This window comes from Petromyzon marinus, chromosome 5 (genome assembly GCF_048934315.1).
Source record: "Petromyzon marinus isolate PM22_M1 ecotype Great Lakes invasive population chromosome 5, UKy_Petmar_22M1.pri1.0, whole genome shotgun sequence".
Classification (NCBI taxonomy): domain Eukaryota; kingdom Metazoa; phylum Chordata; class Hyperoartia; order Petromyzontiformes; family Petromyzontidae; genus Petromyzon; species Petromyzon marinus.
The window spans coordinates 15,563,298-15,635,386 of NC_133671.1; the positions used below are offsets into that span (position 1 = coordinate 15,563,298).

Below are 72,089 nucleotides of genomic sequence, written 5' to 3' on the forward strand. Positions count from 1 at the left end.
ACTCTACATGTGTTCATAGACAGGCTCCTTGCCCATAACATCAGGGCACCAAAAGGTAATTTGTTGAACAAGTCACACGTCGCCGACATGATTAATTGATGTTGAACTTGGTTCACGGTTGTCTTGGCGGGGAGTATATAAACATCCCGAACGATTCGGGTACTCTTTGACAGTGACTTCTCTAGCGAGGGAAACGTTTGTTAATGCTCGTAATGAAGATAAAGCGTCCAAAACGAGACCCTGCGAGAAGTATCTCTGTCTCGCTCCCGAGCCGTTCCTAAACTATGCTGTAGTAGTAGTTGTCGTAAATGGGGTTCCAATCAAGCGGAGCTGGCAAAACACGTGCACGTGCTATTCATTTCGAGCATCAAGCGTGCAGGTGGCGCTGCCACTCAGCCAAGTCATCTGGAAATGAGTTATGAGTGTGAAAAAAAAATCGAAATGGATAAACAAGAGTAGTTCATGGAAAGATACCAATTTCCATAGCAAAGAATGCATCAAAGGCACCTTGACACCTTCACCCACATGCACAAAAAAGAGCAGCGTCGGTCCTGAAATTAAAGCAACATTTCATGGCCAAGGAAAAAAAAATCACGTGCAATGTATAGATGGCATTTAAAGTGCTGTTTTAAACGCGTAGCTTTGCTAGGTCACACTTTTGCAAGTGCGGATGGATGCGCGATGCCCTCTAGTGACCGCCGATCCCAAGACAATTGTGTATAAAAGCTCACGTACGGTATTATACAGTACGTATATTGAATTTCTTTCGCACCGTACGTAGTCAACCGTGCTAATCGGAGGTGCGGGGAAAACCTCTATCGGCGACGTGGAACAATGCGCCAATTCATTGATCAATATCGACTCAAGCTCACGATGTATGCCATTCGTCGACCCGCATGTGAAAGAAAGGTTCTTGTTTCTGCGTGTTTTTATTCGATAGATGCTGCAATTCACCAACGTGCGTTCAATATAATGATCGATCTTTGGATAAAATCGCAACAGAACCACGACAATTTATCAAATTCATAAAGGTGCGGTGGTGGGTGGGGGCTAGCAGCGTTATCAACCAAATGAGCAATTCTTGATAAATTGAGGGTTTCTCGAGCAATACAATTTGGTGAAATGCGACCAGTGACCAAGCCAGCGAATGTCTGGGATGCCGACATGGTGCAGATTTGTGGCCGATTCCATGCAGGTTATTAAGGATTCTGTATCAATTAAGGTGTGAATGAATACTCGGTAAATTGTCTCGTGCCAGTGACGGCTTCGTGTCCATCTAACGACACCTAGCGACAATTTTTTGTAATTTTCCGCATTGGAGAGTTGCCAACTCTGGGTTGAGCGAGAGATGCATCGTTCCACTTTTGCTCTCACTTCTCAGTGCCAGTATACCCTGGCTCGCCATGAGAAGGCAGTAGAGCAAGTTTACTAATCGCCATCTGTTTCCATGTGTACGGGAATGTTTGGACACCCCTCTGCCCTCCCCCCCGTGAGTGGGGGTGATATTACATTTCAAATAAAATCTTTTAAATATTTGTATAAACAAATTCTTAATTTTATATATATATAAAAATCCTAACCAGGACCCTCCTGAAAACGAATCATGCAATGCAGTGCGGCTCTCCTGCATAAATAAAAAAAACCCCGTAAAAAACATTTCAATTAATGATGCAGGAGTGATATCTGTACTACTGTGTGAATCAGAGCGCTGGATCCTTAACCGAGTGGTTTAAAACGCAGCTTCTGGCATTTAGAGCACCGGACGGATGCTGTTAAGTTTGTGGCAGGACACGGCGAGAAATGCAAGAGGCTCAGAGAGCAGAGCAGTCCACTTGGGGTCACGGGCACCGCGTTCCCCTGTGCAGCAGCTGTGCGATGTGGCAGAGGGCCACGAGGTGCGATGCCATCTACGGCGTTGGCCATGAACAAACGACAAACATTTCGATCTTTCCGTAAAGTCACCTAGTTAGAATTAAAATAAAACAAATCACGACGTTTCGATCGCTTGTGTTGCGATCGAAACGTCGTGATTTGTTTTGTTTGATTTCAACCTACGTGGCTTTACCGAAAGAACCAAAGAGTATGGATTTCTGCAGTCACGAAAGCTTCAAATCAAGATCTCGATCTTGATTTCATTGAGCAAGACGAGTGTTTTTTTTCTTCCCCCGGCCACCTTAGGCGAGATTTGATATTTTGCATCCACGACTGCCCTCTCCTGGATAAGGTGTGACTAGCACGTGCCGTGGCGAGGACTGCCAGAATCAGAATTATGTATTTATACTGGAGGAATCCGATCAGCTATAAAGCTTTTTTTAACACAGCTATCCAGGAGGCGCATTGCATTCGCGATGGCTTGAAGGGCGAGGAGGCTTCACGTTAGAGGGTAAGCCGTGTGGGGGGGGGGGGGGTAGCGGTGGCACACGATGGCCGTAAGACCACCACGAACGAAAGTGGTTAAATCTATACTCTTTGGTTCTTTTGTTAAAGTCACGTAGGTAGAAAAATAATAGATCACGACGTTACAGCAGGGTAACTGCCGTCAGCTGTCAGCAGTTCTCCTGCTGTATAATGTTCCACTTGATGACGGTCGCTTGTGTTGCGATCGAAACGTCGTGATCGATTAATTTTCTACCCGCGCGACTTCACCGAAAAAGCACCAATAGAGTATGGATTCCTGCATTCACGAAAGCTTCAAATCAAGATTGGTCGAATCTACTTGGACGACATGGACACATCACACCTAGAACGTGCAGCCCTGTTTACACGCGCCATCCGATTGCACATTACAGGAGATTGAGAGTCAATGTTGGTCGATGCATTGGTAGCATCGTTACACACCAAAGCCAAAAAAAGCGCTGTGAGCGAGCACCTACGAAGGCCGGCACGAGGGGGTGGGTGGCCAGCACCTCGCCCGGACGCCTTTGTCTCCCCTGTGGCGATGTTTTACTACACACCGCACCAGGCGCTCTATTTGGAGTTCCAGGAGCAGGTTCCCCAAGCTGAAAGCGCGCACACACTTGAGCATGCCACACACACACACACACGCGTTATTCCACAAGGTGACCAGGGGTGTCTCGACAAAGGTGGGGAACCTTTGATTTAAAGATTTCGTGACTGCGGTGATTCATATTGTTGGTTCTTTCGGTAAAGTCACGTTGATGGGAAACAATAAAATATATAAAACAATAAAATTCTCACGACGTTTCGACTGCAACACAAGCAGTCATCATCAGGTGTGAAAACCACAACGGCAAGAAACATTGTTGATGATGATGATGACTGCTTGTGTTGCAGTCGAAACGTCGTGAGAATTTTATTGTTTTATATATATTTTATTTTGATTTAAAGCTTTCGTGACTGCAGTCATTCATATTCTTAGCTCTTTCGGTAAAGTCACGTTGAAGGGAAACAATAAAATAATAATATATATAAAACAATAAAAATTCTCACGACGTTTCGACCATAACGCAAACGGTCATCGAAACGTCGTGAGAATTTGTATTGTTTTTAATATATTTTATTATTTTATTGTTTCCCTTCAACGTGACTTTACCGAAAGAACCAAGATTATAAGGTGGGAACCACCAACCCCGCACCGACCAGCATGGGTGAAGTATGGTCAAACAAACACACATAAGAGACAACGGCGTGGGAAGAGCGTCCAAACAGCTGCATATGAAAAATGAGACCTAATTATCTAACAAATAAATACTGCACTGTACCGCCAATTAAGTCCGGAACGCTGATCCGGGATTAATTTTGGCACGCAACATCCATCGCTTTAGGTAAAGTCACGTAGGTTAAAAAAATAAAAATCAAATCAAATCACGACGTTTCGGAGGCAACACAAGCTTCCTTCATCAGGTGTACAAAAAGGCACAGCAAAAGTAAACGTCGTGATGAAGGAAGCTTGTGTTGCCTCCGAAACGTCGTGATTTGATTTGATTTTGATTGATTTATTATTGTGGTTTTAACCTACGTGACTTTACCTAAAGAACCAGAGTATGGATCATTGCAGTCACGAAAACTTCAAATCTAGAATCCATCGCTTTGTCTTTTTTTATAAAAAAAAAATATGTTTATAAGATTTGACTAATTAAGTATACATCCATTTTTTATGATAAGGGGAAGCCGTACCTTCAAATGTGCCTTCAATTACAGGGTGGTCCGGATGTATCGTGACCCGCACCCCCCAAGTAATTTACCCCTAACATTGTTTTCCTGAGTATTTTTTATTGTTTTAAATAAACCTTGCTTTAAAAAACTTTTAAAAAATTGAGAATTACATCGGGGGGGGGGGGGGGGCGCACAAGACATCAGGACCACCCTGTCTGCGCTCCCTACTCCAAGTTGCGAGTTTTACCGGACACAAGTTGAACTTGACATTTATCTACACGCGTGCGAGTGGTTTCTTACGCATACAATTTCCTACTTCGCAGGAAAGATAAGGCTCCAATGGGATTCCTTCCTCCTACACCCATCCGCGTCGGACCAACCTAATAAGGCGTTTTGGAGACGCGGGACATGTCTGTTGAGGCCTCTCCGTCGGCCCTTCTTAAGTGTCCCACCCTCCAATCTTGAGAACCACACCACTCACCCCTCACAGCAGTCCTGTTGCCAGCCACAATTCAGATATACAGGACTCACCATACGGCAGCAGAAGATGGTTGTTTTGTTTTTCGCAGACCAAACCCCACATTTTGCTCAGTCAGTTTAGGTATTTGAAAACTGTGCGGTGCACTGCACTTCTATGACGTTCAACACGTACCACCAGAAATCGGTATAAATACATTCACGCCACCTCAACACAAATACCAATTCGCAAAGACAGTCTCTCTCTCTCTTTGCCTCCAGCCACAATCCCATGTGTTGCATCTGTGCGCAAATTCCATGCTGGATGAGATTGAGGCTGAACTTGGCAAAACCAGTTCCCAGGCCCGGTTCAGTATTCCTAAAGACAAGTGGTCCAATTGCACGCACCGATAACAATTATAAGCCATTCCGTTGAGGTTGTTTTGCTCGTGAAGCAAAATTTAACAATTTGCATATTTCATTTGCAAATCCTCGCTATCGTTCTGAATGTGTTGACCCTGTATATTTTCACCAGGTGTAACTAAACGTCACGCAATGATTAATAAAAAGGCAGCCGTCCAGCACGGCACGGGACCTATCTCCAGAAACTCTTCGAATCTTGTTTTAGTTTGGCTGATTCAGTGTAAATAAATGCATCTTAGGATTTAGAGTTTGTCAAAAAAAATATTTGAGACCTTCAGCAACGTAAAGCGATTCTGTCAGTGGCGATAGACCAACAGCCTCGGAAGGACTTCAGTGAATTAATAGCGCTATAAATTCGTACTCCCCATCCTAACAATCACAACTCCTGATGCTGGGCGCTCAGACACCGCGTCTGCAATGGTTCGCAATGAGCAAGCACGTGCTTTCTACTCATTAAACGGAGGCAAGATATGCGTCTTTAGTTAACTGCCGCCATACGGTTTGTCACTTGTGGACTTTTAAATACACTCTCGACATAGCTTAAAACATGAGTGAAAACATTTTATGTCAAGTATGGGGATTTCAGTTGTGGAGGCAATGGACAGGGAAATATCTAATAGAAACGGTAATACAAATCCATTACATCCTGAATTAATGTAATAGATATGCCAGCGTTTATTATTGCTTCCCCAACGGATGTTGTTTGGAGTTATTACCGTTGCTAAAGTTTATTCGTTGTGAAACGGACGAAAAGGTACAGGGTAAACCACAATATTGTCCTGGCCAGTGTCTCAACATGTCATTTAACTACAGTATATGTTCCAACAACAAAGCGGCTAGTGCGATTCAAATATGCAACAAAAGTGGCTTTTAACAGTTTATTTATACTGCATGCAAATCACAGACTTATATCCAAGCCAGCTTCAATGGGCTGGACATATACAGTTAGAGCAAAAGCATTGCCATATACACAAGTCAAAGACTTTGCGTCACCACAGACATCAACTTTCTAGGTTAAGGCAGAGTACGCTGTACTACATTCATACGTTGACATGGTCCTTAAGGTTTAAACATGGATTTAGTTTATACACACTGCAGTGAGAAAAATATCCTGATCGTCTTCCCACAACTGTTTTACATTCTTAAATAACCCAGGCCTGTCCATATATCACCTGCTCACATCTACTGTTGTAATGCCCAATATCCTATATTAGCAAGACAACAGCAAACGTTTTTATTTCTGCATCACCATTAAAATCGCTAAACAGTTACCTTGGTTTTCAATACTGAAGTTGTGGTTAACAGTCTGACATACAAGGTTAGAACGGTTATGTAAACAAGATTTAGATGCACATTAGGCTTTTACAAATGATATCGAATCTTCAACCACTTTTCAAGGCCATTCCACGTGGCCGTCAGGACAATAAAAACACAAAAACTTCAAATGGCAGTCGCAGTAGACATGGGTGCATGCTCACAGTCCAATGCCTAAAAGCTCAAAAACGTTGCGTCATAAAAAAAATGTTAAACTATTATGCTGTAACATTTTTACCATGCTGGACACAATAAATTCATCTAAAATGTTTTTTTATTTGTTTAAATAAGGACCCTGGGGGGAAAACAGCCATGAACAATGTAAAATCATGTTATTTCAACTTTAATGTATAGTAAGTTCTCCAAATAACCCAGCTGCAACAGTGCTGAATAGGGACACTTAAAAATTGAAACTCAAAAACAAAAGCGATACGTTATCTTGTGGTTTAATGCTTACTTTATACACAGACAGAATTCATCAAAAAGTACAATGTAAAGCACACTATTGTCCTGGATTAATCTTTTCCCTTTTTTTGCTGAAGTTGATAGTTATCACATTATATCTTGTACCTAGCCTAGGCAAAGCTTATTCATGATCCATAAAAGTAATCTCTTTATCAATTCAAATGTTTAATCGAAAAAGCGTACGATACTTCACTGTAATGGTGCCAGCTGTGACAATACAAAAACACAAGCACAATGAATAAGGCAAACACCAAATGTAATGTTGTGTTAATTAAAATGTTATGTTCTCATAAGTAATGAAAAACCGTTTGTTCCAATGTTAGCAGCCTGCACTATACACCAATTATAATTTAGAATAACCTCGGTTGCTTTAGGTACATATTCAATGTGAAACCAATGTATGCCTGTTTAAGAATCATGTCTTGAATATGTTTTACACAACACAACGGATCAAGATTATGTACTTGATTAACACACCAGCAATAGAATACAAATTTAAAAGTGAATGGCCACTATATTATAGTTTCAAAAAACAAAAAAGCATAGACAAATTAAACACATTTGACCCACTTCATTACACCATATTGTGACAGTTCTTCAAATTGTGCAGTACCTAACTGAAACACTTGGTAAATGGTGTCGCATACATACCATGTGAATGGCGCATATGCATTGGCATAGTATTTTAATTTGTGTATGGGTTAAGGGGTACACCTGCATAAAGAACACTGAGTGAAGTTAAGTATTCATTCTTGAAAACAATGGACAACTGTTAACTTTTTAAATAATTATAGAAAAGATAACTTTCAATGTTCAAAAGTACAAGTGCTTAATTTCTTCCAACAGCATCTTCCCAAATCAATTACTTTATTTAGCAGTATTAAAAGGGAATACTATAGTTGGTTTAAACATTTTGGTTAACCTAATATTTACCAAATTTTACAGGTTTTTTTAGTTTTAACAGTGGGTTTTCATTGCAACAACGTTAACAATAAAATAATATAACATCAATAATAATAAAAGTTCATCCAAGGCTTACCCAAATCAGTTAATGTACATTTAAACACAATATTTCATACAGGCCTATTAACCAGATTTAACCTGCATCTAAAGCAAAGCTCCCTAAATAACATTTTTGACAAGCTTGTCTGCTAAAATCACAACAATCAATTGTAATAATGAAGGCCATCCTACATTACAGGAATTCAAATGGCTTTGCAAACACTACGAAAATGACAGTCTGAACCAGTCCTAAAATGTATTGGCAAACAAAAGCCATTATATGCCAAGACTCAAGTCTTGCACAAAATGTGAACGTCCGCACTTGTAGGAAACAAATTCATCCATATATTTTTTTTCACACGAAATACCAAATGTAACAAGTCTGCACCAAGCAAATACAAAAGCCACTTTATACAAAAAAACAAGCTCACAAAAAATAAAAGGGCAAGTTAACATGGGGGAGAGGAAATTGTGTCTTGCTCACAAAAACCCAGCACAAACAGCCCAACCCAAAGTTTACAGGTTAAAAGAGATTTTTTTTTTGCTGCTGAATCCCTTTTGTGGGAGTAGGATGAATCTGGTCTCTTGTGAGAAACTGTGGGATGGCCTCACAAATTGCAGACACCAGGCAGGACATTAAATATCTTTGTTAGGCGGTGTACATGTTTTTTCAGCTATATCTGGAGTCGTCAGGCACCAGACGCATCTGCCGGAAGAAAAACAGGGGGATAACTCCATCAAGACAAAGGTATTTATGAACATTTGCAAAATCACAAACTATTTTAACCATATACATTAGATACATTTCTCAAATATCCCCAGCTGAATAGTATTGGACTAATTTATCATTTTCGAAAATGCCATAAATATGGAGACTCCACTTTGCTATTTTGGGACAAAAATGTTCATATTCCACAATAGTAAGGTAATACTTAAAAGTACATACACTCTCATCTAATAATGTGCAAAAGACCAGAAAATGTCAGTTATATACAAACATATATATGTCAGCTGGTAAAAGGTGCTTTTTTCAGGAATATAGGGAGCCAGGCAGGTGAATATAAGCATTACCCTTCACAAATAGCCTTAAAAAAACGCCTTGGAATTAAAGTATCCAATATATATAATTGTTGTAGATTCACGAGTCTAAATGAAGAAAAATATCACAATGTTGCAAGAGCAGCTCTATTTTGTATCAACATTTGAGCATGTTTTCCACATTTCTATGCAAAACATTACATTTAAATGTACTAAAACGTCTTAGTAATATCTTACTATATATAAGAAAAATAAATCTGTAGCACCCACAAGAGCAAAGCAGGCAGGGGTAGCAGAGAGGATCACGCCTGCTGAAATCCTGGCTGGAAGCGTGCAGTCTCCTCAAAGATCATCTCTTTGAGCCGCTCCTTGGGGAGATCATCCAGTTCCATGTCAAATCTGAACGGCTCCTCTGCTACAGGCTGTCGGGAAAGCAATTTGTCAGAAGAATAGGCCACGTTGTTATCTGTAATAGAATTCATATTTTCTCATGCATAGACACAACCGAACAAGTGATTAAATAAGTTCAATTCTTTGATTAAATACATTCCCTCTACTTCTAAATACCATCACTATTACCTTATCGCAAATAATTTTTAATATTTTACATAAGTATTGCCGCAGCAATATATTAGGCCACAAGGAACATTTTAAAAGGGCGAAATAGATAAGTGTAATAGATAACAAAAATGTGATTAGCTTCGATAATTTACAATAGATACCAAGTGCAACAGTTCACGAAATATTAAATGTATGAGATGATGTTTTTATTTTTATTAACACTCTCCAACCAAGATTTAGAGCAATAACGGTATAGCGCTGTCTGGCTCGTCTGCAACAGGGTGGCACAATAACTGTTCAAGATGTTCCAATGTTAATCAAGGTATAAAGGTGTGTTGCTATTGATTGACAGAACCAGCTCAAAGAAAGTTAGCCTCCCCTTCCGATGACATAATTACATATGACATTTCATGGTGTCATCTTGCTCTACGCCAATTAACTTCATCACTAATTAATACTTTTGAGGACACGTGCATGTTGGAAAGCATTATAGAATCCATGCACGTGTGATTTTCTTCCTTTTGTAACTGCCAAGCTATGTAGCATAGACTTAATTAAACGTTGGAAATTTGTGCTATTTTCTAACCTCATCAGAAGGGTCATAGTACTGCTCCAGATACGGATGAGCCAAGGCCTCTTCCACGGTGATGCGCCTATGGGGGTTAAAGGTGAGCATCTTGTCCAGCAGATCCAAAGCTGAAAAAGAAACACACTAAAAACCTCAAAACTAATTCATAAGCATATAAAACACAGTTTAATTTACCATGAATGTAGGAATGTGTTGTTTGATGTTATATTTGGGCCACATTAGGGTTGTGGAACAGCAAAGTAAATATTTCACAGTGAATTTGTTAAAAAATAATTACCTTCAACCACATCAAATTTTCTAAAGCGCAAGTTGCGATGTGGAAACAGAAACAACATCGATTAGCAAGGCTGGCTACGTACGGTGCGTGAAAGAAGTTCAACAACATGCATAACTTACCCTTGGAATCCGCTTTCGGAAAGAGCCTGTTCCAAGGCACTTTGGCTTTCGGAGGAAGAGACTGCAGGTAATTCCTGGCCTTCATATTGATGATGCAGTCCAGGTCCTCTTGAGAAGGTGAACCGAGGATTCCTGCAACACATTGTCCAAAATAAATAAAAGGTTAGCTTTTTGCTCTTAGAATTTTTTTCTTAATAAAAAACGATATTCCATTACATTCAGAATACTCTCATCTGTTAAAACCAAATAATGGCATGACACCAGTAATAGCCGACAAATGTGAAACATTGAAACCAAGGCAATAAAAAAAAAACATCTTGTGGTTTTTGTACTGTAGGTGAATACAAGTCCAAAGATGCATGATAAAAAAAACACCATGTTAGTCTAGTTTAGGACAGGCAAAAGAGGGGAAAAAAACGTTCTGCTAATAAAAACAAATGAGCTCATTGTAGAACCTTTAATGAAGTAAACATTTAAAACCAGGATTTATTTTGTGACACATTCTCAATAACACATCGTTACCTAGGATGTGGTTGAGCTGGTCGAGATAATGCTTCCCAGGGAACAAAGGTCTGTTGGACAACATTTCTGCCAAGATGCAGCCCACGGACCAGATGTCGATGGATTTTGTATATCCCTAAAATTAACAACAATAAAAAACAAAAGTCAACATTAATACAAAAAAGGTTTAAGTATACAAATTAGTTGTTGAAAGCAACATTCGCTGTGTGAATAATTGAATTGTGAACTACTTACTTTGGAGTTCAGCATTATTTCAGGAGCACGGTACCAACGTGTGGCCACATACTCGGTCAAAAAACCTGTATGGTCATGGTCTGGGTCTGCTACTCGAGCCAAGCCAAAATCACAGATCTGAAGGAGAAAAAACCATATTGGCATAAATATTACACATTTCAATACAATAATCAGAAATTTTATATCTACTCACTCTACAGATCACATACAACTATTTTGATTCATCACACAAGACCTAATATGAAAATGATGTTTCACAAAAGTCCCATCCATTTTAGTTGGGTTGTAACAATGCATTAAATCATCACTATCGGTTCTAACGTACACAAGACATGTATTACATTACATGCATTAAAATAGTCGTTTTTTTATCAATCACTTTACTGCCAGGGGAGGTAAACAGTAACACCCCCGTTAACTTGGGACATTTTACGTTCACCCAAATCTTTACTATTTGGTGCTATAAATGTCCAAATGATAAGACACTTTGTTGAGCTATCATTTGTGGCCAGGTCGCTTCCGAAAAATAAGAAAACACCTCAGTGGGCTTTGCACGGTATGATGGGAATGTTTTTATTTAAAGCTTTCGTGACTACAGTGATTCATATTCTTGGTTCTTTCGGTAAAGTCGCGTTGAAGGGAAACAATAAAATATATATAAAACAATAAAATTCTCACGACGTTTCGACTGCAACACAAGCAGTCATCATCAGGTTTTCCCTTCAACGTGACTTTACCGAAAGAACCAAGAATATGAGAATGTTTTGGTTTTATTTGTAAATTTGTGCTATTTGTTTACTTTTATTGTACTTTGCACTACTATGTTCCTCTATTGTTTTTTATGTAATTTTCTTACCCACCCCTACTGGACATCTGTGAAAAATTACTTTATAGCTCATTGGATTCCTCCAGTATAAATAAATATCGTGACATATTCTGATTCTGTATCCAGAATTACCAGTTAGAATACCCAGTTCAATAAAAAAAAACTATTCTTAAAAAAAGCATTTTACTTTGAGGTCACAGGTGGTGTTGAGGAGAAGGTTGGATGGCTTCAGGTCACGGTGCAAAACATTAGCTGAATGGATGTATTTGAGTCCACGCAGGATCTGGTAGAGGAAGTAACAGATGTGGTCATTGCTAAGCTGCTGCCCCTTTAAAAGTTTGTAGAGGTCCGTTTCCATCAGATCTTGAACTATGTAGCTGGACAGTGGGGTCAAGGAATATTATTTGAATGCATTTAAAAATTGCAATTATTATTTCACTCAAAAAAAATTATACATTTTCATTCTCTGCTAATTTTAGGTGTGGCCAATAGTGACGGTAAATGTGTAATAATCAAAGACTAGCAAGGGGTCCCTACATTCATAGTTACCAAGCATGGTGACATAGCCGAGAGGTAACGTGTTTCTGCTTTTTTGCAAACGTTGTGGTTCGAGCCCAACGCTTGTCTTGGTTAATACTGCAGGTGTATTAGCAAAATGTATCGTCTGCTTCACAGTGACCGTTAATGTCGCCTTAACATTATTTGAAAAAGAGTCGGCCAATTGTGTCTGCATCTAGGTCCAAATTTGAAGAGCACTGGCAAATCACCAAATTGGGTAAAGCAACAATGCAACATCACCTCCTACTCTGAAACCACTGCAGATGATACTCGTCTGTCCAAGACAGAACGTCTGTGAAGGTCCTGTGCTATGACAATGAAGCGTATGCAAAAAAATTCAATTATTTAATCTGCAATAAAATAGGAGATATTTTGGTAAATTTCCACAATGTAACCTTTCCTTGATACACTGCTTTTGGGTAGTACAAATATCAATATGCTCTGTGTTCGTGTGAACAGAGATTGTGTGAGATCTAGAAGACAACATATAATAAACAAAAAGCTAAGTGAACTACAAACACCCTTTTCAGCATGATAAAGGATACACATCTTTCATTTGATCAATAGTCGATGCCCGAAGGATGTCGTTGATGCCGATGATATTTTCGTGCTTAAATCTCAGCAGAATTTTTATCTCGCGCAAGGTACGTTGGCAATATGTCTGGTGCTCAAAAGGGCTGATCTTCTTGATGGCCACTCGAACCAGCTTTACATTGTCGAAGGCAGCACTGAAAAACAAATATAAAACATTTCAAATTACTGCAGCTCTCTAGTGAAGACTAATATAGAAGCAGGGAAGAACAGGTGGTCCACAAGATAAACATTGTTTCACATCAATGTGCTTTGAATACATTTCCCACTTCCCATTTCTTGCCTTTTGTGCTGTGGCTGGAACCTACATCATTACACAATGCTTAACAACTTAATCAACGTTGTTACATGTAAATCAGCTCTTTAGCCCCTCCCTCGTATGCACCAAGCAGCATCTACGAAACACTGAACAGGACTGAATTCAGCAAAATAATAAAAAGGGTTTAACAGGCAGGTCATCAATGAAAAAGTTACTTTCCCATTACAGCTACAGTATCTACATAAACAAGCACGGTATAGGCAATTTCTATATGTCTCTGTATATACAGTACAGTGTTTAATTACGGATATTATTTTTTAAGGATAAACATTTTTTATTACATCTGAACCATACACTTGTACAAAATTTAAACATGTAGACAACTGGAGATCAAATTACTTGCAGACTTCTGGTTATCAAAATTCTGATTTCTCTGATGAGGTCAATTGGCACATTTTTACATTAAATTTCGAAAAACTGCCCATTCACTAAGTAGCTGACAGGGCATAAGTAAATATTTTTGTTAGCTTGATTAACCAATGTTATATAGATTCAGAATTGTTTTATTTCAACACATATCATAGACACATAAGCACAGTATTAATATACAGTACTTTCTTCTTAAGTACTAGACTTTATGCGTTTTCATTTACCAAGCAATAAGAAACAAATGCAAAACCACAAGCATGATTCCCTGCTGGCTATCTTGCTTTCTGCAAACATTGTGGCGACACAAACAAACTTCCGTTTGACGGATAAGGGGGCAAACTTAGTATGGTGTACAAAAATAAAGACATTACATTCTGCTGTACACGCATAGCTTGCACATAAAAGTACGAGATTGCTCTACCAGGTGCATGGTTTAATACCCTCCTGTGCAGGTGAAGTAAAACATACAGGGGAATGCTTCAAGAAGGGTCCATGTTCGAACAATAGTACATCGAGTCATTTTCATTGTACCTTCACTGGATAATTTCTAATAGGTACATGCCTCTGAATGTCACAAAACTTAAGTCCTTTTCACAAATGTTAACATGCAATGTCCATTGACGGTTATATTAGTGGTGAAAATACAGTCTGGTTTACAATTAAAAAACCATATCACCGATCTGAATGTAAACATGTGTATGGAGGGAAGTCAGAATTACACAAACGAGGAAAACTTTTGTCAACATGCAGCAAAGTTATACAATGCAATGCACACAATTAATTTGTCTCGGGACATTGCGGTGTCCATAGCGTTTCACTGTAAACACGTGTTTGCAGTAATTCTGAGTAAACAATTGGTGCCGATACTGATGATGGGGACAGCTGTGGTGCGACACCTACCGAGAACGCAACACGACACTCGTCGGTGGTTTTATAGGCAGAATTTTTTTGGCAAGCCATCTGCAGGCATACATTTTCTCCCCTGATGTGCACCGCGGATTAGCACAGTTGGCTATGTACCGTGCGAAAGAAGTTCAACATACATGTTGAGTTCTCTGGAACGTTTTCTCCCACAGGCAAACTGCTCTAGAAATAGCTCAAAATCCCAACGAGAAGGCTCCTATGAAAAAGCTGATTTCCAAGGTTAGAGTTTCCAATTATCATACTCCTGCATATGTAAATCGTAAATGATGTTAATCGCACATAATGGTGCATAGTGACAATGCTTTACTTATCCACGAGTAATTAAGTTGAAACTCATGAATGAGATTAAATAAACAATCGGTGGCTGACCATCGAACATTTTTGCAAAATAAAGTCTCAAAATAGCAAATCCCACATAGACCAAGTACGAAAATTTATGTTATTTAAAAGCAATGTGGCAATTATTGGAACATATTTTTGTTTTAGATTAAATTTAAGCTAGCGTTTCCTAAATAAAATGTTTAAAATGTGGGTAATTTTAGGTGGTGCCAGAAATCTAAAGAGAACACCCCATGCAATGAAACATTAACAAATTCAATGCAAAATGGTGCAATTTCACCAGTGCCTCAATCCTGGCCCAATGCCGTCTGAAATGAATTCACAAGGGAGAATGGAGGTTCCCCATCACACATTTGAAGCAGCATTGAGTATGTAAAATTTCACCCTGGGATTACTGGTAACTAACTACTGTACATTAATTCCATTAACACTGCTCATCAGTTTAAAAAACGCTTCAGCTGTTTATGCTGCATAATTTAGCAATAGCTAAAATTTATGGATGCGACTCTGTTGCCTCACAAATCGGTTACAAACATGTATTACTGCAATGAAAATCAGTGTACAAGTGCACCGGTGTGTGCAGTATGTCAAAGGTGGCCACAGATTTCAGCCCTGCGACATTTTAAAATATAGCGCTCACAATGCGGCTAGTAACAATGTACAGATGTGGATCAAGTATCACACCCGGACTAAGCTGCACAAACGAGGATTATTTTTTTGAATCTGACAGCTGGATTAGCATCATGAGCCACGATCTATCCACTGATGGCTGAAGGTCTCCCCACACTGTAACCCTCCTTCATGGTCTCGCAACTCGACAATTCATCTAGTTCTTGCATATAAGTTAAGTCTCCGTTCCATTTCTTCGGTGGTCATCCTCCAAGGCACACCTTCCCCTATGGCTTCCATTCCATCATCCCATCTGGGAGATGCGTTCTTGGAAGCCCACGTTTTAACAGTTGATGTTTATAAAAATTGCATTTTATATATCTGGTTTTACGTTTGTTTATTCATGTGTTCCCGACTCCCAATGCCATTCTGAACTTGCACTTCACAATGCTTTTTGGCGCACTTTTCCGAAATCGTTGTAGTTTATTTGTTAGTGTCCATATTTCTGATCCATGCAATAGCAGACAATATATACTTAACGTTTATGCAGATACGTCTATTGAACCTAACACCATCCAAATTACTTGACTCACTTAAGCATAACGTATATTCAGAAAAGCAAAGCTTGACCTCACCCAAAATATCAGAAATCGTTGCCTTTGAAAGAGGGCTGTAGGGCCTACCTATAAAATGTAAACCCATATGGGCACTCACACTTTGCCTGCAACAAAACCACCACGTGTCCAACCTCTTCAGGTTTTGCAAGCTCAGCATTGTTGAACTTGGATGGGTGACCACCAGGACCTTTGTTGCAGGCGAGATGGGCAGAGCTGTCGCCACTCCCTTTGCACGTGGGGATTCATTTTCTGGATACTTCATTTCGATGCCACACTCAGCTCATTCATTGGAAGTGATCATGAGAGCTCAGCTTTCATTTTCTTGAAACGTTTATTGAAATTCCAAACGTGCACCTTCCTGACACCTTGTATTTACGACTCGACGGGGCTCTCCCGGACAAACAAGTGTACAGTAAGTAGTTTATTTCCGTTAAGCACTGCGCGTTAAGGACCTATTTCCCACAACCCTACCTCAAACTCCCCGTCATCCACTAGGCCATCGGTTCCAGTGCCGCGTGAAAGACGTCAACAACAAACAAAAAATCCATCTCGTCTTCCAGCGAAACACCTTGTGAAGGAGGTCATATTCTTTGGGTCTTTCGGTAAAGTCACGTAGATAGAGAATTAATAGGTCACGACGTTTCGATCGTCTTCAGGTAAGAGATGGGTGCAGCCTCAGGGTAAGAGGGCAACAAAAGCGGTCGTCATCAGCCCCCTTTTACTGAGGACGACCGCTTGTGTAGCGATCGAAACGTCGTAGTTTTTTTTCCAACAAAAAATATATATTTGAACCTATCTACGTGACTTTACTTGAAAGACCCAAAGAATATGACATTCCCGCAGTCACGAAAAGCCAAAAAAAAAAGCTTCGTGCCGAAAGGGCGTTTTCCTAGCCGAGGTCAAGCGGTGTGGCGGCTCCTGCTCAGCTGGTGACGACGCTGCAAAGCCATTGCATTCAAAGACGAAAGGCAATTACGTAACCCACCAGTGCAACGAGGGGGGTTTTTTTAACAGGACGGCGACTTTACGTTTAATATTTCCACACCGCCTGCCGCCCCCCCCCCCACAACATCATCATCAACGAAGAAAAAAACCACTTGGCTCGGTCGGCCCCGAGCCTGTTCGCACGTCAACCCCCAAAGTCGAAACAATTTGTCGGTAACAGCAAACGCCTCCTCGCCAGCCCCCCCTCTTGACGATCTCAAACGTGGCCGCTGTGTTTGCATCTCAATGGGGCCCACGGCCACAGGGCGGTGCCTCCTCGGCATTGCCACGATGACAAAAACAATGCAGCAGCAGCAGCGACAACTCCTTTCGAAAGCAATCACCGCCTGCCCACTGAAAACACTTTCCCAACAACAACAACGCCGCCGCCGCCGCTTTGGCGAACGATTAACAGCGACAACGACCAAAAAGAAAATGCGAGTGCACGCGGCGGAAAGCCGTGTGAGAAGCACCGAGGCGTGAACACCGAGGCGTGAACACCGGAGCTGTTGCCGCCGACGCCCGCCCACCCCCACGCCCGAAAACCGCCGACCCGCTAAGGCGTAGCCCGAGACTCTCGTCCATCGCATTCCGCACAGCGCACACGGACGCAGCCGCCGCCGCCAACCGAGCGCGGCTTCACCACCACCACCACCCCCGCCCCCACCGTGGCCCGAGCCGCCCGGGCCACAGTGCGCGTCGCGACCAACCAGCGCACGAGCGCGCGCCTACGAGGACTACGCATTCGAATCGCTCCCATAGAGACGGAGGAGGAGGAGGGGGGGGGTGAGCGGGTGGGGGGGGTGAGCGGGTGGGGGGGGTTGGTGAGCCGAGAGAAAATGAAGGCCGCCCCAGCTTCTCACCACCACCACCACCACCCCCCCCCTCCTCAAAACACTCGCCGCTTCGACAACTCCCGCCGCCCGCCGTCGCGCCGGCTCGCTCACCAGACCATGCCGTAGGCGCCCTCGCCGATGTAACTGAGGCTCGTGTAGCGGGGGCCCACGTCGAAGACCTGACCCTTCACCACCTCGGGCTGCTGCGCGGCTCCTTGCGTTGGCGTCGCCATCTTGGGGGGCCCCTGGGCTCGCGCTGCGCAGCCCTCGCGCTATTGGTCCGCCGCGCCTCACGTGACGCGGAGCCACTGCAGCAGCTTGATTGACAGGGGGGCGGGCACCACGCCCTTCTCGCCGGTTGGGCCCCTCCTTCTCTTGTCGGGGCTCCGCCTCCTCGTCGAGTGGACACGCCCCCCCCTCCCCGTTCGAGTTTCGACCCCGCCCCCCTGATGGGAACCAGCTGTTGAGGCTGTCCACGCCCGCTTTTGAACAGCCCTTCCCACCACGTGTTCAGATGAGACGCAGCGCGCTGCGATTTGGAGTTAACGACTCAACGGCCGCGTTCGCCAATAACTAGATGCCTGTGTGTACATGCTGTGTTGAAAAGGGAGAACAAAAAATGCCTAATCGCCAACGTTTCGGGCAATAGCCCTGCTGCGTAGTACATTTTGATGTGCTATGAAGAAGGTCCATTCCCCGAAACGTTCCCGAATATATATTTTATTTTAAAGGCAGAGTTATTGACACATGTGTTGAGTTGTGTTCATTGTGCTTGTCCATCGCTCTACCAACGCAGTATCACTAAATAATTAGAAAAATGTATCTAGTATTGGTTTGTTGGGTTGGTAATCTTGATTGTTTTTGTTAACCTGTGCCAGGTTTTTTTTATTTAAAAAATTATATTAAAAGCTCCAATTTTATATTGGTGATGGTCCTGATGTGTACCACCTGAGGTATATACCCTGGTGTAAAACTTACGATGCAGAAAAGGACAAACCCATAATGGACATACACAGACTTTGACAATCTACTGGTAGATTATGGCTAGTTAGTTTAACCGTACTTCACCGCTCTAGTCAGTGCAGGCGGTGAGCATAGATGCACGGTGCAATGTTATTTTTTTATGCACTGTCCACAAGCCAGCCCAACAGCACTCGATATGAACACCTGCAACAGCACTGATGCTTATGCATGGTGGCCCCTCATCCACGTACTACAGGCTCAAGTCTTCCTCGCTGTGAAATCTAAATGATTCAAGATGATTTGGTAATTAGAGAATGTAAAAAAAAACCTCCCTGAAGCTACGTATGCCAAATATGAGCAATGCGATTTTCAAGACCTGCCCCCTACTGGATATCTGTGGAAACGAGCTCCATAGCTCATCGGATTCTTCCAGTCTGAAGATTCAGATTCTGAAGTCAACTGTAGTAGATGCATGCGAATAAATTACAACAGTACTGGTGCCTGGCTGGACAAGTTATCATTCATTAGAAAAGAAAAAAATAAATTTCGATTCACATCTGTGAAAAAGAGCTTTGTAGCTCATCGGATTCCTCGATTATAGATACAGTATTCCGATTATGAAACATTGGGAGCGTTTCTTAACCCACCCCCCCCCCCCGTTTCGATCAACCCAAGCAATTATAAACGGATACATCCTTCAGAGTTGTTCGCCAGGTCGCGTGTGCTTGTGTAACGTGTTGAGTAATGTTGCAGTCCCCAACCTTATAGCAAGACATCTGTTTAGCGTGGCAGAAAAAAGTCAAAATACCGTCTGGGGTCGCTCTCTGGACCTTCCCAGCAGCGGCACGAGCAAGTAATTTCAGGGCTGCGCCTGTACCTTTTCTGTATGCGTTAAAGGGACGTTTGTTTATTTTATGCCACCCCATTTAGGCACAGTGTGGAAAGCACCACTCTTGGGTAAGATAATAACTAGAGCACTGTGTAGACAGCGGTCTGAACAGGCCCCGTGCTTTTTTAATGAAGTTGCCCTTGCCTAGACAATTACAGGCAACATGTAAGCATTCCCTCACAGGTCTGACTTATGCAATTTGTAGGTTTATACTTTATTTATTTTCAGTGACTTGCTAACCTTTTGTCTAGTTTGCACTCCTATCGTTTTGTTAAAATATCGTTTACTTGCTCACCCGCCCTTATGGGACATCTGCGACAAAAAAGCTTCAGAGCGTATCGGATTCCTCCCGTATAAATAACGATTCTGATTTAGACGAGACTACCAAATAATTAAGTGATCCATTTTGCTTGTATGTATGTTGAACTTCTTTTCGCACTGTACGTATCCAACCCTGCTAATCGGAGGTGCGGGGGGATGACAACCAATGGAACACAATAGCGCGGCTGAAAATTATTATTGGTGTGCAAGGCCAAGTTACTGATAGACAAAATAAATCCTGTTATGTTCTGAGACGAGCCCTTGAACGTGTCTACTTGTTAATATAATACCCACGATAGAGATGCTGCTTTGGTAAGAAATGGATATGCACACGGTGGACTCTACTGGACATCTGTGAACCGACTGGGCATGTGTGATAAAGAGCGTCATAGCTCATCGTATTCCTCCAGTCTAAATATTACGATTCTGACTTGCAACCCGGAGATCGTATAGTTTGGTCTCTCGGCAACGTGTCAAAGTAGAAACAGTGGTGCAAGTTTCATGAATCCCACCCCTCCACCGCTCTGTTCACACCACGCAGTATAAACACAAATGTCACGGTACCTTTTTGGCAGTGCCAAAGTATGAAAAATAATAATAATAAGTTTTATCCCTTTCTGACAGACTTTATTCCTTGCCAAAGGTATCTCTTTAGGTGTTTGAACATCTTAACGCATGTTTTATTGGCAGAAAAGGTAAAACCTATTAATATTATTATTATTTTTGAAAAAATAAAAATGGGTAAACAGCAGTCCATCAGCGGGTTGATGTTCGATGGTGAAACGTATTGGGTTGCTTCCACCTTTGGCCGGCGTGGAAGAGCAGACCCAAAACCACCCTCTAGAGAGAGGCACTCTTAAGAGATCTTCTTCAATTGGTGGCACCTCCTGAAAGCAGTCATACTGATGCAAGCAGTTGGCGTGGCTCCATCTTTACATTCATATTTGCATCGGCATGTACAACACAGAGCCGCTGTGTTTCTTTGCAGGGTTTATTTGGACCATTACATTTTTTAAATTGAATACAACAAGCGTACAAAACTGCCAAACGTAAAGTTTCAATGCGTTTTGGGGTTAATACTGTATTGCATAGATCTCGGCTCGATATAAAGGACTATTAGAAGTATTAACACGTACAATAGACAGCATTGTTTAATCATCATCGGGTCTATATGAGGCTACACAAATGGACAGCTGTACCACTACGTTAAGGTGAAATACACGTGTAAATGTTACCTAAAGCATTACTTATACCACTGGTGTTCATACTGAACACACGTCATCTTCACAGAGGGGAATAACGGTCGCTACATTACCTAAATATTTATTTTAGCACTGACCTGTATTTAATATGCCGCAGAACAAAATACAAGATTGAACAAGTTCGGTGCCAAGCCACAGCTACGAAGAGCCTTCGGAACTCAATACAAAATGTACACAAACTCTTGACGAGCAGGCACTGCATTGAAAGATGTAGACTATTTGTAGTAGAATATCATTTATATATGTGGAGGTAATCATGGACAAGGAGGCATGGATCTGTCCACCTTGCCCGTTGTTGAGTGACACATTGTTTTTTTTTTACAGTGCGCGCAATTATTGTATCACCATTTACCGCTTTTAAAGTCACAAGCAAGCGATTGGTTTTGCTTTCAAATAAAAACGTGGTTTTACTGACACTCGGGCTGTTTATGGTTTCATCACCTGTTGCCGTAAAAAAGTGTGCATTGTTACTCATAAGGAATGGGATATGGTTTAAGGTCATCTCTGCGCAGATCTGCCGTAAGCCTACAATTTATGAGCGTCCACATTAGCTGTTGACCTGCAATACTGGCGAAACCTTTTCCCTGTGACGTGTACCCTCACGATGGACAAACAGCCTGTTAATTCATGCCTGTGCAGATCCGCCTGTGTATGTGTTAAATGCATGTCGTGCAGGAAGGGTAATGTCCGCAGCCAGCGATTCACAGCTTCCCCCCACCCAACCTGCCAAATTTCTTCTGCTGAGCTTTTCCTGTTTACAAGAAAGTGTTGGGGGGGGAGGGGGGGGTCACACCACCACATCCCACAGACAATCAGGGCAGCGAACAAAGCGCGTCTCTCAAGGTCTATACTAGGTTCACTTCATGTCAGCATGCATTAAAACAGTGGCTCTCAAAGCCAAGGCCTTGGGACCCACCACGGATGTCTTTCACATCGGCAAATATATTATATTTATATGTAAATTAGGTAATGTGATATATATATTTGTCACTATGTTGAAAGCTCGAATTAGGCCGAAGTGTCCAAGGCCCTTAATACTGATACACTATTGACCTGAATCCATGTATATTGTACAAGGTTAGTTAAGGGGTTCAAGGATTTCCCACGCACCCACATTGGTCGAGGCCTGTCACTTGTATTTTACATTCCAGTTTCTGCATGTGAATTGTACTTCACCACCAAATTATGAGTTATGTTGTATCTACTCATCTGCTTAAGTAGTGTACATTTTGAACATGTATTACAATTTAACAAACGTTCAAGACAATTATTTTTAAAATGATAATCCTTTTTGAAATGATAAATATTTATGTTTCAATTGCTTTCAGGGGGTGGAAGATATTTCCAGCAAGACACTGGACATATCTGGCCATCCTTGTGTTGTGGCAGCAAAGTTTAACATTCGTGGTAAGACCTTGTTTTGTTAAGCAAATTAAATACTACACACTAAGGGAAAGAAATTGCAGCTATGTACAAATTCCAGATGTGTACAAATATTCGATTATCTGGCTGCTATAAATTTGCACATGATAAGCCACTTCGTTGAGCTGTGATTTGTGGTTAGGTCGCTTCTCAAGAAGAAGCTAATAGCACAGTGGGCTTTATCTGGTAAAAGAAAAACAAAGTTTGAAAAAATGTTTTAGTGATTTGCTCACATTTCCTGTACTTTTCACTCCTATCGTGTTTTTTGTATTGTTTGTACTGGAAATCTGTGCAAAAGAGCATTATAGCTCATCGGATTCCTCCTGCAGTATAAATAAATACAAATTTATGATTCTGAAATAGTTTTTTTGTCCTTCACTTTGCTAACTAACTGCTGAATTGGAAAGAACATTGAAGTGTCAAGTCATTTATTTTCCACCATGAAATTCACCTCCAGGGTATCCAAGCCCACCGTCATCTGACAAGTAGTCACCTGTGAAACGAATATAAAAAAAATCATGAAAAATAATCACCACCAGGTGGCGCGCATACACGGTAATTATCCGTGCAATTGCCAAAATATAATATGTGGTGCGTGAGTGGAATTCAACTCAGAATAATGACCTGGGACTTAACATATCCACACAATTATACATTTTAGCTCCGTAATACATACTGTAGTGTCAATACTGTATGCCAGCTTAAGAACACAATTACAGAAATTGAAATAGGAAGTATTCGTGAAGAAAACAACTTTATATGAAAAAAGAATTGTTTAATTTGAAGTTGTTTTTTTATACCAAAAGAATCTCCTCCATGAAGGCCACCTGTGAAAAAAGTACACCAAATAAGTAATTTTGTATTGTAGAAATATTGTATATATTTAAACGCCACTGTCAGTCCATTGTCCTTCCATCATTATTTGCAATTGAGAACACTCCGTTAGAAATTATAGGCAATTTAATTTGCAACACACTATTTGATAAGTGTCTGGTGAGTGGGGAGTGTCAGGTGCATGGTGAGGGTCAGGTGTACGGTGTTTTGTGAGTTGTCACATCACCCCGTATTATGTAGGATAGACTGTGCTCTCGTTTTATATTTGTAATTACATACATCAACAGCAGAAAAAAAAACTTTATTTAAAAAAAATCTTGGGGTCTGTTTAGATATATGCCTAAGATATTAAATACTGATAAAGTACATTTACATGGGTTCAAAATGTGTTTGTCTATAACTTTAGGGTACTTTTAAGCATGAGACACTTCAAATGCTAAACATCAACTGTCGAATATAAATGATTAAAAAAATGGAAAACATAACATACAACATTCTTACATCACATAGGTCCTAGATGTATACAAATCGCCATTGATGTCTAAACTATAACAATGAGAATTGTTTGAACTCTGTGGAAACCTACAATCCCTCTATTTAAGAGTGAAACAGGAGGATTTCTCCACAAATTTGGCTGTCATGTTCTGTTTGCGTGACAAACCGTAATAATTGGCTGTGTCGGGTGGTGGTGGGTTTAACGACACATTTATTTTAGGCACTCTAACCCAAAAAAACCTGCATTATAGACGTAAAATATGGTTTGATTTTATTTTTTCGAGGTCAATTAGTTTTTATCACTTTTTAGTCAGATACAAGTCAAATGCTTTACCGCATTCAGATGTGAACAATATACAGTTTGGTTTTAAGCCTCTTACCATTTTCAGGGAAGCCCTCTCCTCCATAGCCATCTGTGAGTAGCAGCAACATGGGGAATATGGAGATTAATTTATATTCTCGCAAATGAGTAAAATGCTGCTCAACAGCATGCATTACCACACGCTCATTTGCTCACCAAAGATTTTTCCATGGAGATATTGCCATAATTGAATGCAGATATTGAATGATTTTTTTCATGAAAAAATATATAGTTGTAAGTATATTGCACGTTAAAATGTAGTTACATTGCAAGCTAATACAGTGTTGAAATATCATTACTTTTATATTTCCGTGTAGTTTAAGCACTCTTGCCAATGCCATAAATATATATTTACATCAATTTTGTCAGTACAGTAATTCATGCTCTAAAAACGCAACATATTAACTCAGGCAATGATCTCCAGATAGAACGGCGACTGACAGGGTGATAGCCATTCTGAAAAGGCAGCTTCTCTTCTTACCCCGCATGCATCACCGTGCAAATCAAGAAGACAATTTGAGAGAAAAAAATGGAAGCAAATGCAAAGAAGAACAAAAAAATGGAACACCACACAGTAACACACGATTTAAAACACCATTTACCTGACAGTCTGCTGATGGAGGAACACATTGGCAGGAACACCGTCTACCCTTCAGGTGTGTTGCATTGCATTGAGGAGGTCAGTGAAGGGAAGAGACCTACCTTTACCTTTCTGCTTTCCAGCACCTTCATAACCCAGGCCCTGCCCTGTATTTTCAGGGCGGCACATACAACGTGTGTGATCATAGTGCCGGCTTAGCGTCTACCCAGAAATTGAGCCGGACTATGTCACAAAAGGACAAAATGTTCCGTTAACTTTTGGTATCAATCGCAGTTCCCAAGAAGTTACGGTAATGTTATTTTTTTATTCATATCAGTAGTTATGTCATGCATCCTGTAAAATAAAATAAAAACATCCCGTCTGATGAAGATGTTAATTGTCCGTGGTGAAATTTCTACCTTCACTGTACCTATAGACCACATGCTGTAGCCAATAATATGACGTGTTTTTTGTATGTAGTAGATATGGAACTTCACATGGAAATTCTTGATAGACGTTTTGGAGTTCAGCGCCATTGCACCGTGAGCAACTCTTCCCACGGATGATTAAACACACACATTTTCCTGCCATGAAAAATGTGTCCAATGTACATATAGCCTATAAATAAGCAATTGCAGGGCTATCCCTTTACTTTGTTGATAGGTTTGAGGTAATCGAGGCCAACTTGTACATTTGGTGTGCAGACACCACACTGGAATTGTAAGCCCTTCCCGCCTTACAGGACCACAGCAACGTCCACCACTTACAGACATCAGTGATGCATTTTAAATCCAAAACAAATCTATTTTGCGCTGCCTACCGTAACGCTTGCTCATTTGTTGCGGGTACCCGCCAGCGCCAAAAGGGTACTGCTGCTCCCCATAGCCTGCTTAAAGAGCATTTCACACATCACACACACACATGTGGGGAAATGGCTGCATGTTATGGAGGTGATGCATATTCATGACATTGCTTTTGCGTCTGAAGATGGAGAGCATGGAATTGATGGGCAGCGATGGAATGCATGGACGCCTCGGGGTTGGGTGTTTCTTCGTGGAGGGTGAACAGATCTAGAGTATTGAAAAACGGCTAAATCGCAACTCGGGGAAGAGCATCTTCCATGGTGACAGATTTATCTAAGGAATGAATATGGAATAGAGACGTTATTTAGTGAAACATTCGTCAATTAACTAATAATGGCCTCGAATGTACTCTTAATGAAATGTCTACATACATTTTCATTATTTACATTTATTTTTAAAGATCCCAACTATTTTTGTTTTCCGTGATTTATAGGAATTTTATTTTAATAACGAGACGCGTTTGATTTGAGCAAACATTCGTTTCCCCAGAAGTTTACGATCTAAGAACTCGTAATAGCTGCAGTAATGTCTACACTGGCGACCTTTAATACTCACCATTTACAATTTAAGAGCATATCTCACGTATGCTAGGTGACTGCCGATAGTTTCTAAGACATGTGATGTTTCATTCACATCATTTCATAGCAATATTTGTTCCTGTACAGCATCTGAGATGCATCCTGAGATGCTTGGTAGTATTAAGATGCTATATTAATCTCAATTAATAGTATTATTAAGCATAAGGCATCGCAATCCTTCTGATTCCTGCATCAGTCTGCAGTACACCATTTCCATGCATCTCTAAAAACTCAAAATGCCAACCCTATCAACGTATCAAGAATGTGAACTATTAAACAGATATATTTATTAGGCGACAGCTAACAACTGCATGCTTTCATTGAATGCGATAGAATAACAGATTATTGTCCTATTATAGAACTGTAAATTGTCTTACTGAAGGTGAACTTTTACTTTGTGATGCCATGGTGATACATACCCTTGTCTTTGCCCTGTCCTCTTTGACCACGGAGATTCCCGTATCCACCTCCTGCAAAATAGGCACCACCATTGTCATCCCGTAAATGCAACTAGTATGCATTCACATATCTGCAATTGCGCCAATTCCAAATTAAATTGATTACAGCAATATCATCGGTCATCTCCCATCCATGCAACTGCCCATAATAATGATATTTCTTGTATCATATATTGAATAAATTTATACTGTAGATGTCTTTAACAATGGGGTCTTGTATGACGTACGTAATGTCTGTCAAGTGCAACCAAAACCATATGACAGTAGTTATCCATTACGGGCTACAGTTCACGAAGCCTACTAAATACCAAAAAGACCAATGCCTTGACAGACGTAAACAACTCATTGTTTTCTAACGTTATTTTTTGTTACATTTTATTGTCAAATATAATTTCTTGAGAAATCAGCCACTTAAATACAAAATCATGGAAGATTTTATTTTTTAAACGGACAATTACTGTTTATCTTCTGAGGCCTATCGATGACATACTGACAACCCACATATGCCTGCCAGCACTCATACTGATCGCGAGCCCATTGGTCGCACCATAAGTAAATGTAACGGTATAGACAAAGGGGTTTTCTGCTCAATGCGGGATGAATGCACAAGCTGCGCACCGATCCTTCCCAGCCCTCCAGCTCCACCGTAGCCCCCAGCACCAACGCCACCTCCATAGCCACCAGCACCAAGGCCACCTCCATAGCCTCCGGCACCGTAGCCACCAGCACCATAGCCACCAGCACCACCAGGGCCATAACCACCGGCACCATAACCACCACCGCCAAAGCTGCCGTCAAGCCCTCCTTTAAACACGGGGCATCAGATATTTTACAACACAGAGTTGTCACTTGCAATAAAAAAAAACAACATTACTATTCTTGGTTCTTTCGGTAAAGTCACGTAGAAGGGAAACAATAAAATAATGAAAATATAAAATAATAACATTCTCACGACGTTTCGACTGCAACACAAGCAATCATCATCAGTCGAAACGTCGTGAGAATTTTATTGTTTTATATTTTTATTATTTTATTGTTTCCCTTCTACGTGACTTTACCGAAAGAACCAAGAATATGAATCCCTGCAGTAACGAAAGCTTTAAATCAAAACAACATTACTGTGTATAATGACTAACGATCTTCGCTGACGTTCATTGGAGTTGGGGTTAGGAGCTATCCATAAAACGCTGGTTGTCCGCAGAGATTGTCATGTGCTTTGTTCATGAGACAGCTCATGTGCATTCATTTATTAATGCAGCATCCCACAAAAAAATATATCAGTATCGGTAAGCACTGCATGGTCGTTCTTTTGGAAACTAGAATAAAACCTCCCGGTGTAATTATTGAGTGGTGTTATGAATGCTGCACTTTCCTAATCACAGAGCCAACCTGTTTGTGCATTCGGAATGAATGGGCGTGTTATGACATCAGAGTGGCCGCTCATGTTTGCAAGTTTAATCATGAACTGCAGTAATATTCTCCATCACAGACAGAGGCATAGTGAAATGAAAATGGGCTCTGTGAGCTTTCTAATGGGTGTGAAATGTAATGCGCCTCAGTATCAGCTTGCATGGTAGCGCTATAAGCAGCAATGTACACACACTCTCTCTCTGACAGCCCTGTACCGCACTCATCTCAGCCATTTAAAAGTGACCCTTCCTACACATCAAAAGCAATGCGATGACAATGGAAACACGACGCAGCATGGAACGACTGAGCATGGAATGGAACCATACCATAAGCACCAGGTCCTTTGCCAAGCCTCCCATTCCTTCCGTAGCCATAATCTGTCATTTATCATTAAAACAAAAGACAGTTAGATAAGTTGTGTAGCTTTCAAAAATTAATCCGACCGTCGGCTGTTTGCAGTCAAGAAGCAGCAGAACGCAGATGATTTAGTTGTAGAGAGCGGGTGTATGGAAGCAATGTTTGCAGTGACATAGCTCCACATAGGAGGTTGACTTTGTGCTCCACATTGGGCAAACCCCTAACCACATTGGTAACACCTATGTTGTTGCTGTACACATGTATACTTTTATTTCTCATTTTTTTCTGGCATTCTCATATTTTGGTACTGGCAATAGAGGTCCCATGATGTAGATATTTTAAATTGTTCATACGTCGATAAGATCGTAAGTGTATTCCCTTGTGTCATTTTCTTTGTTATTATATTAATAGCGGTTTCATCAACACGACTGTAGTCTAGGTAGACTATTGTACTCTGTTCCTTTTCAGCATTTGCACTTCATCGAATTATAAAAAATAGAATATATTTCAGAGCAAGTCAGTAATCACAACTGAGCTGACAAAAAACTTCCACTCCAAGTCACGTGATATTTTTTTCCCATTGAAATGTAACAAATTTAAATGGAGTGAACAAGGATGGTTGACGAAAATAATCAACAGGGAAACGTTGGAGAGTCATTTAGCGAGGAATGTCCCCTGTGCATACGAATGATTGCAAGCAAATAGCAATTTCAATAATTTTGATAAATAAACGCTTCCAATTAAATAATTTGTAATATACAATGCGGAGCTAGCATGGAGATGCAAGATAATGATAAAAAAATGATAAGTTATTTTGGTATTTGCGCCATTTTATACCATTCTTAAAGCGCTAATTGAAAATGTTTAAAAGCATTGGAAAACAGACATCCAGTTACATCCCTCCCCCCCCCCCCCCCTTGTTGCCGCTGTCAAACTAAACACTTGAACACAGAAGTATGCACCCGTGAGGAATTAATTATATGTGCAGTTTATTCAGGAATGACTGAATACTGTGAGTGCACCATATACATTCTCATTAAGCAGATGGAATGTTCTGTATTGAACCTTGAGAACACGCGATGGTCCCTGTGTTAATATATAAATGTGGGCCATCTGATTGCTCACCTCTCACCCCTCCCCGCCTGCGGGAGCCGTAGCCTCCATCCTGTCCTTGGTATCCTTGCCCTTACGGGAGGGTGACAAGCGGCAGTTAGACACGGCCTGTCACACGTAGACGCAACAGCGAGTGCCAACCTTTCACCGTCTCCATTGGCACAGGGAGGCAGAACGCAACGGGACATTCAAGCCGCCGGTGTTAATTTGGTTAAGGAAATTAGTGACCACAGTATTCGTCAGGGAGGTTTTTTTGTTTGTTGTTATTTTGGTCAACGGTGACTTTGAGTGGACGAAAATCGTCAAGCATGGCGATGACCGAGGCTACTATCCACCAAAGAATGAATTACTTTTTAATGCAAAATTAAGGAGTCTGAATGAAGACAAAAACAAGGTCATTTATTAGAGACTACAAGTCCACTGAGGAAGATGAACAATGGTAATTTGCTATATCATGATAATATGTATCTGGTAAAATGTACATGATTGGTTGTCTTGATACTATTGGGAGAAGGTGGGGAATTGCACACACCCTACAACCACCATTTGTACTTCAGAGTGGACTAAATGTTTGACTCCTTAAGTCGACTAGGCTAAGCGAATGACTGTGTGAAATCCACAGACTGAGACTTGGCAAAAAAATCCACTTGTCATCAAGGAGACGATCTATGACTAAAATAGATAAATAGACATCCTAACTTAACACCGGCAGCTACCCTTGGCTGTACATTTTTTTAGGTTTATCAAGGAATCAACACAATCACATACTTTCGCGAAGGAACTTATACTTTTGTTGTGTTGCACGCTAGCTCTGTTGTTGTTGTCGTTGATTACTTGATCTCAACCAACAACACTTTTAGAATTGAAATTGGTCTGTGCTGCTCGGCATTGCAATAAAAACGTTCCATATCAGGTGCAAATATTTCATCACGTCTATATGATCGCAATCGCGTAAGAGTGTGAGCAGATAAATTTTAGGCCATCGTTAAGCCGTCACAAATGTTGGGCAGTGCCAGGTGTTTGCTACCAGGCAGAGCCTTGGCGTCCCAAAGGACCTGGCACATTCTCATCCCGAATACCAGGTTGCTCCGTCAGCAAACTTATAATATTTACGTTCTAATCTCAAGTCAATCATCATCATCGTCGACTTTGTCATTTCCCGCATCTCCAATTGGCACGGTCGGCTACGTACAATGCGAAAGAAGTTCAACGTACATTGTCATCAGCCTTCGTCAGTCCACTGCTGGATGAAGGCCTCCACAAGTCGCTGCAATCTCACATTATCATCATGATCCTGCGATGTAATAATCCATCTAGCGCCGGCACATGAGCTTAGTTCATCCCTCCAAATCCTCGGCAGATGTCCTTTCGAATGCGTTCCGTTCCGTGGCTGCCACTCTAATCTTGTGTGCCTCACATACATAGATAACGACGTTTAGCCTTTTATAAATAAACTGCCTCGTGAGACCTCCCCACATATTTTAGTCATGAGGCTCTGACCATACTTCACCATGCTGGATAGTGGGAATTGGTAAAGGGGCTGTCCACGACCAGTTCAGATATAATTCGCCACTCGCGTTAGCTGTGTCCAGCAATCATACTCAGGTTGCGGTGTTCATAGTGTAGTGCGACGACCACTGTACTCGCTCCATTACATGGAAAGCATTAAATATTAGTTCAAACCAAATAGATTTTCTTGGATGTATATCAAAGTTTATTTTCTTTGTACAACTTCGGCAGTACACATGTCTTGCAGTGACGAGTAATTAGTGGATAAAAGGTCATGTGTAACAACATCAATGCAAAACATGGCATATGAAACAATATTAACAACATTAATGCACATTTGTAACATTTATAATATTTGTAACAAGCCAAGAAATGGAACACATTCGAGGACATTCAACGACGAGATGGAGCGATAAAATCAGCTCGTGTTCCACTGCTTTGTGGATTATTACATCAGAGGATAACGCGAGGCAGTGATGGCTTGGGGAGACATTCATCCAGCACTGAATTGATCCTAGCCTGAGGTTGATGATAACGCCACAACGTTTACAAAACAGATTAATTGAGGTTTGCTGAATGTTATGAATACCATAGGGTATTGTGTCAAGTCCATGGTCTCTCTCATTAACAGTCAGGTGGTGCCCGTGAATACAGTTACGTTTACTGCACCACGCAGGTTCAATGCTAAGTGACTGCAAGGCTCTCAAAGCTGCACTAAGAGCCAGCTACAGGCTTGACTTCAGAATGCTGCTGGAAATCCGTGCAATGTGATCTTGTTCAGAGTTGGGGTGTACAAAAACGCATGGGGGGACCCAACACAGTCAAAGGTAAACTAATTTTAAACAAATGTTTAACGCTAAACAGAATGAAATACTGTACTATACGATCTGATTTTTTCGAATTGTGCATCTGCTCCAACCCCCAAGCCACTATGTTAATGGCAAAAATGTTGTCAATGGTGTAAATTACTATACCAACATTTTTTTTAAACTCGACTATAAGAAATCAGTAGGGGGGGGGGGAGCTAAGCCCTCTCCAGGCTCCCCACATTCCTCTGTCATGATGCTACGGGGTAGCTGCTCAGTGTGGCACTGAATAACGACTTCCTGGGTGTAATGAAGCCACGGTGATGACAGTTGGAAGGACAAATGCAATGGACCACGGTAGGCAAGATGAATGCAATGGACCTCGAGAAGTACATTACCTCCTCCGTAGCCGCCAATTCCTCGGCCTTGGTATCGAACCTGTTGTCCATTTCCATAGCCGAGCGGCTTGTCGTAGAGACCTGGTCGACAGCAGCATTAGCAGGAGGTCACAACCAACCGCAAAATACAGCGGCATAGGGAGGAAACCTTCAATGTATACAATTCCATTTAGAATATGCTTAACAGGCTTAAGGCACTGCTGGTGTTCTAATGCATGCGTCAGGTGGAGTATATTTAATTTAATCAAAGTTATATCCTTGCCAAAACATTGTGTTTATAGATGTATACAGATTAACTTTGCTTAAAAAAATATTGTCCTCTTTTATCCCTCTCACGAGCTGTCAATCATCACCACCTGAAAGCATGTTTGTCTTATTATCTTCAAACAAGCCACGACTATGAACGTGAAAAATGACTGTAACACGAACAGATCATTATTATGCTTGTTTATCCAAGAAAGCCTCACTGAGTCTCCAGACCCCTTTTTTCAAGAGTGTCCTGCCCAGTTGTCTTCGTAGGGGGTGACATTGACGTGTGCAATGCTAATTGAGCATTTTGCAGGTCATTTTGCAGCGGTGTGATTATTTGGCCAAGACCAGAAACCAGAGAACCTGGAGGAAACCCGATGCAAAACGGGGAGGAGAACATTCAGACTCCACACAGAAGGGCGCCCGAGTTGTGAATCGCGAGGCGCGAGCGTTGCTACCACTCTGCACCACCCCACCACCCGTTTATTTCAAACAAAGGAAATGTTGCACAGTCCCTCTCTTCATTTCATCCTAGGATATACTAAATAAACCTGCACGATAACAACAAGACAACTAAACTATTTAAACTAAGCTAACAAAAACTATTTTAGCAGGTAAGGCCTACTGAGCTATATAGCTCTTTTTCAGAAGCGATCTGACCACAAATGATAGCCCAGTGAAGTGGCTTATCACGTGCAACATTTATAGCAGCCAAATACTCTAAACGCTTGTTTCTAAATGTGGAGGGGGGAAAACGGAGGACCCGGAGAAAAATCCACACGACCACGGGGAGAACATGCAAATTCAATATATACAGGCGACAGGGGTCGGGATCAAACCCACGACCTCCTGCGTACCAGACGAGGTAGTTAATATCTTGCCACAATACCAATTGCTAATATAATTATTAGCAGTATATGAAGACTCTTTTAGGAGATTCCTGCTTGAGGCATTTGGGCCATGATGAAGTACAGCACTGGGTTTGCCAGCGATTGACATAGACCCTACAACAATGCGTTGGAGTGTTTTTGTGTGTGCCCATTATCCACCAGCAACTGTCCAACAACAAAACCCAAATCACATGGGTCACGTGGTTTGGAGGAAAATGCATTCAAGTAATATTGTTAAATTATTCTGCACAATAAAATCGTCGCATATCCTGGAGGACTGCAACTGGCTACAATTTTATAAAGTCTGTAAAAAATACTCTTTGGTTCTTTCGGTAAAGTCACGTAGGTAGGATGTCCTTGTGTGGCGATCGAAACGTCGTGCACTATTATTTTTTCTACCTACGTGACTTTACCGAAAGAACCAAAAAGTATGGATTCCTGCAGTCACGAAAGCTTCAAATCAAGTATGTAAGAATGTTTGGAAATAAGAACCCCTTAAAAATTTACTCCCTAATGACTAACTCATGCTCATATAGTTTATAACTACAAATTTTATAGACTCCCAAATGAAAGTAAACCAAAATATCCCTTCTGTGTTGAAACTGCACCGTTCATTTCTACAAATCCCCATTCGGATTAAAACGCGTTTGAGCTCCTACACACACCACTTCCAAATCTTCGTGGAATTCAGTAGGTGCTCACTGGTTGTAAATTTGTTGTGATGTTTGTTTCTTTTTTGCAATTCTCACACGGTATTCCGCAGAGAGATTTAAAAAAAACGTTACGTGTAAATATTTGGTCAGGTGATGCGTTTAATTTTGACACCCACTGCATTGTGTGACTGCGTACTTCATCTCCGTTAAGAGCAACCAAAATGGTGCATGACCATTTTAGCAGCTTGATGTAATAGCATTCATTAGTTTTGAAAATGATACATAATTCAACCTATCCAAACAATCTGCAACCTGCTTATTTCATTCACAGGGACTTCAGATCTACTTTGCATGGTCACCTTTCAGAGGTTAACATTGATGATATTCTGCATAATAATTTGAATGTGCCTGGAAGAAAACGAAAGCAGTCACTGTTAAGAGCAACCAAATGGTGCATGAACATTTTAGCAGCTTGATGTAATAGCATTCATAAGTTTTGAAAATGATACATAATTCAACCTATCCAAACAATCTGCAACCTAATTCTAGATTTGAAGCTTTCGTGACTGCAAGGATTCATACTCTTTGGTTTTATTCGGTAAAGTCCCGAAGGTTTAACGAATTAAAATAAAATAAACAATTAAAACACGACGTTTCGGAGGCAACGCAAGCTTCCGTCTTCAGGTGGGACCAGTCACAGCCAAAATCGCTGCACAAAGAGGTTAACATTGATGATATTCTGCATAATAATTTGAATGTGCCTGAAAGAAAACGAAAGCAGTAACTGTGAACTCAGCAATGGATGAAAAATATCCGAGTTTTGTGGACAGTTGTGTGAATTGATGAGGCTTTTAAAAAAACCATACGCACCCAAAATATAAATCTATAACCACATATCCATGAAAAGCCGCAAAAGCGGCCGAAATTGGCGCCTGCTGCACTCACTTTTCTGTGTCGAGAGGTGGAGCACAGCGAGAAGCAGGAGACCTTGCAGTAGAGCATGCATGACTGCAGCAGGTGTAGCCGGCTGGACACGAGGGTTACCAGAGGCAGATGATGCTGATGCGCTGTAGAGGCAAAGCACTCACAGAGGAAGAGACGCGACAGCACCGTAATGTGCAGATCGACGCCGGGATGCCCCTTTTGACTGTCTCCACTTCCCGTGACTGATGCCTACTTGGCTCGCGTTCAAGCTTGCTCAATAGGCTTATGTGCAAATCTCCACGTGCCATACCCCATGAAATATAGATTTTTTTTTCCATACTTAATGGTATATAGTGGCCACGCCTGACCCAGGCACTCCGCATCCCTCTGCAAACATCTATAGTTAAATAAAATAGTTCACAGCTTTGGGGGTGCACTGCAATGGTGCCCTTCACACATTCTGGGAATACAGACTCTTAGGTATTTGTTTTATGAGCCTGATATATAATTTAATACTGTTACATAACTGCTAGCCATGTAAGACTATATTTTTTAATTTTTAAGTTTTTAATAATTGAAACGACACAATATATACAGTGAGAGAAAAAAAGTATTTGATCCCCTGCTGATTTTGTACGTTTGCCCACTGACAAACAAATGATCAGTCTATAATTTTAATGATAGGTTTATTTGAACAGTGAGAGACAGAATAACAACAACAAAATCCAAAAAAACGCATGTCAAAAATGTTATAAATTGATTTACATTTTAATGAGGGAAATAAGTATTTGACCCCTCTGCAAAACATGACTTAGTACTTGGTGGCAAAACCCTTGTTGGCAATCACAGAGATCAGACGTTTCTTGTAGTTGGCCACCAGGTTTGCACACATCTCAGGAGGGATTTTGTCCCACTCCTGTTTGCAGATCTTCTCCAAGTCATTAAGGTTTCGAGGCTGACGTTTGGCAATTCGAACCTTCAGCTCCCTCCACAGATTTTCTATGGGATTAAGGTCTGGAGACTGGCTAGGCCACTCCAGGACCTTAATGTGCTTCTTCTTGAGCCACTCCTTTATTGCCTTGGCCGTGTGTTTTGGGTCATTGTCATGCTGGAATACCCATCCACGACCCATGTTCAATGCCCTGGCTGAGGGAAGGAGGTTCTCACCCAAGATTTGACGGTATATGGCCCCGTCCATCGTGCCTTTGATGCGGTGAAGTTGTCCTGTCCCCTTAGCAGAAAAACACCCCCAAAGCATAATGTTTCCACTTCCATGTTTGACAGTGGGGATGGTGTTCTTGGGGTCATAGGCAGCATTCCTCCTCCTCCAAACACGGCGAGTTGAGTTGATGCGAAAGAGCTCCATTTTGATCTCATCTGACCACAACACTTTCACCCAGTTGTCCTCTGAATCATTCAGATGTTCATTGGCAAACTTCAGACGGCCATGTATATGTGGTTTCTTGAGCAGGGGTACCTTGCGGGCGCTGCAGGATTTCAGTCATTCACGGCGTAGCGTGTAACCAATTGTTTTCTTGGTGACTATGGTCCCAGCTGCCTTGAGATCATTGACAAGATCCTCCCGTGTAGATCTGGGCTGATTCCTCACCGTTCTCATGATCATTGCAACTCCACGAGGTGAGATCTTGCATGGAGCCCCAGGCCGAGGGAGATTGACAGTTCTTTTGTGTTTCTTCCATTTGTGAATAATCACACAAACTGTTGTCACCTTCTCACGAATCTGCTTGGCAATGGTCTTGTAGCCCATTCCAGCCTTGTGTAGGTCTACATTCTTGTCCCTGACATCCTTGGAGAGCTCTTTGGTGTTGGCCATGGTGGAGAGTTTGGAATCTGATTGATTGCTTCTGTGGACAGGTGTCTTTTATACAGGTAATAAGCAAAGATTAGGAGCACTCCCTTTAAGAGTGTACTCCTAATCTCAGCTCGTTACCTGTATAAAAGACACCTGGGAGAAAGAAATCTTTCTGATTGAGAGGGGGTCAAATTCTTATTTCCCTCATTAAAATGCAAATCAATTTATAACATTTTTGACATGCGTTTTCTGGAATTTATTGTTGTTATTCTGTCTCTCACTGTTCAAATAAGCCTACCATTAAAATTATAGACTGATCATTTCTTTGTCAGTGGGCAAACGTACAAAATCAGCAGGGGATCAAATACTATTTTCCCTCACTGTATAGTCAAGCATTGAAATCAAGGCATTTTAAGAAAATATTTGCACGTGTAAATGTACTTTCATTTCATTTTACATCAGCTCCTATGAGAGTTCACATCAATTATACACACCAATTATAATACCAACCATCAATAAGATTAGTTTTTTTTTTACTCCTCAATAATAATAATTGTCAGCACTGCATGCTACTTCTTTTTAAATACATGCATAAATAACACTGCTCATTTGTAGGAATCTCCTTCTTTTTGGCTCCTGAAGGGCTAAATAAAAATTGTGACAAATGTCTGAAAGGGGCACGAGTTGGGAGTATACTGCTCTATCACTCAGCCGCGATGTACAATAAGTAACCCATATATATAAAAAAAATCCCTTGGCTTCCTGAGCACAAGGGCCACACGGGAAGCGTTTCATCTGCATCCAGGAAGATGTGCCAACGGGGCCATGCAAAAGTAGCAGTGGGCTGCAAAGGCGGCGAGCAGACAGGCAGTCTCCTCGCGAACAAACACTGCGAGCGGCCGTGGCACAGAAAGTGAGCTGAGCCGCGGGGCAAAGACCGCCGGAACATTCTGGAACCACAAGGGTTCCGATCCATCCCGAACGGGGGTTATTGCCATGGGCGGGCTGACACGACGACGTCGACGGGCGCTCGCATTGCTCAACGAAATGGCATTAATTGTTTTGTGCGATTATTTTTTTTTGCGAAAGAATTACGTAATTTGACGCCGATAGTTGGACGGAAACGGTTGCGTTGAGTGCTGTTACGTTATCTTCTGTCTGTTGTTGGCCTTGAGCAACAACAAAAAATGGTTGGGTTTAAAAAAAAAATGTGTCGTAATAATTATTGTCATAAAAATTTAGAATCGTCATCGTTATCAGCGATCTATCGAAATGTATAAATAGCATTGCTTAATTGTTGGAGTCCTTTGTTATATGCCCTAATAATCGTTGGTTAGTGTCTATCCGCTGCTGGATGAAGGCCTCATGCTGTCGCCACGTCTCCTGGTCGTGTGAAGTCACAATACATCTCACTCGTGCGTATAAAGCAGAAAAAAATATATATGGCGCAAATCAAATACATTTATTGAACACGCATTATGTGTGTATTTGTTTCTAAACACTATTATAATTGATTTGATTTAGAAATCTATGCATGGTTATTTTAAACAGTATATCATATGGGATGATTGTGGACGAGCATTTTACTTTTTTATATCAGGTTTAAAATCTATTATTGGTTTCTTATACTTAAAATATGCAATGCAAGTTTAAACTTTTGGCCTGCATGTAATATTGTATTTGTGATCTCTGGCTCTGGTGACTCGATATTGATTTTTTTAGTGCAAATGGAGATGCTTATTACAATAACTAATCAATGCAGAAAATCTGAAATTAATTTCTGAAACAGCATCTCGCATTCACCAAACCGTGGCTGGAATTACGAATATTGTACTGCTTATGAACATCTATAACAATTATATAACGAACATTATCAACACAGCAAAACCTCTTATCTGCGATGATGTGGGCCGGCAATTTTATAACCTGGATATAAAAATGCAAACATTTTCACACAATTCCTCTCATCCGCAAAAAATAATATCCAAATAGGAATCCATTCTGCAAATGCGGGACAGGAAAAACGCTGGATATTCGCACATAATATGAAGAATATGCCCACAGATAATGAGTTTTCGCTACAGCTCATATGGATTATAGGAGTTATGGGTAATTGGGTCGCAGATAAGAAGAGTTCTCTGTTACAAGGCTCTTAAGACAATCTTGATTTGAAGCTTTCGTGACTGCATGAATCCATACTGTTTGGTTCTTTCGGTAAAGTCACGTAGGTAGAAAAATAAGAAAAATTGCATGACGCTTTAATGCAACTGAATACAAATATGCATTGGCAGTATTTGGCTTATTGCCACGTTGATGTGTGCATCAATTCATGGCAGAAAATGAATCCGCACGCTTCATATTGTAAACTGCAATTTTCCCTCCAATTGTTTCTGTCTCACGCTGGCTCAGACGTCACTAGGGTTGTCACCTGTCCTAGTTTCTCCCAGGATCGTTCTCTTTTCAAGATCACTGTCCTGCGAAAGCTGTAATTACGTCTTAGGACCTTGAAAGTCCAGTTTTTTGTGTTAGTTACATAGTCATGCACCGCTCAAGACGATGCATTTAAGTGTATTTATCCCCTCTTGCTGTATCGTGAGATTTTCTCCTTCCCATGATATGTCCCGGGTTTTCTTTTTACATCAGAGGTGGCAACCCAAACCCGAGCACAAGGCCTTTTGGCACAGCAAACAGGGGTCGTGGTCGTTCTTCACAGAGAGGTCTTTCTCTCGGCAAATGTCACTTCACACCCGATCTTTTTTTTACATTCCCGCGAAATTCAAAGCCAATAAAAAAGTGATGGCCAGCCAATATTTGTTAATAAACCTAGAAAATCAGCGTGATTGCAAGCAAACAGGATTTGCAGTTGAAGTGCATGAATGCAATTTAATACATTACTCCTCATGTGTTAATTAAATAAACACTAAAAACAGGCATCCAGGTGGCTCAGAGGTAATAGGTTTGAGCGCTGAGATGCAACTTCTGAAATCCTCGGCTCGAAACTCAGCGGCCACCAATGATAAAACTCGGTTCCAAAGTACAGTTAGCTGATGTTCTAACCCCAATCCCCACAAAATTTCTATAATATTAAATGTGATTCTGCACTTACTTTGACGAATTAAAAAAACAAATCACAGTTGGAATGTCAAGTGACGAACATTACTTTGTTGTGGTAGGGTGGACGGGGAAATGCTGCCCCCTATCGTGTGGATCTGAGGTCACTTTAAGGAATCTCAGAAGAAGCTTCGTGGTATCCACGTCCATGGACCATTCTCTAACATGCAGGCTTGTACTGCTCCGCAAGAGATCTGAACAGATTATTTCTCACGCGGTACTTTCAGGGGGAAAAAAACGGGCATTTAATAGTAATCACAATATTAATTAGGTTGAGGGAAATTATCACGTATCAGATTCAAGCCACGAAATAGACACACGTGGATTATTCTGGCCAATTATGTAAGTTGGTTCATTTTACAGTGCACTTTCATCGTGAGGTGCAGTGCACTTTCATATTTAAAACAGTTATAGAGCTTTTGTTGAATGAGTTTGGAAAGGGGTGCTTGCTAGATGGTGCTGGACATTGAGGAGGGCTGTTTCGGTGGAATTGAGAGGGCGGAAACCGAATTGGAATTGGGGACAGAGGAAGTGAAAGGAATTGCGGAGTGAGAATCGTTTGTGAAGACGTTCCAGAATTTTTGAAAAGGCGAAATAAATAGAAATGGTGTTAATTGCCAGGAATGGTGGGGTCAAGTGAAGGGTTTTTGAGGGGAAGAAAAATGATGGAGGATTTGAAGGTGGAGGGGAAGATATCATTGGAGAGGGAGGAGTTAAAAAGAGTCGTAAGGTAGAGAAATATAAAGGGGGAGAAGGCAAGGAAAAGGGTAGGCAGGAATGGGGGTCAAGGGGGGGGGGGTAAGAGGTTGAGTGAGTTTTGAAAATGACCATGGAGAGCTCAGCTGGAGAAGTCAGGGTGAAGGTGGAGAGAGGCGGGACAGTGTGCGCATAGAGGAGAGGAAAGGGCAAGAGACAGAGCAGTGGGGGGGGGGGGGGGGGGGGGTTAGACACGTTGGACGACCGAATGAGTTCAATCTTAGAGGAGGAATAGTGGGAGAAGGCCAGAACGGAAGGGGCATTGGGAGGAGACGAAAGGGCAGAAGGAGGAGGGATGGAGGAAGTTGCTGATGGTGGAGAGGGAGTAGACGAGGGTGTGGGGCAAGGGAAGAGATCAGGGATATGAAGTACGACTAATTTCGCATATTCGTGATCTGAAAGAAATTTAGAAAGAGGCGAAAGGCGAAGTGCCTGAGTCTGCGCTGAGGGATAGGCTGTCCGGCCGCGCTCGGCTCTGTGGACCGAGCACCGGTCATGTTTAAGGGAGAAAGTCATGACCGAGGGGGTCAAAGGGGATGGCGAAAGGGAATGCAGAGGCGCAAGAGTGTCGTGAGAGGAAGAGAGTTGCGAAGCGAGAGCAGAAGAGGCATCATCGGGTGAATATGATAAGAGGGAGATCAGCAAAGATGGATCAAGAATAGGGAGATTGCGGTGGATGAATGGGGCGAGGGGTGGGGGATAGAGGTGGGAGGAGAGGGCAACGTGATGGTCAAAGTGGGAGAAGGTGATCGGAAGGGGGGGGGGGAGTTCAGCGGTGATGAGGGAAGCTGTGCAGTCGCAGAGGAAAATGAGGTCCAGAATGTTGCCTGGTGTATGGGTATGGAGGGAATGGAAGAAGATGGAGATCAAAGGAGCCGCCTGGAGGGCAGGAGAACTGCGGTAATGGTGGGTGCATTGAGGCGGAGGCTGAAGTTACCCAAGAGAACGAGGCGTTTGGGAGGGAGGGAGCGAGAATAGAGGCAAGCAGGAAGTCGGGATGGTCAAAGAACGATGCGGGAAGGACAAAGGTGAGCAATGCATTATAAGGAATGATGGGAGGAAACAGAAGAGAGTTGGTACTCGACAGAGCAAAAACCCAAGATGCAACACAGCGAGTGGAGGGGTTGGAGACGAGAAATAATGGATGAGAATGTCAACAACACCACCACCACAGCTTCATGCCAGCAGTTGCGGGGAGAGTGATCAAATGAAGAGCGTGAAGAGGAGAGAGGGCAGTAGGGGCTGCAATGTTAATTGAAGACATCCGAGAGTTTGGGTGAGGACCAGGGCGTCAAGATGAAGGGAGAAGCAGGCATCCCGAGTGGCTGCAGTTGTACCGCAGAGCGTGAGTTCCATAGACCGAGCTTGAAGTCGGGGGAGTGGCGGGTGCAGATGAGATCTGGTGGGTGGTGGGAGGGAACACATTGATGGGATTGTCGCGAATGCAGCTAACGGCGACGGGAAGCAGATGGGTGAAAGGAAATGGGCACGGTGGATGTGAGTGGGTGATGGCCGGGGGTAGGAGCGTGGGTGGGGAGGGAGAGGAGTGGATTGCAGATTGGAAGGGATGGTGGGTGGGGGTCGCAGGTGCGTGACGCGCGCCATCTGCTGCCACGACATGCGGAATAAATCACAATGTCATTGGACAAGCCAGCAATGGGTAAAGTCACGTAGGTAAATAATAGAACCAAAGAGTATGGATCCTAGCAGTCACGAAAGCTTTAAATCTAGAATACACAATGTCATCTCTTGCTGGCCCGTTGTCTATTTCTACATATATAAAAGGCAAAGTTGTGAATGTGTGTCTGTTCAAAATGTTTAGCGTACTTCCCGACATGCGACAAACTGGAAATTTGGCATGTGGGTACTTTCCAGACTGTACACCATGCAAAAAATTATAAAAAATACACTTTTGGTTTATTTTTTTTTGGGGGGGGAGCTCAATAATACATATTTTCTTTGCACGGCACGTGAGCTGTAACGTCAAATCTGTCACGTGACCCGCGCAAGTGGAAGCGTAACGCATTGTAGTGTAGTGGTTAGCACGCTGTGTATGTCTGTGTGTGTGTCTGTGAATGTGTCTGTGTGTCTGTGTGTGTGTCTGTGTGTGTGTGTCTGTGTGTGTGGAAGCGTAACGCATTGTAGTGTAGTGGTTAGCGCGCTGTGTATGTGTCTGTGTGTGTGTATGTGTGTGTGTGTATGTGTCTGTGTGTGGGTGTGTGTGTGGGTGTGTGTGTCTGTGTGTGTGTCTGTGTGTATGTCTGTGTGTATGTCTGTGTATGTGTCTGTGTGTGTGTGTCTGTGTGTGTGTCTGTGTGTGTGTGTGGAAGCGTAACGCATTGTAGTGTAGCGGTTAGCGCGCTGCGCTATGAACCTGGGGACCCGGGTTCGATTCCCGCTCACGGCCAACACCAGTGACGATTATCTGAACCGGTCCCGGGCCTCCCCTAGGTCGACTCAGCCTCAAATGAGTACCTGGTGCGGTGTGTAAACATTGCCACTAGGGAGACAAAGGCGGTCGGGCGTGGTGCTGGCCACCCACCCCCTCGTGTACCGTTCCGGCCTTCATAGGTGCTCGCTAACAGGACTTGCCCCTACAGTCTGTTAAGGCTATATGGGGGATCTTTATCTTTGTATCTTTGTGTCTGTGTGTCAAGGCCTATGATACCATCTGTAGGCCTGGGCTCTGGGTCGTTCTTCGTACTTTTGGAGTACCTGATCCTCTGCTCACGATCATTAAGGACCTTCATGATGGTGAGCGGGCCCGGGTAAAACTACGTGGCCGGGAGTCAGAGCCATTCCATGTACACCTTGGGGTGCGACAGGAATGTCCTCTGGCTCCCACATTATTTAACATCTATTTTGACCACGTAGTTCGTGAAGCCTTCAATAGCTGTACCTGGGGAATCTCCATATGGTACAGATATAATGGGAGGCTGATCGATGCCCGGGTGCGGTCAAGGGATGGCTCCCTATTGCTCAACCACGTTATGTATGCTGATGATTTGGTAATAGCTGCTCAGTCAGAGGAGGAGTTGGAGACGCTGCTGCTGAGACTGGAGCGTGCCACTAAGAGGTGGGGCCTTACCATCAGCCCCACCAAAACTAAGCACCTGCCTGGGTATTTTGTACCATCGGGCACTCCACCCCCACAACTCCCAATCGGTGATGGGGCAGTTGTGGAGAGAGTGGAGAGGTTCCCATACCTGGGCAGTGTGCTTATGACTGGCTCCAGTTTAACAGCAGAGGTCTCACTCCGAATTAGTCGAGCGGCAATATCTTTTCATCGGTCGCGTAATGCTGTGTGGAAGCTACCTGGTCTGTCGCTCCGCACTAAGCTTCAGGTCTTCTCGGCCACGGTCATTCCCTCCCTTCTCTATGCTTGCGAAACGTGGACCCCCCTAATGGAACATCTTCGCCGGTTAGAAACATTTAGGCTGGCCTGCCTACGATCCATCCTGGGTTTAACCAGACTGGATTGTGTGAGTAGCTCACAAATCCTTGAAAGATCTGGGCAACATCCCATCGGTGAGCTCCTCCGGCGGGCAAGGCTGCGATGGCTGGGTCATGTAGCCCGCATGCCCAGCCAACGCATGCCGAAACAGCTTTTGTTCTGCCGGATTGAGGGGGCTAAGCGGGCGCGGCACGGGCTAGAGAAGAGATGGAGTGATGTGGTACAGGAGGACGTGGAGCTGAGTGGACTTGCCGATGACTGGTACCAGCGGTGTCAAGATCGGCCTCTGTGGAGGAGGCTCGTGAAGGATGCTACTGGGCAGTTGGAGGTAGTCGCCCTCCAACAACAACGGAGGGCGGAGGAGCGACGCTCACAACAACGAGCGGAGCGCGGGGTGGCTAAAGCACAGCAGGTTGGCACAGTAGGGGGCACAGGTGGTGCATCAGCCAGTCATCTCAGTCAGTCGACCCGTGGCACCTGCTGGGTCTGCCCCGTGACCTCCTGCCAGCGGGCGTCCGACACTTCACGTGGCCTCAGGGTGCACATAGCCTGGCACAAGCGTCGTGGTGACGTCACCGCCACTTAGTGGCGAATGGCGGTTGTTGTGTGTGTCTGTGTGTGGGTGTGTGTGTGTCTGTGTGTGGGTGTGTGTCTGTGTGTGTGTGTCTGTGTGTGTGTCTGTGTGTGTGTATGTGTGTCTGTGTGTGTGTCTGTGTCTGTGTGTGTGTGGAAGCGTAATGCATTGTAGTGTAGCGGTTAGGGAGCTGCGCTACGAACCCGGCGACCTGAGTTCGATTCCCGCTCACGGCCACCACTGGTGATGATTATTTTAACCGGTCCTGGGCCTCCCCTAGGTCGACTCTGGTGTGTGAACATTGCCACTGGGGAGACAAAGGCGGCCGGGCGTGGTTGATCCAAGCGAAGCCGGGTAGTACAGCTAGTACCGTATATACAAGGGAAATTTGTGAATGTGTGCCTGTTCGAAATGTTTAGCATACTTTCCGACATGCAACAAACTTGAAATTTGGCATGTGGGTAGCTTCCAGACTGTACACAATGCCAAAATTCTAAAAATAGACTTTTCTATTTTGGGGGGGGGGCGCAATAATGGATATATTTTGCACGGCAAGTGAGCGGTGACGTCACATCTGTGATGTCACCCGCATGCGGCAGCGTCATGCAGTGTGCCTGCTGACGTCACGCACCCCCCCCTCACCCTCCGCGTAGGCCGTGTATTAATCCAAGACAAGAATCCAAGTCTCGGGCGAAGCCGGGTAGTAAATCTAGTTAATAATAATAATAATAAAAAGACCAATACAAAAATATCCGTATTCTTTGGTTCTTTCGGTAAAGTCACGTAGATAGAAAAATAATAAAATGATGAAAAAATCACGACGTTTCGATCGCAACACAAGCAATCGTCCTCAGGTGAACAAATACAGCGGGCGGACTGCTGAAGTAGGAAGAAATATAGCGAGAGAGCTCCTGCAGCCAGAGGCAGGGCCACTGCAGCCAAAGGTTATAACCTTGGAGTTGGCTGGGCTAGAGATGGAATTTGCAAGTAAATGCAAGATTGCAGAGCTTATTTCCATGTTTTCCTTACCATTTAAAAATGTTCCAGATTATATTGGATATGCACAAGCCAGCAATGGTTAAAACAATACATATGTACAGCTGGATGAAGGCTTTATCATGCCGCATCTGTCAAAGGATGGGGGTTGTTTGACCAAACTTCACCACGCTGAAGGTGAGGCTAACAAAGGGGAACGACGCTCAGGATAGATTCAGATATTTACTTTCCACTGATGTAAGCCGTGGCCAGGAAGCAAACTCAAGTCGCTGGCTTCATAGTGCACTCAGCAAACAGCTGCACAACCATTCCACCCAGCATTAATAATCAATATTCATTCTCAAGCCATCAATCGCATTGCATAAAACATGGTTTGCCAAAACCAGCATCCAATATTATAACCAATTGTCCTGATTTTGAGTAACTGATTAAAATCACCGTTTCACCGCCTGATGGCAGTAATTATTATTTTTGAATGTTTGCATTTACGTTTTATTATTTCAGCACAATTAATGTAACATGAACATAAATATTTAGTACTTTACTTTAAATTGTGCACATGCCGTTAAGCCGTACCGTATTTCACAAAATCTATTCACACGATAATAACAATAATGTTCCAAGTAGAGGACAGTCAGACCTGTGTTTTTCTTGCAGGGCACCATTTGCAAAATCACCAGCATCAATAGCTGTAAGCACAAATAAACTTTGACCACCACCGTCTAATCTAATCTGTATTGACTTGAGGTAAAAAAACAGGCGTTGTCTTGACCCTATGACAACGGTAAAATGCTTCAAAAGTCCGTCAACCGATACTCATCAGGCGAAGCGTGTCCTCTGAGGTCAGGGTCCTCTGCATTTAACGTGCTGAGAAGCACTTTTATTCCAACAATAGACTTACCCTTTGTTATTTTTGCCGTGGCATATAGATCTGGCACCGAGATCCACATTATGTGAAATGTTGCACTTTTTTCATTCGCCTCTAGTTCCCTTCTCTTATTTTTAAAACGATGGGGGTAGAGTGAAATATTTCCACCTCATCTTGCATCTTGCGGCAGCTTCACGGCTCGAATTTTTTTTGTCATCCCGTTTGTTCGAGATCATTCGTCTTGTTTGAGGTTAATGACAAACATTTTTAACAAGACACATATTGTTGAGGTGGCCGGGTGGCTCAGTGGTCAGTACTGAGCCGACACTGCTGAGATCCTGGCTCCAAATTCAGAGTTCCAGATGCCTGCTATTGAACAGGGTTCTCGACTGTAGCACTTTTATGACGACAACAACAGCAACACAAAACCCCATCTTAAGAATACATCTGGTTTTCCACTTCGTATTGCCGAAACAAATGACAGCTCCGAGAATAAAAACACATTTGAGTTTTACTGCAATAGGATGTGGTGAACATTTCTATAGCAGGGCATGTGGGAAAGTGTATAGGAAGTCAATGTAAGGCATCACAGAAGCAGTTATATAATGCTTGTTTACATGGGCTCTTCTCGAACACTGCACTGCTCTGTGAAATTTCTGTCTGTGCACTTTGTCTCATGCCGTAATGCTGGTAGAAAATCTGGAATAAAATTTGGGGTTTATATTTTTTTGTACATGTTTTGTTACCACAATGAGTTCAAATTCAAAATACATTTATGAAACATTTGTACTCTTTTACACCTTTAATTTCAAAAGTGCTAATCGTTACACCATGCCAACATCGACGTTGCTTTTAATGCAAACTTTATGTAATACATTCATGATGCCTTATTAATACATTGTTTAATGATTATTGTTACGATACCTTAACAAAAACTACACCAAGGTGAAAGGTGAAAAGGTCACCATGGTCAATGCCACGTATGCCATGACACCTCACCATGGCTTACTGTTGCTGGATCTCGTAGTTACATATTGCCAAGCCAACGCCCAGCCATTACAATTCGCTTTTACAGTGGACCTATTCCACAACCATCATATCTAGCTTTCAAATTCCCCCTTGGTTAATAATCGGTCAGTGCACTGGAGTGCCTTTTTCGGAAACACACCCTCCTCCATTCTGCACGCGTGCCTTTGAATACAAGCTGAGGCTGTCGATGCTCAGAAATGAAACTAAACTATTTGAAACTATTGTTTATTTTACCAATGAAGGCCCACTGAGCGACATAGGAGCCGTCCATAAATGACGTGACGCGATTTTGAACGATTTTTGACCCCCCCCCCTCGTCACACGGCGTCACAAAAAGTCAGAGCCCCCCTCAAATATGACGTCACAAAGCTCTGCCCACCCCCCCCAAAACCATATTTCCATTTTGAAAATAAAACATGCTTCAAATCGCTTTACGCTATTGTCATTGTAGTGCGTAGTTAATGTGGCGCTGCACTCTGATGTTGTAGGAGAAAACATTTATTAAAAAGTATATTTAATTAAGTATAACGTGTTGTCTATATTTATTTAAAGTTGCGCATTTTGATGTGACGTCACATTTCTCAAACCCCCCGAACCCTCGTTACAAATGTCTGACCCCCCCCCCAGGTGCGTGACGTCATTTATGGACGGCCCCATAGCTATTTTTCAGAAGTGACCTGGCCATAAATGATAGCTCAACGAAGTGGCTTATCATCGTGCAGAAATGTATAGCAGCCAAATACTGTAAATGCATGTAGGCTTTCGCGACGAATATCATACATAATAGAGGTTTTTCTTGGGGTTAGATCGCGTAAATGTATAAATGTTGTGTCGTTAAAACCCACCACCACCCGACACAGCCAACTAGTAAGGGTTGTCATGGAAACAAAACGTGCCAATTCGTCTCTAGTACAGCACACCGGTGTGTTGGAGAGCCAAGCCACAACATTTACAATCTGAGTGCGACGTTTCGCCAGTAATTACAACTAGCTAAATCAGATTTGTGGAGAAGTCTAACTGTTTCATTCCTTATATAGAGGCGTAGATGTGGTGACCACGCTTCTGCACTCTTGCGCAAAAAAAGTATATTATGACTGTAAATACATGTTGATTCTAAATGTGGAGGCAGAAACCGGAGTACCCGATGATGAATCGGGATCGAACCCACGTCCTCCTGTATACCAGGCGATGAAGTGCTGGTGAGTCACTTGGAAGTTCATAATAGAACGAGAATAGAAAGTGATGTGGATTTAATAGGGTAAGCTAATTACATACACGCATTAATAATGTCCTTTATGTACTAATACATTACAGTGTCGTGGTGAAGTGGTTATCACACTGGATGCCAGTTCAATATCCCAATGTGGCAGATGAAATGGCCAGGTTTTTAAATCCCCACATCCCCTACGATCCCAACAATCTGTCCACCAGCAGTGTAAATTAGTACACCAGTTCTTCAATTGTCAGGTTACGTGTGGTGGGGTAAGGTGTGGGTATTCCCAAAAAAACGTCTGGCCAGCATAGAAGATTAGGTTAAATATCCTCAAAATGGGCTTTCTTAGAGTTCCATCTATTTGATACCCTAAACATGCAATTAATGTCATTTCTAGTAATCATATACATGTATACTTTTTTATTTGCCCAAAAATTCCCAAGTCAGCAAACATTTGGAAAACAGATCAAAGTACAATTAATCCGATAACAAATGGCACAGCCAGGTTATATTCATGTGGCAATAATTAAGTCGTCGACTAATAAGGCAAGTGCAATGAGTATCTATCGTATGTACTTTAACGATTAGTAAAAGGACAAAGTAGCTGTTTTGCAATACGGTTCAATTGAGTCATGCTAATCTAAAGTTAAAACGGACACCATTGTGAAATATTTCACAATCGAGTATCATTATTACACACATGCTACTCCGACACACATTCGTGATTGTGATGAGTAATGAAATGTCTGTAGTGTTTATGACCTCATAAAAAAATCCCCCCAAGACGGCCACTACCTTGACCTGGTGGTGAACTCATGCTTGTCGACAGCTCTGTGCCCCTGGTTGCAGCTGTACCCCCTCTTTCCCTCCCCCTCTGTGCCCCCCACCTCCCCTTTCATTCCCCTCTGGTCCAGGGCTACGTGTTCTAACAATCTAACACTTCATCATTAGACCTCCTTTGCCAGTACCAAAATGTAATAATAGGGTTTTTCCCCTTTTTTCTGGCAACAAAACTGAAACCTTTTTTACAAGGATTCATGTCTGCATTAACCACAATACCTGCAGTCAAAATGCAAACAAAAATCATCCTATGATAATATATGCATTGTCCTTGAAACTGATTGGTCCACACCAATCTAACACTTGTAGCACGGCACCCTTCAACAAACATGACCAGGCCCACTGAGGGTCCCCCCCCCCCCGTCTGTCTTCACCTCTACATGCACGCACGAGTCACCTTACACAAGCATCCAGGACTGTTGTGAAGCTTATTCTCACTTACAACTTTCGTGACTGCAGGAATTCATATTCTTTAGTTCTTTCGATAAAGTCACGTAGATAGAAGAAGAAAAATTATAATAAAGTGAATAAAATTTAGACAAAAAATAATAAAAATAAAGTGAATGAAAATAATGAAAATAAAATAATAATACAGTTATTATTTAATTTCATTTTTATTATTTTTATTCACTTTATTATTCGTTTGCTATCTACGTGACTTTACCGAAAGAGCCAAAGAATAAGCTTATTCTCAGTTCATGGATTGCACTTCGTGGCTCACTCGATCTCAAAAGCGCAGACGGAGTGGAGGAGGGGGTGGGGTCACAAGCAGCAGTTGACCCCCTCATCCCTTGGAAGTTTTAGACGGCCACTATATGCCACAGACCAGTTGTGGTTCCAAACCATTTGAGCCTCTGGAACCATTTCCCCTCCTTCACCTCAGCCAGTAGCTCGGCCAACCTGGCATTTGACTGCTTTGGAAGACCTGTACACTGGATTTTGAAACACATTTTCTCAAAGTTTTCACGCTCAGTGTGTTCACCTGTATGTCAAATATTATCTTTTGGAATGCCGTTAAGAAATGTGCATTATAGAACAGCAGTTGTGTTTATATGTAAACGTTTAAGTTGTTAAAAAAGTTACCAAATATGGCCTCGATGAAGCTGCATTGAGCAGTGGCAATTATTACCTTCTGATAACTTTATCGGTACTCTGTGTTATTCATTAAGCCAATTAAATAGTGTTTTTTCCCTTTTGGCTCAATAGTCTGATAGATATATTTACCTACGTGTATAGCATTTGCCTATCATGTTATTCGAATAAGGATGTAATGATTTGCATACTGGACTTGCAATCCAAAAGTTGCAGGATAAATCTTAAGTTAGTTTATCGGCATATTGCATGCAGTGGGGTAAATAGTGCCGGATTAAGCTAGTGCGGGGCCTGTAGCATATGTTATAAAGGGGCCATAAATAAATAAAAACGTAAATATAAAAATTAATATTTTTTACTTGCATACTAAAGTAATTGTATTTTTTCATTTGCTGTACAGCCAGATAATACGACAAATCGCTAACCTTAAACACTCAGTCGTTCATAAATTTGAAGGCGGTATAGTACTATAGTAATAGAGCAAGTGCAGAATCACTAAACCAGAATTGATAGCTTGAAAGCATTTAGCGCGGGGCCCTTGAAAGTGCGGGGCCCGTAGCTACTACTACATATGTAGTAGCTACTACACAAGTAGCTACTACATATGTAGTAGCTACTACTACTACATACTACTACATATGTAGCTACTTTTTCTACGAGGATCATCCGGCACTGGGGGTAATGCGTGGGTACTCCAACTTCTTCTGAGATATCTGGCCAGCTTCGTAACAGTAGTGGCATCATCAGCCATGTTAAGATTTACTTGGCTTTTTCGGGGTTTTCCTGCATACGGGAGACAGGATGTTAGGACATTTGCAAATTTTAAGGAGTCCATAAACACATATCCCAAATACTGTAAGTATGTGATTACAATATTTGAGTCTTATAAGCTACTTAACTACCTAATCGTCGCTCCTCTAGTAATGTATATCAAGCCAACTAAGGTAGAACATTTAACCTAAACGTTTTATTCATGACAGACACCAAGCCATGGTTAACGCAGAGCCACTGAGCATTTGTCTCACAATAGTCGAGTTTGCGTCATTGCCATTATCCCGCAGCTGCCTTGACACTTCAGAATGCCCTTTGTATTTACTTATAACATCAGCCTGACATACAGATCCATGGACCCAAACCATTGCGCAACAGATTACCAGTGTGTTAGCAAGGGCAGTAACTAGATAATAAAAGCGGTGTAAGCATATGCACTTTCCAGCCAGTACGCTAGGGGGGTGTGGACAATGCAGTGCAATATACACGACCTTAAACCACAATAATCTTTGACATTAACATTTAAACCCAGATACATTTGCAAACACCTCTCTAATTACAGATTCAAACCTGTAAATTGCATGACAAGAAGTACGAGTGCAGGCCAGGAACAAAAAAGAGTTCGCAACAGAGATCTGCACCAGCTCCAAAGGACTGCACGTGTGCCCATTTATTATTTTTAAACCACCAACTCCAAAGAGTCGAGAAAATGTGGTTAGCAAACAGGCAGCAAAAACACAACTGTTGACTCGTTTGAACCCTTATTAGGACTCATCAGTTCAGTACGGTCACCAAATGTTTTTGCTGTTACAATATGCTTTTGAGCACCCGATGTATGGGGATGACGATATGTCAAAATGGACACACACACACAGTCCTTTGGAGCTGGTGGTCTGGAAAAGGCTGAGAACTTTTGTACATGCAATTCACATTCCAGTGTGTCGTTAAACAAGCACCTTTCTACTTTTCTTAATCCACCACCTGGCATCATCTTTCACACAACCGTGTTCTGTACTCATACACTCTAAAAAAAAAAACTATGTATGTATCTATTAGCTATTTTTTTAGAGGTGACCTGGCCACACATGATAGCTCATCGAAGTGGCTTATCATATGTAGGAAATTATAGCGGAAAAACAGTCTAAACGCACGTTTCGAAATGCGAATGGCAAAACCCGACGACCTGGAGAAAAATCCATGCAACCACAGGGAGAACAAGCAAACTCCAAATGTACAGGAGTCGGGGTCAGGACAAACTGACGACCTCCTGCACACCAGGCAAATTAGATAACATCTCAGGCCCTGGGGAGCCCGTTTAACCGCAGTTGCCTTGAAGCTTGATTTATGACTTTCCGATCCATGGAGTCAACCCATTGCACAACGGATTACCAGATGTTAGCTACATTATAAAGGGAGTGTAAACATACCCATTTTTCAGTCATGTTAACATACTGGGGGTGTGTATAATTCAGTGCAATATACACAACCTTTGACCACAATATATTTTTAAAAATCATAATCAGCTATGCTGGATGAAGGCCTTCGGAGGCCGCTGCCATCTCTCATGATCGCGCGGCGTAATAATCCACCCAGCACTTGTGAACGAGCTGATTTCAACGCTCCATCTCCTCAGTGGGCGTCCTCTTGGAAACGTTCCATTCCTTGCCTTCATCGACCATCATCCCTTTTCGCTACGAGTTGTAAGTACACTTACTTTGCTTCATAGATTGAGTGATGTAATTTAGCACAGTACCGTCTCTTTCCTAATCCACGCGTCCCTCTCTCTCGTAATGCAATTCCAAGCATGCATCTCTCCAGCCTATAGGTGCCACTCCATCGACAGTCTTGACAGCAGGCCAAGACTCGTCCGTGCGCCATGCCTTCACCAATCCACACTGACCATTGTGTTGCAGTGTGAACAAATAACCCCCTGAACCCACGTGGCATGGGAAGGGCCCCTCGTCCAGCAGTGGATTGACAAATGAGTGTACATTTTGCAAGCATTAACAAGTTGGGTTGAGAAGCTGACCCTTGTAATTTCTCCACGAGACAACCATATCAGAGGGGTAGGTGAAACGTGAGTTTCACTTGCCTAACATACTGGAACTCTACGGGGTGGGAAAAACCATGCCAGTTTTGGCCAGTGCACCTGTACAATATTATTTTTTAAAACAGCATGGTTTGATCATTTGTTCTGATAACTAATGTGAATTCGGAGCGGTGGAGCTAGTGGCGAGGCCTTCATCCAGCTAGATCATGGCTAACGGTACACAATATGAGGGGGTGGCCACAGTGCACGAAGCACTGCACTACAAACCCGCTGACATCGAGTTCGATTCTCAGTCAGGGAGGACATCGGTGACGAGTGATGTCTGCACAGGTCCCGGGGTCCCTTGCTTCACCAACCTGCACTGACCAGCAATGTGAAAAATTACCAAACAACCCCCATGCCTGACACAGTGTAAGGAAATGCCTTTATTCTAGTGATGGACTAAAACAAATGGCTGTAAATATAATGGACAATTGTAAACGAACTAAAGCAAGTGCAGAAGCCCAATTGGTGGCACGCTTGGGAGGTTTTTTTTTGCTATTCACAGTTTATGAGCACAGGCCCAAAAAGTCCAAAACACCAAGTCTGATGGTTACGTGTCAACAGGTTTCCTGAATTGAGCAGGATTCATAAGAACTTGGCAACAGAGTCGGTGGGACGGAATTCCGAAGTTGAGGAAAGAAGAGCAAAGAGAAGCGTTGTCGTCTGCGGTGAGACGGTTTGGACACGGTTTGGTAGACCGAGACCTCAACATGAGCGGAGGAATCAATAACCTGACTTTCACAGCGATAGTACACTGCGGGCACGGTAGTTGTGACAGTACAGAGAAAAGAACTGAAACGGCAAAATGCCATTGTACTGGGCATTGCACCTCTGCTTGATTGTAGACGTCTTCCAAGTGGTATTTTGTCAAGTTTTGATGTACTGTATTAGTTGTTTGCACGTGACTGCAGCATAATTGCTTTCCTATACAGGTCCTTTAGCTACAAATGAACAATTTTACAAAATAACATATAGCTAGCTACCTTGAAATGAAGTATATGGTGTATTGTAAAGCACCAAATGCTTTACGACCATAAATAGTTGTGTATCTTAGCAATTACTTTGAAAACGGTTTCATCTTGAAGAGGAGATTACTCTAAAGCTTGACTTTTCTACGTGACTTTACCGAAAGGCCCAAAGGATAGGAATTTACTTTGTTTCCTTGATGTTTAGAGTTGTACGTAGGCCACTCAAAAACACACTGAGAGTAAGACATTACCTAAAACAATCCATGACCCGGTCATGACCAAGGGATAGATCTCATTTAAGGGCCACAGGTGTCAGACAACCCATGTTATCTAGCCGACGATGCACTAGACTGGTGGATTGCTTTTGGATGACGTATTAGGGTTCAAAGTTAACAGTTGTGTCCATACCCACTCAAATAATATAATACATTGCTTTGGAGTTTGGCATTTAATGGACAGCCATATATAAAGTGTACATCAAAACAAGATACGTATTTTTGTATCAGGTTAACATGCTGTAAATGACCCCTCTTTTAAAAATGTGCAGAATAATTAATCAAAATGAAAAAATAGGAATGAAAACCTTAATAAAATCATAGGATTAGGAGCACATTGGTTTGGCATCACTGAACGGCTGGAATATGTTCTTTGAAATCAAATACAATGTGAATTGATGTTTTATTTTTCTGAGGTCCAATTGACTGGATTATGGATGAAACTGCTTGAGTGTAAAAGAAAAATTTGGAGATATGTTGTACATTTATTTAATGCCATGGCATGTTCACCCAAATAGTACCATCAACAATCGCCAAGATCTATCCACTTGTAACCCGCGCTCACTGTGTCTCGTTCTGCTGGCGGTGACCCTCGCCGAGGAAACACAGGAGTTAAGTCATCATCAAATAAAATCGTCAAGAGTTTAGTAGGACTCATGCATTGTCTTTTTTGTTTCTGCTCCGCATCTGTCGCTGGAGAACTCCAATCACACCCTACCTTTTTATTTACTCGAGGGTAGCAGAACTTCCCACGTGTCTGTCACCTCCTCAAGCTGCAGCGCACACGTGTCGCCTCCAGGCGACGTTGAAGAAGCACAATGGTGCACGTTTATTCACGTCGACTCACCGACACGCCAGCACAATAACACGCTGGGCACACCAGGAGCGGGGCCTGCAACGTGATCATCCCAGGTCACGCCTCGGCCTGGACACAGCACACCAACAACCCCAGGCTCCTTCGAATGTATTGCTTACAAGTATCCGGGGACCTAATGTACCACCACCCATCTGCGTTTGGCCAATCGTGGCCCGGTCTTATCTCACGCTGCTATTACTCAAATCCAAATAACGCTCGCATCTAGGTGGACCCCAATATGCATCCAACTGACCACCACAACAGAACCTTTTACACACTACTGGACGAAGGTCTCCCCGTATCTCTCAGTCTTGCGATACCACAATCCATTTCGCTCCTGCGTATTAGCCGATCTCATCACTCCACCTCCACGATCGTCGTCCTCTCGGATGTGTCCCGGCCTGTGGCTGCCACTCTGTCGTTAGTCTTGACCACAGGCCATCGTCCCGTCGAGCAGCATATCCGGTCCAAGCAAGCACACTTGCTTGCTTGGGCATTTTCCTCTTTCAGTAATTCGAAGCACGCTATTGTGTGCACTTGTTTCCTTTTGTGCCAATTTCTTTGTTCACGTCCACATTTATTATCCATTTGGCATAGCTGGTAAAATACCATACATCGAAACATTTCCTCTGTAAGTGCATCGGTATATTTGCCTTTCACTCAAGCTGTGCGCATCCATATACGAGTGTCTCCACCAAACCGCTCCACGCTATCTGATGGGCATGTGTGTGCCGGTACACTCCTTTATCAATCATCGTCACCGTCGTTCGGCAGCTCATGGCGACCACCGGATCAGTCCGTGCACTTCAGGCAGCGAGAGTTGGACCTCACAGCTTCGCGGTCAGCGGTCCATCGACCTGGAACTCACCTACCCACTCATTCACTGATCCACTCACCCACCCACTCACCTACGTACTCACCCACCCACCTACTCAGAGGTCCATCGGCCTTGAACTCACCTACCCACTCACTCACCCACTCATTCATCCACTCACTCACCCACTCACCTACTTACTCACCCATTCACCTACTCAAAGGTCTATCGGCCTGGAACTCACCTACCCACTCACTCATACACTCACCCACCTACTCACCTACGTACCCACTCACCTACTCAGAGGTTCATCGACCTGGAACTCACCTACCCACTCACTCGCCCATCCACTCAACCACTCACTCACCCACTCACCTACTTACTCACCCACTCACCTACTCAGAGGTCCATCGGCCTGGAACTCACCTACCCACTCACTCACACACTCACTCATCCACTCAACCACCAATTCACCTACTTACTCCACCCCCGCTCACCTACATAGAGGTCCATCGGCCTGGAACTCACTGCCACTGCGCGATGTCGGAGACTCTTCACAGACATTTAACCAGTTCAGTAGAACATGCAAGACAGAAATGTTCAATTGAGCTTACAATGTATGAATATTGTGCATTCGTGATAACCGAGGTTATAATAAACATTCTGATTCTGATATAAGAGTTGCGTGTATATAAATGTACTTATCTTGCCTGATGCCTCTTGAGATCTCACACTATAACTATAACCAGTGTTTAATTCCAACCGGCACAGTTTGTAACACTGTTCAGGGAATAGTTTTTGCACACCACATCCATGTGAGCTTATTTTCCGATAACCTGTTGATGGGATGATAGGAATATAAGGTACAATAACGTAGAATTATCATGGATAGGTGTTCCTTGTACTCCCATGATTCCGGAAAACATTGGATGAGAAATTAAGGCTTACCTGCAACCAATTGGTAAAAAATGATGCTTTACGGACGAGAGTATGTGTACATTACTTTGGATAAATGAATATATTTGGAGTTTGCACGTTCTCCCCATGGTCATGTGGATTTTTATCCAAATCCTCCATTTTTCCCCTCCACATTTAGAAACATGCGTTCAGAGTATTTGGCTGCTATAAATTTCCACGTGATGCTTACGGACGGGAGTACGTCTACATGACTTACCCTGGTACAATACAACGTAGCTTAGTTTTAGTTGAGTTTACAATACGCCGTGGGATTTTTGTACACACTCTTTGATTTTATTCGGTAAAGTCACGTAGATAAAATAAAAGAAAACAATTAAATCACGACGTTTCGGAGGCAACACAAGCTTCCGTCTTCACATACTTTGCCACGCCGCATAGGTGGTCTGCATTCACCTTTAAGCTCCTCCCTGTTGATGATTAACACCGCGAGATATAAACCCCTTCCTTGCCTCTCCCGCACCACAATGCGTTCTCCATTCACTTTCTTCCAAGCACCCCCTGCACCTGAATCGTGAACGATTTTCGCCTTGAACGTGTGGCGTCGCCGTGTAAACCCGTACGCGTGCCACAATGGAACCGACGACTAGTACGCTCACGGAGATGCCGACGACTCCTCCGTTTAAAAGCACCAACAGCATCAACAATGCGGCTGACATCGCCGTGATCGTCTGCTACTTTGTGTTTGTGCTTGGTGTCGGCCTGTGGGTAAGAGGGTGGGGGGGGGATGGGAGATCTGCCATGTTTGACTTGCATCAAAGATTAAAAGTAATGTACGCGTGCGTGTGATGTGTTGAACTTCTTTCGTTGTATTCGGTGTTTTCAGCGAGAATCTAGACAGAGAAAATTTAATTGTCAATCATTTTTTCTAGTCCAGTCTACTAAAGAAGTCAAAAATGAAGTCCATTCTTAGTAAATGTCGATCTAAAGTAGAAGGGTGTGTAATTACCCCCCCCCCTCCCCCAATATTATCAGGTAAGCCAATCGGTAAACTAAGTAAATCTCTTTAGATGCACGGTACAGAATAGTCTATAACCATTTTGGTTTTTCGTCAGTGCACTGCAGTCTCCAATGACGTGACTTAATAATGATCTCAATCTGTCTTCATTCTTACAGAGGCATTCCGTCGGTAGTTGTCATGATTGATAACATTTTCACGGTCATAGTTGGGTTAAAATGAACTACTTTGTTGGCGGGAATTGTCGTCACTCGTTGCGTTAACAGAATGAATCCTTGTTGTGTTGCATAGCAGTCAATGGAAGAAAAAAATTTGACCTACTTGGGCAGTGCAAATGTTATAAACTTGGCACAAAAATATTATTTAAAAAAGCACTTATCTAGTGCAAGACGGTAAATGATTGCGTATTAATAAAAATAGAGATTTCTCAAACACCTTGAATCCATGGAGCTCTATTTCTGAAGCCTGTGTTTTATTGTCACGCTTGTGGGAAGAGCACTTGAAAGTTCTCAAGTTGGGCTTCTTGAACATAAGCTTACTTTGGGGTGTTGACTCGAGGTTTTTTTTCCCCTAGCATTTTAGCACAGATACAAAATGTGTTTACAGTTTGTTTTCAGGGGGAATGTCATTGAATATTTATAAATCAATTGAGGATGGAGTGATGGTACATTTGTTGGCATGCTGGCTTATTTATTTGTCCAGGCATATGCTGGAAAAGATTCATTTACATTATTGCCCAACTGACTTGTAACTTTTTGGCCACTCCACCACTCCTTCAGTGAAGGTTCTCCAAAATCCGGTGAAATGTTGGGATTGTGGTCTGGGGTATGGAGACCGAACGGATTTATTTATTTTAATTTATTTTCTCCGTGATTATTTTATTTATATTTATTCATGTATTCATGTTTTTTTTTATCTGCTAAGTAGTGGGTTTTGTTTTTTGTATTATCTGTGTACGAAACTAGACAATTGGTGTGCAGCGTTGTGGGATTCAATTGCAGGAATTACGCTGGATACATTGTTTTATTATTATATAAACCTGGCAAGCCGAGGTCTAGTCTAAGTCGCGGCTAACATCAGTGGTGAGTGATATCAGAACCGGTTCTGCCCTCTGTCCCCATCACCAACCTGCAGAGTGAAGTAAAAACCCATGAGCGATATGGCATGGGGAGGTGTTTATCCATTGGTGGATTTAAAATGTCTGGAATTCATCTATACACGTATTTCAGTATATTCAATCATGCACCATTAGCATTGATACCATGGCATTCCTTCCAACATGAGAAATGAACAGTCCAAATTAGGTCCAGTCATTTACTGTCAATTTAGCATACATTCCACAAATCTGAATGGGCTGCTTAGGGTATTGACTGTGTTTTATCTGAGTGCCGATAAACACTTTTTCATGGGTGAATATTTATCCTTCTGCTATGGTTGAACATTTTAAAAACTTCAGTTTATTTACTAAACAAAATCTGTACCCAGGTGTGTGAAGTGTAACTTTATTGCATTGGAAAACTGATATCACCTTGATTTCGGCACAAAACTACAGCCTCCATGCCACTTGTTCCTGTCAAGTGTTTCTGTGCCTACACGTTACGTGCTGCTCATCAACACAACGAACGTCGTCAAGAGGTCACCAGACGTCACAACATCGATCACCTCCTATAACTAGCAACGTCAAAAAATGGTCCTCGTCAGGGCCAAGGTCAAAGAAGTTTGTGGTCGGTCCTCCGCATCCACCAGCTGAATGCAGAGAAATTATCAAACATATATGTGTGACTACCTCTCCAAGATACTCAACGACAACAACATAGATGTCATCGCTCTGCAAGAGACTCGTGCCGGAATCGAAGAGAATGCTGCAAGGTACCGGATCCATGGCTACAAACTCACCGCCTCTTGTCGACGCAGCGAAGGGCTGTATTACCACATACACCAGATGCCGGTCATTGAGATAAAGAAGGCCACAGGAACCTAGCACACCATAGTAAGAGTAGGCCGAATATCCCTGGCTCATGTCCATAAGCCACCGAACACCGAATGGTTAATTCCACGTTCCCATCCCTCCCTCATCCGGCAGTATAACGGTGACAATGCAGATTGGGGATGCCACACAAATAATGCAGCAGGCAAGCAGCTGGCAGACTGGGCCTCGATTGACGATGTCCATCTGCTCTTCGACCCCAAAAAATCCGATACTTTCTCCTCCACAATGTGGAACACAGACCACAATCTGGAACTCTGCTTCCTCTCAAAAGATAACAGAAGAAGCATCCTATCAGCTTCACGAATCACGCTTGGACCTTTCCCCCAAAGTCAATATTGCCCAGCCGTTGTGCAAATAGGCATCGAAGTGCCACTTATAGTGTCTGCACAGAAGCCAAGCTGGAATTTCTGCAAAGCAAACTGGGCTGCTTACTTAAACATGAAGAACGGATACAGCGCTTTGAGCCTAGACCAGAAACCTTTGAGCAATAAACCCATATCCTCATAGCAGCAGCCACGAAATACATCCCCCGTGTGACCACCGTGAGCCATACGCATACTCCAAGCTGGTCAGAGGAGACCCCATAGGAAGTACAACAGGAGAGGCAACCCGTTGAAAGAGTCGCTAAAACTCTGAACACCTCAAAGGATGGAGTGGAACGGTGGGGTCACGAGATGTTGCTAATTCCAGCCCCAATGCATGGGCACTCCTCCAACCACCTTGGAGCTCTGCTGTCTCAGTCAAGTACCACCGGTCAAAAAAGAGCATCGTAAAATTCCGTCACTGCCTTGCTTCTTCAGAACACGAAGACGCCGGCCGGCGAGACTACTCGACAGGAGGTGCAAAAAAGAAATCTTCCACAACCTTCAGCACTGTCCTGCCACCTCCGCCACGTCTTCCCCTTACACCCGGCTCTGTCGGCCATGAAAACAAATGGAACCTTTGATTTGCCCAGAAGAAATTCTAGGTCGTTGCAAAGTTTTTTCGTTTTTTTTTAAGTATAACACAGCAGACCATTGACAACGAGGATATTTTACATTGTTACTCAAACATTCAATGGCATTACTATAAACTGACTACAATGTGTAAACATAGAAAAAGCATAACGCAACAAAAATACTTAAAAGAATAGATCTTGGGGCGTTTGATACATTTCATTTTGTTATAAAGTTTCTTTATTAGTTTATGTAACTCATAATAAACGTTGACAGAACAATCCCCGATGGATAGCAGAAGAAAGGCAATCGTTTAAATGTTACACTTTAGAAGGAGAAAAAAAACAGCTATCGTTCTTGCATGTAATTTTACGGGCAGCAATGTCTTTCGACTGCATTTGAACTCTAAAGTTCACTGAATATCTTCAGAATTTTTCTTAGCACAAGAAAAAACAATGGAGTGGTGACACATTGATTAGTGCACTGGGCTATCAACCCAGCAACCTGAGTTTGACTCCTGGCAATGGCTAACATGAGTGATGAGTGGTGAGCCCCCCCCACCATTCACCTACCCGCACTGACCAGTGTGGTGAAGTATGGTCAAACGTTCCCCATGATAGGGTGTGGGGAGACCTTCATCCAGAAGTGGATTGACAATATAATGTAAATTAGAATCATTACATTATTTACATACAACATAGACATTAACAACACTGCTTAGAGTCAGTATGCATTGAACATATATACTGATTTGTTTTAAAATATATGCTTTTAATTATGTATTTGCAAGTGCCATGAGAATTGACGGGTTGAGAATGAATAGCAGACGAAACAATACTTATCACAAAAGTTAATTTCATCATTTATATTGCCACTTTTAACCCTTTAATTCTTGGGACGAAGTTGCCATTAGACGCTATATAATTCCAAATTATAATTGCATGTTCATTACCGTACAGATTTAAATCAATTACTAATATTAACATAATAATTTCAAACCATTACCCATGTACACTCACTGACGTTTCAAGGTTTTTCTAAAGGTTTGCTTAAGATGTGAGCCAACCTCTCTGAGTATTTGTCTGTGTGTGTGTGTGGAAAAAACATACATACATACAAAGAAAGAACACACCTATTGACTACATCTTTATATGACAATAAGACTAAACTCATAGTTGTGACCATTGATTTACATGGACATTAAAATGCACATTAGCATTTAAATGTTACGGGTACCGTGCAATGCTCTAAAAATATATGTACAGGTATACTTGTGTTGCTGACTCCCTATCTATCATGTGTTTGCTGTGCCTTAAGAGGGTTTATACAACTTTCGAGTAGCCGTTGAAAATAGAGTGCATTGTAAAAGTGTGAACTTTTGCTGAATATTTTATGCTTTTAAGTAAAAGTTTTGCATTTCATAGTTCCTACGTTGACTTGGAAGAAGCTTAAGCAATACCGATGGATTTCGATTTAAAGCTTTCGTGACTGCAGGGATTCATATTCTTGGTTCTTTCGGTAAAGTCACGTAGAAGGGAAAAAATAAAACAATTAAATTCTCACGACGTTTCGATTGCAACACAAGCAATCATCATCAGGTGTGAAAAACCACAGCAATATTTTTTTCTTTTTTTTTCAAATTTTCTTGCTGTGGTTTTTCACACCTGATGATGATTGCTTGTGTTGCAGTCGAAACGTCGTGAGAATTTTATTGTTTTAGATTTTATTCTTTTATGATTTCCCTTCTACGTGACTTTACCGAAAGAACCAAGAATATGACTACCGATGGAATATACGCTTGTTACTTCGTAATGATACGACAGTGGTATTGACGACTGTGTAGAGTCTTTGTAATTTATGCTTCTATTATAGCCTGTCAGTGCCTAAATTAGATGTCAGGGTGAGTCTTTGAGACATGTGGAAATGAAATGGACCCAGAATGATTTTGTTTTAAAATACACCAATAGTCACATGTTAATGTAACGTCATTCATACTCTTTGGTTCTTTCGGTAAAGTCACGTAGTATGGATTGCTGCAGTCACGAAAGCTTCAAATCAACGGCATTCATATTTGACATTAATTTATTACTGTATCTTTCAGCTATTAAAAATCCCAAATTATCCAGTCAGAGACTTCTGTTAAGACATTATACGATCAGAAACATAATGATGATGATGGTGATGATGATAATCAATTGCTTTTATGTAAAATTGTGTCGTGTTCACAGGCCATGTACAAAAGTAACCGGAGCACTGTGGGAGGATTTTTCCTCGCTGGTCGCAGCATGGTGTGGTGGCCTGTAAGTGCCCTTCACTTTCAAATGTTTCTGACAGATTTCACAAAAATATATATTGGATAATCTGTAAGAGAGTTATCGTGTCCCCTATTACAGGCAGACGGACAGATTTAATGCATTAATACTTTGAAACCTTACTTTAAAAAAAGGGGAAAAAAACTAATGGTGTAATTTGTCTTAATCTTTAATGGTATGTCATGCCAATTGCATTTTCAACTCGTAATAAATATAATGGCCCATAATACGCCCAAATTTGTCCAAATATTAGAAGCTGAGTAGGATTGAGGCTGTATAGTGATTGTTTGGATGACCACAACGCTTAATTAGGTTGCCATAGTGCTGCAAAATGAGTTGTTTTATTGTACTATACTTGCATTCTTCTGTATCTAATGCTCCTAACGCACACTGATCACCATGGGGAAGTATGGTCAAATAACCCCCATGACCCGCACGGGGTCAATAGGTCTTAATCCAGCAGAGGATTTAAGCTATGGGCTGCACAGGTACAGTGCATTGAACTAAAAAAACATTAATGTTTGAAGCATTTGTGCTTCTCAGAATCGAGTTTTAAACTTTACACTGTCAAGAAAGCACTGGCTTCTCCCCCACCGGCCCCCTCTTTTCAATGGATTGATTTATTCACATGTAGCACAGAAGCGGCAAATGGAGCAAGGGTAGCCTGGTAGTACATTAACACATACATAGCAGCTGCCTCACTGCGGTTCGAGGAAGTGTTTAACCAGGCTTGTCTCTTAACTACATCAGCCCTGACCTTTTTTTTTTACACATTAGCTGCATTGAGACCTTTATTTATTAACTGTAAAGTGTCACACAAGGCAACCTTCAGAGCTACTGTGGGAGCAGTGGTCGGTGCCGAGAGCTGACACGTGCATGTTTTGCAGATCGGTGCCTCCCTGTTTGCCAGCAATATTGGCAGCGGACACTTCGTGGGCCTGGCTGGGTCAGGAGCCGCGGCCGGGATTGCTCAAGGGGGCTTCGAGTGGAATGTACGGCTGGCACCCCGATGGAACACTGCAATTCTTTGTCGAGATGACACACGTCACCGGGAGATGCCACTTTTACACATTGGCTTAATTGGAAATGCCCTCATGGAATAAACGAGTTTTGTGTGTAACATTAACGTCCTTGGCTTTGTTTAGTTGGAATAAAAGGTAAAAACCCCCCTTAAAGTCGCAGTCCCTGCAATTGCTTTCTCATGCTACCAATTGGCAATGCAAAAAAATTCCATGGTAGAAATGTAAAATATTCACTTAAATTACATTATTCATGAGTTTAGTTATTCTTTAATTCATTTGATTTGACTGGTATATGATTAACACTTTTAAGGGCCCATTTAAGTGAATTCAGAAAAAGTTCGCTGATGCCATCTTATGGAGCTATTCTCTGCACAAAGTAGCACACTGATAAAGGGAAATATCTTCATCATATGACCCTGATAACAGAATTGCCAAATTAATTTGAAAATATATATTATACTATCACAGTTCAATCAATTGCTGTACTCTATATGACCAGCACAGCACGTACACATCTTCAACCAATAGGGGATTGAAAAGGGGCTGTAAATTAACATTTGTGTTTTAACTGATGTTTTTACACTCAACATCATCTATATTACTTATATTACTACCACTTATAATCATTGTATGCCGTACTAAGATCCACCGTATATGCTCCTTGCCTTTACCAACCCACACTGACCAGTGCAATGAAGCATGGTAAAATAACCCCCATGATAAAAAATAAAATAAAGTTAATCAACCTTCTTGGTTCTTTCGGTAAAGTCACGTAGAATGAGAATAAAATAATGAAATAAAATTTAAACAATAAAATTCTCACGACGTCTCATTCTACGTGGCTTTACCGAAAGAACCAAGAAGATGAATCCTTGCAGTCACGAAAGCTTTAAATCGAAAGTTAATCAAATCACGACGTTTCGGAAGCAACACAAGCCTCCGCCATCAGGTGGGATAGTCACAGCAAGAAGGAATTTTCTTGCTGTGACTATCCCACCTGATGACGGAGGCTTCTGTTGCTTCCGAAACGTCGTGATTTGATGAACTTGATTTTATTTTTACCTACGTGACTTCACCGAAAGAACCAATGAGTATGGATCATTGCAAGTCACGAAAACTTCAAATCTAGAATTAACCCCCATGGCTCACACGGTGAGGGGAGGCCCTCATCACACAGTGGATTGACATAGGCGCTGTACATATGCAATAACATACGAGTAATCCAGCAGTTGAACCAGAAGATTAACATTTTTATTTGACAATGGGACGCGTTTCCTTACGCACGTACTCTGGTGGTAACTTCCACTTTTTTGGAGGGAGTCTAAAATGCTTGTTATGAATATACCATTCTTATACAGTGATTCGTGTTGTAAAAAAAAAACATCCTGTTCAGGAAAATAAAAATGAAATTTTCTTTTGTTGCAGGCTCTGTTTATTGTGGTGCTGCTGGGATGGCTGTTTGTGCCAATCTACATCACGGCGGGGGTAAGAGCCGACGACGACGTGCAGCTTCCAAGGATTCTGATCAAGTGAAGAGGAAATATTAACTCTGTGATTTTAATCTGAACAATGCAGATTAACATCCGCAAATACCGCAAAGGGGGAAATCAAACCTGCACAGATTGTACACACGTCAACCATCCATAAAAGTTTACGCAACACCTGCACCTTCTGAAATATTGACATGTCAAGTGGTTTTGATTACTACGTCATTCGTGAGATTTCCAGTATTAGTATAACTTCGTGTACTTGCATCTACGCCTCATTTATCTGCTCAGTGTATTAATTATGCTATCATCTGCAGATTTACTTCATTATGTTAAGGAAAACTACTGTGGATGAATTAGGCAAATATATCTTGCAATTACATTCATGTGTATCTCAATGTATATACGAAGTGTATGTACATTACCAGATAATTCCAGATGCATCATTCAACTTTTACTTTCCTCCATTATCTGCAGGTTCAGGTAGCCACTCGCAGAGTATGCAATCACTTTTTAAATTAAATAACCTATTCATTTCCCAACTGAAAATCAGTTTTGCTTCTGAAATGTGCCAGTGTAAATAAGGAGAACCAACTCACTGTGCACCAACGCTCTGCACGTCTTTGCTATAACATCACCTGCTGTTTGTTTGTCTTATCTTCTGACAGGTCGTCACAATGCCAGAATACTTAAAGAAGCGCTTTGGGGGAAACAGGATACAATACTACTTGTCTGGCCTGTCCCTCATTCTCTATGTACTCACCAAAATCTCGGTAAGCCATCATTTATATTCCCAAGGAAAGGATTGTTTTTGGTGGCATCATCGTCGCACGTATACATAAAGCAGACTGCATTGTTCATTGAGAGCAACATGAATTATCATCATCATCATCATGTTGCAGTCCATACTCAAGGACGATGACCTATCTTGCATCAGGAGTCGATCATTCTTTGGCATCTCATACGGTTGCTATGTTTGGTTTCTGTGAGTTCACTTGTGAAAAGCAAGACCAGCATCTCAACGACAAGCCACCCTTCCACAGAGATCACACGCACAGTGGGCTATGGATAACTCCTGAGATCCAGCTTCACCACTCGACAACCACCATTTCTGACACCTCGTCGCCTAGCTTGTTGTTTCTTCGTGTCTTCAAGACACCATCTCTCAAGCAACTGAGTAGTGTGAGAACAAGCCTGCATGCCATTGCCATCTGTTTTGAGTAAGCCTTTCCCATTAACCCACAGGAATTCCACATCTTCTCAATTTTGAGTGATGTACATTCTTATAGCACAAGGGCTAACCTCCTCTACTTCTCGAACCTTCATGAAATTGAGCAAAGAGCAATTGTTTTCACCTATTATGACGATGTGTCCAGGCCAGCGAAGCTGCAGTCATTCCTACTCTGGAGTGGACTTTAGTATTAGCTACTCTATCTTGCCAGTTGATCCCCATCGGACTTCTCAGATGTCTTTGCTGGAGATTGTTGCGTTGATGCAAGGGGTGATGGTAAAGGGGTCCAAGTTTCAGAGCCATAAAGCAGAGCACTAACGAGGACTTCTCTGTAAACACTACACTTTGTCCAGAAGGTGATGCCTGGTTTGTCCCATAGACGCTCTCGAAGATGACAAGGTAGACAGCTCAAATTTGGTACACATGTAGCTTTTAGGTGAAAAACAACAGGAAAATATTTTTTTAAAACTAGATTTTTCATTCATAAACCGTTCAAAATATAAGATTGCTTTTTTTCATTTGATAGAGCGTTAAACAGCAAACACAATTAAAGCGAGTACCATTGTGCTATCTATGATTGTTTTTGAGATATTCGGACTAAAGCAGTTTTGAACGAAAAAATACGCAATTTATGATGTTCAAATCTGAATAATTCGAAAACGGTAAAATATAGGAGCTTCCCCTCAAAGAGTATTAAGTTCATACGTTGTTGTTCTTTCTCATAAAAAAATATATAATGGAATCTTTAAATTGAGCGGTTTCCAATGGGTACGTCATTAAATGCAAGTAGTTGAATCAAGTCGTCAACATTTTTTATTGCGGAAAAATCAAAATTTTTTAGTAGTTGTTAGTGTCTGATCGTAGATAAAATTTGTAAAAAAAATTCATATCAGGTTAATTATTATATTTATTGAAAACTTTGCCTGGCGATTGAATCTGTGAGATGTGGATTGCAAGTCGAGTCCGCTAAGCATTATAACGCCATTAAATGTGTGCTTCGTATAATTAGTAGTTTGGGAAACATAATGACCTATTATCGTAAAAGTTACGTTTTAATCGGAATGTAAAAGGATATCCAAAAAAACTAACTGCAAGTGCATGCATTACGCATGTTTGAGAATTAGCGCAGTGTAGCCATTAGTAGTTCAAAGTAAATCATTATCTCAGGAGGTTTGCACCTTGGCCATTGCAACTTATGCAATTACGAACGTCACCTTTTCCATGACTGTTTCACGGAGCAATGGAAATGTTTTACAGAAGAATAAAAGGGGGAAGAAGCCATCTTATTAAAAACAAATGTATTTATTTACTTGTTTTACTATTCAGAGCAAAAAAAATTCAATCAACCGATCAATTCTGAAGTTATGGAGCTGAGCAAGATCACATCCTCCTCTGGTAGGGAGACGGGAGGTGGGCAAAGTGTGAAAAGCCGCTTCGACCATCAATTATTTTTTTAAATCAAAATTGCTGAGCACAGGCCTGAAGCCTCAAAATCCCAAAACGGCCAGTAACAAACAGAACCATTGAAGCCATACTGCTGCAGATAAGCGTTAACACACGTGGTGTGGTGGGTTAAACACCCATTAGCGTGACGAAACAGTCAGTCGAGTCACCAACGTGCGTGGATGATGGAATGAGTGAGTGAAGTTGTAGGAACGACGTTAACCGTGAAAACAGTGATCGTGCACTCTGACCGCTAAAGCCTACCGCTGACATGTTTTGTTACAGGCTGACATGTTTTCCGGAGGAATATTCATCCGTCAAGCGATCGGCTTGAATATCTACTTGGCTGTCATCTGCCTCCTTATAATTACCGGCCTCTACACTGTGACTGGTGAGCACAGGGCGTCCGTGACATTGTCCCCCCGCCTCCCGTGGGGCATGGAACGAATAATGTGGCAGTAATTTCACTGTAATTTTACGCCTTGCCAATTTAAAGGAACCCAATGTCGTGTACGCATTGCACGGTAAAATTGAACGTGACGTTTGTTAATGAGCCGTTTAGTGTGCGGATAATGTTTTTGTTATCGTGTGCAATTACCAAAAAAAAATAAAGACCAGATCATTAAAATATCACGCAGAGAAAAAAGCAAGGGCATAACCCGTGTACTGATATGACGATGTTATTTTAATTCCATACAACGTTAAAGGTAACAATATGCTGCAGCCGTAACTTTTTTTAGAGGTTTATGTAAATACGGATATCAATTCCTGGCAATGGAAAGGTTTTCATGAATCAATTTTAACAGTCTCAGTTTGTTTATACCTGCACCTGCTTGGAAAGAGATGGATGCAATTGATGCCTAAACTATTCCAAATCATTTGAAATGATTACGAATAATTAGAAAAAAATACATTTTGGATCAGTGAAACAAGCTTTTTGAACTGTATTATTATGAAGAACGCTAAGAAACGGGAGGATTTCTCCACAAATCTGGCTGTCACCTGATGAGGCTAGTTGTAAGTACTGGCGAAACGTCGTACTCAGATTGTCAATGTTGCGGATTTGCTCTCTCCAACACACCGGTGTGCTGTACTAGTGACGACTTCGCATGTTCTGCTTACGTGACAAACATTACTAATTGGCTGTGTCGGGTGGTAGCGGATTTAACGACACATATTTACGTGATCTAACCCTAGAAAACTGTATTTTGAATCAATACAACATTTATGTACAGCTCTATTACCACTGCCGGATGAAGGTATCCCCAGAGGGGTGGGGGGGTTTGACCATACTTCACCACGCTGGTCAGTGCAGGTTGGTGAAGATTGTTCAGATATCTCTCTCCACGAAAGCCAGCCGTGATCAGGAATCAAACTCGGTGATGTGGCTTCACGGTGCAGCAGGCTATAACCACTTCTATCTCCCCCACCGCCCATAGAAACGTAATTGTAGGAATAATACGTACTTAATTAAGGAGTTTACGGAAGAAACTTTGAAAAGTCCTCACGATAGGTTTGTACAATCCTCTTCAAATGGTGATAAATTTGTAATTTTGTCTTTAACCTGTCCAACTTTCACCACCAGGTGGCCTCACTGCGGTGATTTACACCGACACCGTGCAGACTGTCATCATGTTGGTGGGCTCCTTAATCCTCATGGTCTTCGGTGAGCTCGGTCTGTCAGGGGACAACCCCAAACGTCCCATATCGGCCGCACACGCTGACTCCTGCTAATATCACCAACATGATGCTAATTGCGACAATCCCTATCGGGGTTTGTTGACGCAGGTTATATATATAAAAATTCCATGTCGGTGATTGATCGCCAAAATGAATGAGACACAATACGGACAAGAAAACATAGTTGAGAGAAAAAAATTCTGCTCATAAACTTGAATCGTGACCTTTGGATTGAGATCACAATCGTACTTGCAAATAATAATCGGTTTGGAACTTTTTTGTAATGTGTAAATAATACACGACTGGAATGCTGTGAGTTCCACCGTTGTCTCGCAAACAGAAATGAACACCACCCCATTGCAGGCTTGCCAGAGCATTGAGGCACGGTTCTCTCTCTTGTCCTGCATAAAGTTGGGGATATGTGAACACAGGTAAAGGTCAAAAGACACCCAACCCCTATGGTTTTGGAAACCACTTTACCAACAAGTAATGAGGTAAAGGTGCAGCCCTGCAATTTCTTGCTCATACCTCTGCTGGCCAAAAAGGGGTCTCCACTGGATGGGAGCTCTAGAGGGAAACCTCTGGAGGGCCTTTTGGTCTACTTTTCCACATTGGCCAGACATCTTGGAAGAGGTGGGAGAACCTACACTTTACCGTGCCGATCAACTAACTGTGGCGTTACCCATTCATACTGCTGGGTAGACAGTAGCGGGGGAATATAAGACTTGTGCCTATCGTTTCGATGGCCAAGTTGTGACATCGAACCGGTGACCTCTGGATAGCAAGATCAGTGTGCTAACCATGACATCACGGCAGCCATAAGTGATAAAGCCTGAGCAGTTGAGTAACACTGTACAGTAGTACAATACTGTAGTCTAAAGAGCTCATGTGTACCTCCACGTCTTACATTTATGAGTTGAAGCCCCAGGCCAACCTACTCATGTGTTTCTTAAAAGAGAAAGTTTCTGCATAAGGACGATAAAAAAACCCATCCCAAACTTTGACATATCCTGAATCGTCTCAACTGCCTACTGCCAATATGTAATATCATATATACGCTTACCAGTCACTGCACATGGACATCTCACTTTGCTGAATTACTGACGTTAAA

General features: G+C 42.1%; 3 protein-coding genes across 12 annotated transcripts in view; 1 reads left to right on the top strand and 2 right to left on the bottom strand.

Annotated features, from left to right (window-relative positions):
• Nucleotides 1–5,859: 5,859 nt before the first annotated feature.
• On the bottom strand, nucleotides 5,860–18,382 carry MAPK1 (mitogen-activated protein kinase 1). 2 transcript variants are annotated; one of them, XR_004402373.2, is made up of 9 exons: nucleotides 18,200–18,382; nucleotides 13,046–13,228; nucleotides 12,130–12,319; nucleotides 11,117–11,233; nucleotides 10,883–10,997; nucleotides 10,361–10,492; nucleotides 9,962–10,071; nucleotides 9,052–9,236; nucleotides 5,860–8,482 (listed from the first exon to the last, which is right to left on the bottom strand). XR_004402373.2 is itself a non-coding variant. In XM_032947118.2 (9 exons), exons 1-8 carry the CDS (start codon nucleotides 18,319–18,321, stop codon nucleotides 9,117–9,119), a joined length of 1,089 nt encoding a protein of 362 aa, XP_032803009.1. In that variant the 5' UTR covers nucleotides 18,322–18,382; the 3' UTR covers nucleotides 5,860–8,482; nucleotides 9,085–9,116. The 2 variants fall into 2 exon arrangements, 1 of the variants encoding a protein (XP_032803009.1); XM_032947118.2 differs by having other exon boundaries at nucleotides 9,085–9,236.
• A 2,687-nt stretch (nucleotides 18,383–21,069) lies between these two features.
• LOC116939126 (uncharacterized) lies at nucleotides 21,070–35,962 on the bottom strand. 9 transcript variants are annotated; one of them, XM_032947121.2, is made up of 12 exons: nucleotides 35,445–35,961; nucleotides 32,708–32,788; nucleotides 30,007–30,066; nucleotides 28,851–28,901; nucleotides 27,733–27,918; nucleotides 27,076–27,126; nucleotides 26,036–26,101; nucleotides 25,338–25,382; nucleotides 24,655–24,687; nucleotides 23,746–23,772; nucleotides 23,397–23,438; nucleotides 21,070–22,274 (listed from the first exon to the last, which is right to left on the bottom strand). In XM_032947121.2, the coding sequence occupies exons 1-12, from the start codon at nucleotides 35,503–35,505 to the stop codon at nucleotides 22,225–22,227; spliced, it is 753 nt and encodes a 250-aa protein (XP_032803012.1). In that variant the 5' UTR covers nucleotides 35,506–35,961; the 3' UTR covers nucleotides 21,070–22,224. The 9 variants fall into 9 exon arrangements, with proteins under 9 accessions (XP_032803012.1, XP_032803013.1, XP_032803018.1 ...); XM_032947122.2 differs by having other exon boundaries at nucleotides 21,071–22,274; nucleotides 25,344–25,382; nucleotides 26,036–26,104; nucleotides 35,445–35,960; XM_032947120.2 differs by having other exon boundaries at nucleotides 21,072–22,274; nucleotides 26,036–26,104; nucleotides 35,445–35,959.
• A 21,931-nt stretch (nucleotides 35,963–57,893) lies between these two features.
• Nucleotides 57,894–72,089, top strand: part of LOC116939127 (sodium/glucose cotransporter 1-like) — a 24,246-nt gene continuing 10,050 nt past the window's right edge. The window contains exons 1-7 of the mRNA XM_076062156.1: nucleotides 57,894–58,628; nucleotides 64,032–64,103; nucleotides 65,003–65,107; nucleotides 66,563–66,622; nucleotides 67,293–67,397; nucleotides 69,584–69,689; nucleotides 70,884–70,964. Coding sequence (XP_075918271.1) covers nucleotides 58,494–58,628; nucleotides 64,032–64,103; nucleotides 65,003–65,107; nucleotides 66,563–66,622; nucleotides 67,293–67,397; nucleotides 69,584–69,689; nucleotides 70,884–70,964 — 664 coding nt within the window. The 5' untranslated portion in view covers nucleotides 57,894–58,493. The remainder of the gene's footprint in view (nucleotides 58,629–64,031; nucleotides 64,104–65,002; nucleotides 65,108–66,562; nucleotides 66,623–67,292; nucleotides 67,398–69,583; nucleotides 69,690–70,883; nucleotides 70,965–72,089) is intronic.

Excerpts from the sequence above, each read along its gene's own strand:
- LOC116939126 (XM_032947120.2), bottom strand. The coding sequence starts at position 35,505 with ATGCATGCTCTACTGCAAGGTCTCCTGCTTCTCGCTGTGCTCCACCTC. Across the intron at positions 32,789-35,444 it reads CCACCTCTCGACACAGAAAA|GTCTCTACGACAAGCCGCTC; the intron begins GTGAGTGCAGCA and ends GCTGTCGACCAG. Across the intron at positions 26,105-27,075 it reads AGGACAGGGCAAAGACAAGG|CAGGCTATGGGGAGCAGCAG; the intron begins GTATGTATCACC and ends ATGCTCTTTAAG.
- MAPK1 (XM_032947118.2), bottom strand. The coding sequence starts at position 18,321 with ATGGCGACGCCAACGCAAGGAGCCGCGCAGCAGCCCGAGGTGGTGAAG. Across the intron at positions 10,493-10,882 it reads CCAGCTCAACCACATCCTAG|GAATCCTCGGTTCACCTTCT; the intron begins GTAACGATGTGT and ends AATGTGTTGCAG. Across the intron at positions 9,237-9,961 it reads ACTATGACCCTTCTGATGAG|CCTGTAGCAGAGGAGCCGTT; the intron begins GTTAGAAAATAG and ends CTTTCCCGACAG.